The 67,175-nt window shown below is 32.6% G+C and overlaps 6 protein-coding genes and 1 non-coding gene across 10 annotated transcripts; all 7 read right to left on the minus strand.

The window, feature by feature from the left end:
• Positions 1 to 3,828: 3,828 nt before the first annotated feature.
• TRNAL-CAA (transfer RNA leucine (anticodon CAA)) lies at positions 3,829 to 3,909 on the minus strand. The gene has a single exon. It is a non-coding gene; the product is annotated as a tRNA-Leu (tRNA).
• Positions 3,910 to 4,860: 951 nt separating this feature from the next.
• Positions 4,861 to 7,612, minus strand: LOC133790608 (uncharacterized). Its single transcript, XM_062228291.1, has 7 exons — positions 7,193 to 7,612; positions 6,884 to 7,064; positions 6,645 to 6,798; positions 6,417 to 6,500; positions 5,865 to 5,972; positions 5,338 to 5,607; positions 4,861 to 5,192 (listed from the first exon to the last, which is right to left on the minus strand). Exons 1-7 carry the CDS (start codon positions 7,506 to 7,508, stop codon positions 5,097 to 5,099), a joined length of 1,209 nt encoding a protein of 402 aa, XP_062084275.1. The 5' UTR covers positions 7,509 to 7,612; the 3' UTR covers positions 4,861 to 5,096.
• A 16,626-nt stretch (positions 7,613 to 24,238) lies between these two features.
• On the minus strand, positions 24,239 to 26,449 carry LOC133790607 (uncharacterized). The gene is made up of 7 exons (XM_062228290.1): positions 26,007 to 26,449; positions 25,767 to 25,923; positions 25,480 to 25,666; positions 25,317 to 25,400; positions 25,014 to 25,121; positions 24,625 to 24,897; positions 24,239 to 24,498 (listed from the first exon to the last, which is right to left on the minus strand). The coding sequence occupies exons 1-7, from the start codon at positions 26,350 to 26,352 to the stop codon at positions 24,403 to 24,405; spliced, it is 1,251 nt and encodes a 416-aa protein (XP_062084274.1). The 5' UTR covers positions 26,353 to 26,449; the 3' UTR covers positions 24,239 to 24,402.
• A 1,154-nt stretch (positions 26,450 to 27,603) lies between these two features.
• Positions 27,604 to 30,277, minus strand: LOC133791329 (uncharacterized). The gene is made up of 5 exons (XM_062229254.1): positions 29,696 to 30,277; positions 29,376 to 29,601; positions 28,864 to 29,086; positions 28,253 to 28,616; positions 27,604 to 28,167 (listed from the first exon to the last, which is right to left on the minus strand). The coding sequence occupies exons 1-5, from the start codon at positions 30,275 to 30,277 to the stop codon at positions 27,604 to 27,606; spliced, it is 1,959 nt and encodes a 652-aa protein (XP_062085238.1).
• Positions 30,278 to 33,083: 2,806 nt separating this feature from the next.
• On the minus strand, positions 33,084 to 53,335 carry LOC133790610 (uncharacterized). Of its 3 annotated transcripts, none has more exons than XM_062228295.1 (7): positions 52,747 to 53,335; positions 52,455 to 52,632; positions 52,174 to 52,357; positions 52,020 to 52,103; positions 51,812 to 51,919; positions 51,363 to 51,635; positions 33,084 to 33,237 (listed from the first exon to the last, which is right to left on the minus strand). In XM_062228295.1, exons 1-7 carry the CDS (start codon positions 53,045 to 53,047, stop codon positions 33,142 to 33,144), a joined length of 1,224 nt encoding a protein of 407 aa, XP_062084279.1. In that variant the 5' UTR covers positions 53,048 to 53,335; the 3' UTR covers positions 33,084 to 33,141. The 3 variants fall into 3 exon arrangements, with proteins under 3 accessions (XP_062084279.1, XP_062084280.1, XP_062084278.1); XM_062228296.1 differs by lacking the exon at positions 33,084 to 33,237 and adding an exon at positions 50,895 to 51,238 and having other exon boundaries at positions 52,174 to 52,354; XM_062228294.1 differs by lacking the exon at positions 33,084 to 33,237 and adding an exon at positions 50,895 to 51,238.
• Positions 43,456 to 45,745, minus strand: LOC133790609 (uncharacterized). The gene is made up of 7 exons (XM_062228293.1): positions 45,305 to 45,745; positions 45,065 to 45,221; positions 44,778 to 44,964; positions 44,615 to 44,698; positions 44,332 to 44,439; positions 43,943 to 44,215; positions 43,456 to 43,824 (listed from the first exon to the last, which is right to left on the minus strand). The coding sequence occupies exons 1-7, from the start codon at positions 45,651 to 45,653 to the stop codon at positions 43,729 to 43,731; spliced, it is 1,254 nt and encodes a 417-aa protein (XP_062084277.1). The 5' UTR covers positions 45,654 to 45,745; the 3' UTR covers positions 43,456 to 43,728.
• Positions 53,336 to 53,724: 389 nt separating the features above from the next.
• Positions 53,725 to 56,470, minus strand: LOC133790611 (uncharacterized). Of its 2 annotated transcripts, XM_062228298.1 has the most exons (8): positions 56,346 to 56,470; positions 55,631 to 56,016; positions 55,330 to 55,510; positions 55,090 to 55,243; positions 54,887 to 54,970; positions 54,671 to 54,778; positions 54,144 to 54,413; positions 53,725 to 53,998 (listed from the first exon to the last, which is right to left on the minus strand). In XM_062228298.1, exons 2-8 carry the CDS (start codon positions 55,938 to 55,940, stop codon positions 53,903 to 53,905), a joined length of 1,203 nt encoding a protein of 400 aa, XP_062084282.1. In that variant the 5' UTR covers positions 55,941 to 56,016; positions 56,346 to 56,470; the 3' UTR covers positions 53,725 to 53,902. The 2 variants fall into 2 exon arrangements, with proteins under 2 accessions (XP_062084282.1, XP_062084281.1); XM_062228297.1 differs by lacking the exon at positions 56,346 to 56,470 and having other exon boundaries at positions 55,631 to 56,313.
• Positions 56,471 to 67,175: the final 10,705 nt, after the last annotated feature.

Here is a 67,175-nt window from a genome sequence, read left to right on the forward strand (position 1 = left end):
TGGCTGACACCACTCTGGTATCCCAAAGACTTTACGGTCCTTTTCCCTATTGTTGTGTACAGGTTGCCGGTGCCCACCTTCGATTGATTCAATTGTAGATTCGTGCGTCTAGAACAGGGTCCAAACAAGTAATGAGAAAAAACATAGGATCCAAAAATATATAAACTCTTATTATAAAGATAAAGATAGAGATATATTTAATTATGAAACTACTATATTATTCATTGTATAAGATTTTATAATTTTCTTTTTAATTATTTTATCAATAGCTAGAAGTTATTACAAAATAATAATGGTTATTAATATTATTTTACATGTATTATCTTTAAAATATAATTTAAAAAAATCAAACTCACTAATTGAAATATTATATTTATTATGTGAAAAAATTTATTTTAAATTATTAAAAATGTATACTTTTATTAAAATAAAATATTAATCATTTAAAGAAAATTAGTTTATTTTAATTTAATTTGAATTTATAACACTTTAATAAATTACCAAAAATAATAATAATTTTTAAATAAAGTTTAGTAGAATTTCAATTCAAAAATTATAATAATATTTTTTTTATAAATTATTTTATGTTATATATAAACAGGATGACTTTTAAGATTTTCTTTTTAAATATTATAAGATATATTAAAATAATTCTAAACAATTAAATACTGAGTATTATATTATTATTATTATTGATTTTTGAACAAAACTAAATGCAATGAAGTAGTATCTTATACTAATTAATAAAATATAAATATATAATTTGATATTATAGAATATAAAAAAAAATTAATTTAAACAAAACTCAAAGTATTAATAAATAAATGAGAAAGATAATTTTAGAGGTGCTTTCTCTTCTTCTTTTGGTCATGACATGTATAATGTGTATTGAGAGCGTTGTTAGACGGTATTTGTTTGTGCAAAGAGTTGGGTTTCTACCAAATTATTATTGAGAGCCACTCAAATTTAATTATTTCTTGGTTGAATAATCAGAATATTGTACAGCTTGGTACTTATATGGAATTATTGGGATATGTATATGCAATTCTCTATTAATCATCATTTTCGTGAAGGAAATTTACCTCACCAAGAGAGGGTGAGGTAATAGGTTATAATGACCTTTTTTTTTTATGATTTTAATTTGTTACTTCGTAAGCTAAAAGGTATACTTAGGTTGGATAAAATGGGAAAAATATTTTCAACAAATACCAATATTGTTATTATATTTTAAAACATCACATTTTCATTTTTTTTAGAATAAGCCTAAGCCAGGCAAAATGAAAAACTAAACTGATCAATGCTCACAATCGAATACTCAAGTCAATGATTTATATGTATAAATAGTTCAACAGAGTAGGCTGGTATATCTTCTTAAAATATTAAAAAGAAATAAAACCACTTCTTGAAGAAGCAACGTCGAAAGAGTTTTCTCCAAGCCAAGGTAGAAAAGCTTTTTCTAGATAGTCGACTAATTCAATGGAATTTAAAAAAAAAAAAAAAACAAAAAATAAAAGACAAAATATTAGAGTAAAAACTATGGGGTATATTTTTTGAACCAAAATAACATTTGAACAACTCACACTAAAATTTTCAACTCTTAATACTTATTCATCTTATGAGAAATCTAATCATTCAAATTCTACTAATGTTAATGTGCTAGAGCACACTAATATAATTGTACAATTCACACACAAAAAAATATAATTAATTTATCCCGACAAATAAAATAACAATATATTTTTCTTATTTATTATAGTCATTTTTATTTTTACTTTATGCACATTCGCAGAAAGTATCTTATTCTCTTCTTTTTATTTATTAATTTTTAGGTTGCAATTCTTTGAAGAAAAATTTAAATGGATTTGTGATTAAATAAATAATATTCCGTTAATTTGGTATTATTGTTATGAAACTTAAAATATATGAAAAAATAAATAAAAGATGAATAATTCGTTACATGCACTGTTCACAAAGATGAGAAGAGAGTTCAAGTTTTGCATGATATCAATCACGTTAGAAAAAGTTCACAACAAAAGATATTTGTTCCATAGAAGCAAGCCTCTCAACTCAATAATAAGATTTATATCATCAAGTACCAACCACCAGTTCCTGAATATCAATAAACTGCCTCTTAATAAAAATAATTGATGAAATAAAAAAAAATGAAATTTACAAACAAACAAATATTATTTCTCTAAAAAGAGGTGACAGAACATATATACTCTTTTGAAATATGAAAGATGTGAATTTAGAAAGGAAAATGACAAAATTTGGCAATAGATTATCATTTTTATATTTTTTTATTCTCTTTTGTTAACAGACACTCTGAGTTTTCCAAGTACCCAACACTGACTTTCACTCATTATAAGAGGTGTAGCCGTTTCCTTTTTTTTTTTTTTTTTTCTCAGCAAATACCAAGAGGAGGAGCAAACTCCTCAGGGTATATGATGGTACAAAGGAAGCTATTCCCATTTCATCCAAGAATAGTAGCTTTTTTAGCGGGAGAAAATAAATGCTCAATTCTAAATCTTGGAAAAAAACTGATGTGATTAAGTAAGCACGGACTAACAAAGGAGTAGTACTCACAAATAAAAAAAAACAACAAAATAGCAAAGCATGAGAAAAGAATGTGACCACCAGATGCGACACCAAACCTCTCAAATGGTGCAGAGACCAATGTTGTTTCGTAAATGTGCATATGTTTGAGCATCAAGAGCTTTTGTAAACAGATCTGCTAACTGAGCATTAGTGGAAACATGAGAAATTATTAGCATTTTAGACTCAACCATGTTCCTAATGAAATGATAATGTATGCCAATGTGTTTGGTCCTTGAATGTTGAACTGGATTTTTTGAAATGTTAATGGCACTTGTGCTATCATAGAAGAGGGTCAATGACTTTTGGGGATAGCCATAATCAGTGAGCATCTTATTGAGCCAGATGTACTCTGCCTCAGCAGTGGAAAGTGAAATAGAATGTTGTTTCTTGCTAAACCAAGAGACCGAATTGTTCCCTATATAGAAACAAATCCTACCCAATCAGAATCACTATACCCCACCAAGGACATAGTTGTATCACATGAATACCATAAGCCAAATTCCATAGTCCCTGTGAGATATCTAAAAATTCATAAGATGAGACTATTTATGATTGGCCTGATAACGGGCACATAGACCAACACTAAAGGAAATGTCAAGACGACTAGCTGTGAGATACAACAAGCTTCCTATCATGCTACGGTACATGTAATGCCCCGAATCCCTAATGCGGTTTAATGGATGAATTAGTAGGCCGGGAGGGCCATAACTGTTTAATTATGCCATTAAATGATTATATGCATGTTTATGTGAATTATATTATAATATGATGTTATATACATGCATGTGGGTCCACATTTGTTTATTAAATTGTTTTGGCAATTTGGCCCGTTTAGGGCATATTTGCGTATTTGGGTGCATATTGTGATTTGTGAATGAGATTCCATAATTATGGAGATATATTCGAGCTATTCGGCATGAGACGATCTTATATAATGGATTAGCGGTTTTGTCATAACGGGGTCAATTATTGGGTAATAAGAAAGTTTATTTGATGATATATTGGGAATATTTGAGATCATGAGGAAATTTGGGAGGTTTTGACTATAATATCCTCTGGGGTGTTTTCGGGACCCCGAGCACTAGGTTTTATTTGAGGTTACTTAAGCATGAAACAGCTTATCAGATAGAACGTACGTTACCATTCATTAGATAGAGAAGATCACCAAGATTTCGTGATCCGCTGCCGAACTTATTCCAATTCAATGAGCATTCTCAATATTCAATATTATGCCTTGAAGAGGACTCGAACCTCCACGCTCTTTAGCACGAGATTTTGAGTCTCGCGTGTCTACCATTTCACCACCAAGGCATCTTGAAAGCAGTTCCTCTCTCCTTCGTTAGTTCATTTTACCGTTCGAAGCCTTTTCGAAGAAATCTCGAGTTTTAGGAGTCAAAATCAAGTGAGGATCGAAGCATAGCGATCCTAGGAAATATTAGAAGCTTCTTAACCGAATGATTTGACGGAAAACAACCCAATCGAAGGTAATCTAAGTTTTAAGTTTTGAGTTTTTAGAGTTTCTAAGCTTTGAATTGGATTTTGTAAATGGTTAAGTTTTTGGTTCGTTTGAACCTTGGGTTTTGGACCATTGGGAAGCTTGGAAACTTTTATTTGATGATTTGGGAATGTTTAGGTATGATTTTGGAGGGTTTGGAATGATGGAAGACGAGTTTTGGCATGTTCTGGGTTGGGGGTCGCAGCCCTGTTCTTGGAGTGCCGCGGCCCTAGCTCGAAGAAGCAGCTGGTTGAGGTTGTGCCTGCTGGGCGTCGCGGCCCTTGCTTCAAGAAAGTCTGGGGGCCGCGGCCCTCTGTCTATTCTTTTGTATTACTTTTACTGAATAAAGAAGAGAGTTACAACTGTTTTATTCAGTTCTTGGAATAAAGAAGAGAGTGTGAATAAGAAGATCAATCCCAACATGTAGTTGATCAGAAATGGAGGCAACTCTGGCTTTGGTAAGGGACTCTGTGAAGAACCTTCACCATCATCCTTCTTTGAAAGTCGTTTATGGGTGGAACATAACAAATCCTCAAGTTCAGTCAATAATCGTCTCTTTGATGGTTTTATGCTTTTGCTTTATTTATATAAATATAGTACGTACGTACATTTGCTTTAGCTTTAATTATTCCATGCTCCCCAAAGTGATTAAGGCCATTGGATGATGTTTCCATCAACGGTTCACATGGAACTATATATATTAAGCATATCACAAGAACTACAAAACCTTGTTGTTGTGTGTGTGTAATTATTTCTGGGTATAAAAGTAGAGTAAACTTAGATCAACTTATCTGAAACCAGCTGAAGGTTACAGAGAGTTGAGCATATATATCCAACTTATATGTATTACACATAAGAACACATTCACCGTATAAGTAGTACACTGGTGAGATCAAAAGAAAGAAATTGGAGTAAAATATCTCAAATAAAACTGCAAGATTTCTTCCCTTTGTTCAAATGAAAACACTGTTCATAAATACAGAGTTTACATTGCCAAACATCATCATGGAAAGCGTTCACAGCAAAGAAAGTTGTTCCATATAGCCTTCAAGTCATCTTTCAACATCTCACTAATGAGATTCATATCAACCTTTTGTTTCTGAACATAAGAAAAGAAGAAAAAAGAAACAGGTCACAGATCTTAAGCAATGAAAAAGTTATAACCAAAAAGAAGAAAACAGAAACTATATTCAATGTTCAGCAGGATTCAAACTATTTATGTTAACCACAAAAGAGATATATACCATTAATTCTGAAGCTACTCCTTTTAGCATTATAACAACCTCCCTTGTAGGTTCCCCAGTTGATGATAAAAATTTATACCGATCAACATTTTTTATTTTCAGCTTTAGTGATGGATTTTTGTATTTTTTACTTATTACATGCCAGACTGCAGTCACACGAATTTTATCTCCAGAAACTGCGTTCCCCAAGGGCCATCTCAGTCCACCCTTAACTTCTCTATCTAAAATAGCTGAATCAATCAATTCTTTAATGCTTTGCAGTTCATCATCCTGCAAAAGCACATAAAATGTATTCTTAGAAATCAGCATCATTATGGAGCGCAAAACCTCATGACATAATTACCAGATATTTCTCATGTTCCAAACATCAAGTTTTAGCCTTTTCTGGTGAGGTCATTTGGTAAATACAAATGATATTTCACAATAATGGTACCTTCATCAGAGAGAAAGATCTCAAACTTTTGAATTCTATAATAGTAGGTGCATGGATATATAGGTACATCAGCACTTGAATATAGAGAACTTACAGTAAGTGCAGTAACAGGTCTTCTGGTGCATAGATCCAGCCTCATGTCCAAATCTTTTTCAAGGCAAGATATGTCCCTGAGCATGTGTCGCACATAAGAACGTTTAATCTAAAACAAAAATATGGTCACTGTTAGTCTCAATAAGTCTAACCCCATAAAAACCAGAAATCTGTATCTGCTCACTAACAAAACATAACGTAGCCCAAAAATATAAGAAGTGGTTAGATGGGAAGCCCAAAAATCTTATGCATCGCATTGCTGTAGCTTGCTTGGCAGCTGCTGTCTATGGTATTTGGTGTAATAGAAATTCCTGTTTTTTTGCTCATCGTTTAGATAGTATGATTAAAATGAGTTTGAAAGCTAGATTTCTTGGTAGTTTGAGTCAAAAGATTCTGGACAAGAATAGAGCTCTTGCTGAGTTTGTTAGGAAGTTGTGAGCTGGTGCTGTATGCTGCTCTGTTTCTGAACTTGTTGATGTAATCAGTGTTTTGGTGCAATATATTTCCTTTTTCGATCAAAAAAATATATATAACGTAGGAAGAAAAAACTTGCCTCGTATATTTGAAGTTTTGCATCTTCTTTTAGTACCCTACAATCGCAAAAAATAACTTCTCCTGATTGATTGAAATCAGAAAGCTACAAGGAAGAAAGGAAAACAGAAGAAGAAGTAGAAAGAAAGAAAGAAAGAAAGAAAGAAACATGTTACAAATTTGATTGGCAGTTAACTTAATTCATACTTTGCATAAAGAAAAAAAAATGGAATAAGGAACACTAGCTTACAAACACAATATATGCTTCTTTGTCTTTTGCAAATTCAAGGCCATTCTTTGAGACACCTTCCTTTGCTATGTCATTGACAAATGAATCTGGAATGTTTGTGTTAAATGATCTTCTCAACGGCCTTAGTTCGTCCTCAGAGAGCAAACTAGGCCTCCTAAACAAGCAATTATCAGTCAAGAAATTAGATTTTTTTTCCTTTTCCTTGGATTAAAAGGAAAAGAGATGAACTAAGTACTAACCCAGAAAAGAGAACTTTGCCAAATCTAGTGATTATAATTGGCTTAATTCCCACAAGCTTTTGAGACTCTATTTCTCTTCTTAAATCTTCGAAAGAGGAAACCAAGTCTGGAAGCACAGTGTCTGCAATGTATTCCCATGGTCTCCTTATAAAGCTCTCAGTTACTCCTGTGCTGCTACTATCTGTGAAGCAAAATAAATAAAAAAGGCCATAGAAGTAAGAAAGAAAGAAAATCTCAAAACCCCACCATTAAAATCAAAACAAATTATATACATCCTAAAAAATAAAAAAATAAAAACCAAGTACTGACCTTCGGTTAGATCACGGTCATGATATAAAGCTCGACGCTTTACAAATTTTCCATCGAGGGATTCCACAGAAACATTATGAAGATGAACAGAAGGTGGCAAGAGATTATGATCATCCAACCCAACAGCGAACCATCTGAAAATATCCTCATATTCATAACCTGTGTGGTGTTGGGCACTAGTTCCTCCAGGAGACTTGAGTTTGAGATTTTTGTTGAACAGAGGAGGAGGCAACTCTGGCTTTGGTAAGGGACTCTGTGAAGAACCTTCACCATCATCCTTCTTTGAAAGTCGTTTATGGGGTGGAACATAAGCCATGCTCGTTGCTCTTCTCTTCAAATTTTTGCACAAATGGAAAACTAAACTGAGTCCTCTCCTCTCCTCTCCCAAACAAATCCTCAAGTTCAGTCAATAATCGTCTCTTTGATGGTTTTATGCTTTTGCTTTATTTATATCGGGAAATTTGGGTGCAGGTGCATATATAAAAAAATAAAAAATAAAAATTATTCTTTTAACATTATTTCAAAATAATGAAGTATTTGTTTGGTTTCCAAAAATACTTTTATCATTTTTTTTAGCCTCCATCGGTTTTCTCTTTCGGATCACATTTATTTTTTGGACACCATCCATCCATTATTTATCAATTAAGATACTAATTTATGCATTTTGAATAGATCTTAGCATAATTTTTTTGTTTTTTTTTTCACAATTTTTTAGATCTAAAACGTAAAAAATTCCAGAAAACTCGATGTGCCTCGATAGAACTCGATGTACCTCGATGCCCAGCTCGATAGGTCCTTAAAAATCATGGTTTTTAAGAAAAAAATCATTTGCCTCGATAGGACTCGATAGGTCTCGATGCAAATCAATGCAATTGATATAAATTGCATAACTTTTCACTTGGGTGTCCGTTTGAGGTGATTTTTTTTTGAATTTGGGTATTTTCTTGAGATCTATACATTTGGGATATGTAAACACACATTTGGGAAGTTAAAAGTTTGAAAGCATACCCAACTTTGAAAATATAATGGTATTGTTTTTGAACTTTTGTGTGTTTTCAAGATTTCAACTTCCCAAATGCATGTGTAAATATATTAGACGTGTAGATCTCAAAAAAATACCCAAATTAAAAAAAAAATCACCTCAAACGGACACACTAGTGAAAAATTATGCACTTTCTATAAATTGTATCGATGTATGTCGAGGCTTATCGATGTAGTATCGAGGCATATAGTTTTTTTTTCATGAAAATCATGATTTCTAAGATATACCTCGATAGAACTCAATGTACCTCGATGCCCAGCTCAATAGGTCCTTAAAAATCATAATTTTCAAGAAAAAAAACCATATGCTTCGATAGGACTCGATAAAACTCGATAGGTTTCGATGCAAATCAATGCAATTGATAGAAATTGCATAAATTTTCACTCGGGTGTTCGTTTGAGGTGATTTTTTTTTTAATTTGGGTATTTTCTTGAGATCTACACGTTTGGGATATGTAAACACACATTTGGGAAGTTAAAAGTTTGAAAACATACCCAACTTTGAAAATATAATGGTATTGTTTTTGAACTTTGGTGTGTTTTCAAGCTTTCAACTTCCCAAATGCATGTGTAAACATATTAGACGTGTAGATCTCAACAAAATACCCAAATTCAAAAAAAAAAAATCACCGCAAATGGACACGCTAGTGAAAAATTATGTATTTTCTATGAATTGCATCGAGATATGTCGAGGCTTATCGAGGTGGTATCGAGACATATGGTTTTTTTTTCATGAAAATGATGATTTTTAAGATATATCTCGATAGACCTCGATGCCCAGTTTGATGGGCCCTTAAAAATCATGATTTCCATGAAAAAAACAACTTGCATCGATAGATCTCGATAGGCATCGATAGATCTCGATAGGCCTCGATAGGTCTCGATGGAAATCAATGCAATTAATAGAATGTACATAACTTTTCACTTGGGTGTCCATTTGAGGTAATTTTTGTTTGAATTTGGGTATTTTGTTGAGATCTACACGTCTAATATGTTTACACATGCATTTGGGAAGTTGAAAGCTTGAAAACACACCAAAGTTAAAAAACAATACCATTATATTTTCAAAGTTGGGTATGTTTTCAAACTTTTAACTTCCAAAATGTGTGTTTACATATCTCAAACGTGTAGATCTCAAGAAAATACCCAAATTAAAAAAAAATCACCTCAAACGGACACCCGAGTGAAAAGTTATGCAATTTCTATCAATTGCATTGATTTGCATCGAGATATATCGAGTTCTATCGAGGCAGATGATTTTTTTCTTGAAAATCATGATTTTTAAGGACCTATCGACCTGGGCATCGAGGTACATCGAGTTCTATTGAGGTATATTTTAGAAATCATGATTTTCATGAAAAAAAAACCATATGCCTCGATACTACATCGATAAGCTTCGACATACCTCGATACAATTTATAGTAAGTGCATAATTTTTTACTAGGGTATCCGTTTGAGGTGATTTTTTTTTTTGAATTTGGGTATTTTTTTGAGATCTACACGTCTAATATGTTTACACATGCATTTGGGAAGTTGAAAGCTTGAAAACACACCAAAGTTAAAAAACAATACCATTATATTTTCAAAGTTGGGTATGTTTTCAAACTTTTAACTTCCCAAATGTGTGTTTACATATCCCAAACTTGTAGATCTCAAGAAAATACCCAAATTAAAAAAAAATCACCTCAAATGGACACACAAGTGAAAAGTTATGCAATTTCTATCAATTGCATTGATTTGCATCGAAACCTATCGAGTTCTATCAAGGCAGATAATTTTTTTCTTGAAAATCATGATTTTTAAGGACCTATCGAGCTGGGTATCGAGGTACATCGAGTTCTATCGAGGTACATCGAGTTTTCTGCAACTTTTTACGTTTCAGATCTAAAATATTGTAAAAAAAATTTGCAAAAAAAAACCAAAAAATTATGTTAAGAACTATTCGAAATGCATAAATTAGTATCTTAATTGATAAGGGATGGAAGGATGAATGAATGGTGTCCAAAAAATAAAGGTTATCTGAGAGAGAAGATGGATGGAGGCTAAAAAAATAGTAAGGGTATTTTTGGAAACCAAACAAATACAAGCATTATTTTATAATGATATTAAAAAATGCTATTTTTTTTTATATATGCACCAACAATATACATTAATACCCAAATTTCCCTTTATATAAATAGGACAACAAAAGACACTCAGCGGTCAATTCTTATTTGTTTAATATTTCTCTTCTCGTACGTACATTTGCTTTAGCTTTAATTATTCCATGCTCCCCAAAGTGATTAAGGCCATTGGATGATGTTTCCATCAACGGTTCACATGGAACTATATATATTAAGCAGGCTTAAGTAATGCATTTGATTGTATAAATTTAAATTCATTTGTATTTCAAATTTAAATAAGATATAATGTAACTTCCTTAAAATTAAGAGAATAATATTTTGTAAACTAGGTTTATAAATAGCCTGGATTGTAGTTATTTATTTCTGACCCATAATTTTGTACTCAAAAAGCTCAGTGAAATTACTCTTAAAGCTTTAATGCAGATTACATAATAAAAGTGACTCGTGAACGTAGGTAGATTTAACTACTGAAGCACGTAAAAAAATATCTTGTTCTTTAATAGTCTTATTACCGATGGATATTTACCCGCCGCTAATAGTATTAGCGGCGGATAGTCCGCCTCTACTAAGGGAAAATACCCGCTGCTAATAATTTTGAAACTTAATACTCTTTCATTTCACGGGCATTGTATTAGCAGCGGACTACCCGCCGCTAATAAAAAAAATAATTTTTTTTTATTAATTTCTACATTATTAGCGGAGGACCCAGTAGTCCGCCAGTAATAACCCGTATATTATTGGCGGACTAAGTCCGCCTCTAATTTTAGACTTTCTTGTAGTGTTTTTCTTTCTTTCTATTTTTGTTTATAAATGCTTAATCGCTCTTATTACTTTTAGTTAGTGAAAAACGTTATCAAGAATAGTAAATCTTTGATTGGTTTGGTAATGAAGTCTGTGAAGAACTTTCACCATTAATATCATTCTTTGGAACGCCGCTTAAGAGGTGAAACATAAGCCATTAAGCTCTGCTCTTCAATTTTACTAATTGAAAAACTAAACTCAATGCATACTAGTTACAACAACTGAGGCTTTAATTTAAAATATATATATATATATACTAGATACAAGCAACGTGTAATTTGCACGTTTGTTTTAGTTTTATTTATAAAATTTATTGATTATTTTTATTAAATTTATATTAATATCATATAAATTTTGAAATAAATATCATATTTTAATTAAATAATTTATTTATTTTTGTTAAAGTTTATGTTTGTTATAGTTTTTTAATTTGTAAATGATAACAAGAGATTATATATTATGTGTAATGTAATATTAAATATTATACGTGAATTTTAAATTTAAGCTTATTGCTAGTTCTTTTAAGAAAAAGGTAATTTGTTGTTAATTCACAGTATATTATATTATATGTTTAATATGATAGTATTCTAATAAGTGAGTTTAAATTTAATTAAATTATAAAACGTATGATTTTATTATTTTTAAATAATTATTATTGTAAAATATCTAAAAAATATCACATTTTAATTTATTTAATTATTTATTATTTTTAAATAATTATCATTGTAAAATATCTTTAAAATATAATATTTTAATATGTTTAATTATTTATTATTTTTAAATAATTATCATTGTAAAATATCTAAAAATATCATATTTTAATTTTTTTAATTATTTATTTTATTTTATTTAAGTTTAAATGTTTACAAACTATCATTAAATATAAAAATATTTCTTTAAAGTTAAAATTAAATAATAAAAAAAACTGTTAAAATAAAAAATTTCTATTATGGACGCACTTATTATATAGAAGAGATTTAACGACTGCACTGCATTATTTGTGTTAGGCATAGCAATGGTGCCAATAACAATATTCTTACTAGCTATAGTACTACTAGCATCGCATATATAATAAAGTTACAAATGTAGTCCTCTCTCTATTCTTTTGTATTACTTTTAGTGAACAAAGAAGAGAGAGTTACAAGTGTTTTGTTTTGTTCTTGTGGTGCTTGCGTGCATGTTCAGTTGTTGGAATAAAGAAGAGTGTGAACATAAGAAGATCAATCCCAACATGTGGTTGACCAGAAATGGAGGCAACTCTGGCTTTGGTAAGGGACTCTGTGAAGAACCTTCACCATCATCCTTCCTTGAAAGTCGTACGTACATTTGTTTAATATTTCTCTTCTCGTACGTACATTTGCTTTAGCTTTAATTATTCCATGCTCCCCAAAGTGATTAAGGGCCATTGGATGATGTTTACATCAACGGTTCGGTTCACATGGAACTATATATATTAAGCAGGCTTAAAATCTTACAAAGGAATAAAACCACTTCTTGATGATGTTTCCAAGTAGCTTTCTGGACAGTGGACTAATTAATTAAAAATATATTTAATTGAGAAACATAGAGTTATAATTACAATTTTTAAAGGGAAATTTGAGTATTTATGCATACTGTAGGTACATATATAAAAAAAAATATCATTATTTAACATCATTTCAAAATAATGCTAGTATTTGTTTGGTTTCCAAAAATACCCTTATCATTTTTTTAGCATCCATCCGTCTTCTCTCTCGGGTCACCTTAATTTTTTGGACACCATCCATCCATCCCTCCTGGTAGAGAATGGAATCCCACATGGAAAGTATGTGGGATCATCATATCATTTATAAGAGCATAAGTTACTCTACTCATCATCAATTGGTTTTGAGATGGAACATCATGCTTCTTACCATGCACCACTTTCCACATTCTAACACCTCCATCTCTTATCAATTAAGATACTAATTTATGCATTTCGAATAGATCTTAGCATAATTTTTTGGTTTTTTTCACAATTTTTTAGATCTGAAACGTAAAAAGTTGTAGAAAACTCGATGTACCTCGATGCCCAGCTCGATAGGTCCTTAAAAATCATGATTTTCAAGAAAAAAACCATCTGCCTCGATAGGTCTCGATGCAAATCAATGCAATTGATAGAAATTGCATAACTTTTCACTCGAGTGTCCGTTTGATGTGATTTATTTTTAATTTGGGTATTTTCTTGAGATCTACACGTTTGGGATATGTAAACATACATTTGGGAAGTTAAAAGTTTGAAAACATACCCAACTTTGAAAATATAATTGTATTATTTTTTTAACTTTGATGTGTTTTCAAACTTTCAACTTCCCAAATGCACGTGTAAACATATTAGACGTGTAGATCTCAAAAAAATACCCAAATTCAAAAAAAAAATCACCTCAAACGGACACCCTAGTAAAAAATTATGCACTTTCAATAAATTGTGTTGAGGTATGTCGAGGCTTATCGATGTAGTATCGAGGCATATGATTTTTTTTTTCATGAAAATCATGATTTCTAAGATATACCTCGATAGAACTCAATGTACCTCGATAGAACCCGATGTACCTCGATGCCCAACTCGATAGGTCCTTAAAAATCATGATTTTCAAGAAAAAAAACCATCTGCCTTGATAGGACTCGATAGGTCTCGATGCAAATCAATGCAATTGATAGAAATTGTATAACTTTTCACTCGGGTGTCCGTTTGAGGTGATTTTTTTTTTAATTTGGGTATTTTCTTGAGATCTACACGTTTGGGATATATAAACACACATTTGGGAAGTTCAAAGTTTGAAAACATACCCAACTTTGAAAATATAATGGTATTGTTTTTTAACTTTGGTGTGTTTTCAAGCTTTCAACTTCCCAAATGCATGTGTAAACATAATAGACGTGTAGATTTAAAAAAAATACCCAAATTCAAAAAAAAAATCACCTCAAAACGGACACCCTAATGAAAAATTATGCACTTTCTATAAATAGTATTGAGGTATGTCGAGGTTTATCGATGTAGTATCGAGGCATATGGTTTTTTTCATGAAAATCATGATTTCTAAGATATACCTCAATAGAACTCGATGTATCTCGATGCCCAACTCGATAGGTCTTTAAAAATCATGATTTTCAAGAAAAAAACCATCTGCATCGATAGGACTCGATAGAACTCGATAGGTCTCGATGCAAATCAATGCAATTGATAGAAATTGCATAACTTTTCACTCGAGTGTCCGTTTGAGGTGATTTTTTTTTTTAATTTGGGTATTTTCTTGAGATCTACACGTTTGGAATATGTAAACACACATTTGAGAAGTTAAAAGTTTGAAAACATACCCAACTTTGAAAACATAATGGTATTGTTTTTTAACTTTGGTGTGTTTTCAAGCTTTCAACTTCCCAAATGCATGTGTAAACATATTAGACGTGTAGATCGCAAAACAATACCCAAATTCAAAAAAAAAATCACCTCAAACGGACACCCTAGTAAAAAATTATGCATTTTCTATAAATTGTATCGAGGTATGTCGAGGCTTATCGATATAGTATCAAGGCATATGGTTTTTTTTTTTCATGATTTCTAAGATATACCTCGATAGAACTCGATGTACCTCAATGCCCAGCTCGATAGGACCCGATAGAACTCGATATGTCTCGATGCAAATCAATGCAATTGATAGAAATTGCATAACTTTTCACTCGGGTGTCTGTTTGAGGTGATTTTTTTTTTTTGAATTTGGGTATTTTCTTGAGATCTACACGTTTGGGATATGTAAACACACATTTGGGAAGTTAAAAGTTTGAAAACATACCCAACTTTGAAAATATAATGGTATTGTTTTTTAACTTTGGTGTGTTTTCAAGCTTTCAACTTCCCAAATGCATGTATAAACATATTAGACGTGTAGATCTCAACAAAATACCCAAATTAAAAAAAAAAATCACCGCAAACGGACACCCTAGTAGAAAATTATGTACTTTCTATGAATTGCATCGAGGTATGTCGAGGCTTATCGATGTGGTATTGGGACATATGGTTTTTTTTTCATGAAAATGATGATTTTTAAGATATACCTCGATAGACCTCGATGTACCTCGATGCCCAGCTTGATGGGCCCTTAAAAATCATGATTTCCATGAAAAAAACAACTTGCATCGATAGATCTCGATAGGCTTCGAAATCAATGCAATTAATAGAATGTACATAACTTTTCACTTGAGTGTCCGTTTGAGGTGATTTTTTTTTTGTGAATTTGGGTATTTTGTTGAGATCTACACGTCTAATATGTTTACACATGCATTTGGGAAGTTGAAAGCTTGAAAACACACCAAAGTTAAAAAACAATACCATTATATTTTCAAAGTTGGGTATGTTTTCAAACTTTTAACTTCCCAAATGTGTGTTTACATATCCCAAACGTGTAGCTCTGAAGAAAATACCCAAATTAAAAAAAAATCACCTCAAACAGACACCCGAGTGAAAAGTTATGCAATTTTTATCAATTGTATTGATTTGCATCGAGACATATCGAGTTCTATCGAGGCAGATGGTTTTTTTCTTGAAAATCATGATTTTTAAGGACCTATCGAGCTGGGCATCGAGTTCTATCGAGGTATATCTTAGAAATCATGATTTTCATGAAGAAAAAAAACCATATGCCTCAATACTACATCGATAAGCCTCGATACAATTTATAGAAAGTACATAATTTTTCACTAGGGTGTCCGTTTGAGGTAATTTTTTTTTTTGAATTTGGGTATTTTTTTGAGATCTACACGTCTAATATGTTTATACATGCATTTGGGAAGTTGAAAGCTTGAAAACACACCAAAGTTAAAAAACAATACCATTATATTTTCAAAGTTGGGTATGTTTTCAAACTTTTAACTTCCCAAATGTGTGTTTACATATCACAAACTTGTAGATCTCAAAAAATACCCAAATTAAAAAAAATCACCTCAAACAGACACCCGAGTGAAAAGTTATGCAATTTCTATCAATTGCATTGATTTGCATCGAGACCTATCGAGTCCTATCGAGGCAGATGGTTTTTTTCTTGAAAATCATGATTTTTAAGGACCTATCGAGCTGAGCATCGAGGTACATCGAGTTCTATCGAAGTACATCGAGTTTTCTGCAACTTTTTACGTTTCAGATCTAAAAAATTGTGAAAAAATTGCAAAAAAAAAACCAAAAAATTATGCTAAGATCTATTTGAAATGCATAAATTAGTTTCTTAATTGATAAGGGATGGATGGATGGTGTCCAAAAAATAAAGGTAATCCGAGAGAGAAAACGAATGGAGGCTAAAAAAATGATAAGGGTATTTTTGGAAACCAAACAAATACTAGCATTATTTTGGAATGATGTTAAAGAATGATATTTTTTTGATATATGCACCTACAATATGCATAAATACTCAAATTTCCCTTTTTAAAAACAAAAGATAAAATATATATTTCTCACCAAAAAAATTTAACACTAAGTACTCATTCAACTAATGAGAAATTTAATCATTTACTAATATTAGTTTTAATTTTAAAGCACACTAATATTATTGTAGAATTCACACACACACAAAATATATAATTATGGAGTGTGGCTGGATTATTGTGAGTGCTCAATACCACATATATTTCATAATAATACTTTTAAATTATTTATCATTTTTTCTTATTCGTAGTCATTTTTATTATTACTTATGCACAACACTTTGAAAAAATATTCAGAGAAAGTATTTCACTACAAGAAAAAACGTACGTTTTTAGAGGCAGAAATATTACCGGCGGACAAAGTGTACATATTATTAGCGGCGGAGTACTGGGTCTGCCGCTAATAATGGGGAAATTAAATTAAAAAATTAATTTTTTTATTAGCGGCGGACTTACCCATTATTAGCGGCGGGTAGTTTGCCACTAATACAATGTCCGAGAAACGAAGAAGAGGGCGTTTCAAAATCGTTATTACCGGCGGACAAACCGCCAGTAATAACACTTATACCGGCAGATACACTGGCCCCGCCGCTAATAATGTATTACCAGCGGGAGGATTTTAATAGCGGCGGATCCCCGCCGGTAATAATGCTATATATTGGATTGAATCGTCCGTCCCTGCCATTTCTCCTCTTCTCTCTAAATTTTTTTTCCTCTCAGTCCGAGCACCACCACCGTCCTCCCCTCCGTCCGAGCACCACCACCATGTCATGCCGAAGTTTCGGACCCCACTCCACGCATTCACCACGGTGGTCTAGTTCGTGCTCAGTTTTCTCTTATCGTCTAAGTTTTTTTTACATTTTCTATTCTCAAATTATCAAACTAACCATTGATATTGGTTTCCTATTGAACTTTTCAGGTATATCTCAATATTTTGGAGTGTCTCGTTCCTTTGTTCGAAGTGGCTATTGGACTTTACTGATATTTTTTTGGTTAGTTTTTTTTACTACAATTTTTACTTAATAAGTTAAAGTACATTATTATGCTATGCTTTAAAATTGGTGTGTTGGATGTTGGATTTTTGTGTGCTCTGGGATTTTTGTTTATATTATACTATGTTTATATTATATTGTGTGCTCTGGGATTTTTTTGTGGTTGCTAATATTATGTTATGTTGTATGTTTAACTTGTTTGCATGCTCATATTGAATTAAAACAAAACAATTATTTTAGACTAAAATTAATTTTAGAATTTAAGTGAAAGAAAAAGTAAGTTGAATCTTCTAGATATTTTCTTGTTTTAATTTTGCTTACTTGTAGATTATGATTTTTAATTAGTATAAAATTATTTGAATATAGAAATTAAAAAAATTTATTTGATAAAAGTTTTTACCATTAATAATGATTAATTAAAAATTACTACATATCTTGTAATAATTTATTTTTTAATTTTTTAATAAATTAAATAATAAAAGTTTGATTCAACATTATTTAATTAAATAATTTAATTTAATTTTTTATTAAATAACATTATCTAATTGAATAATTTAATTTAATAAAGGTGTTAAAAATTAGTAATGATTAATTAAATAAATAATCATTTATTTTAAGAAATTATTTTGATTTGTTTATTAAATATTATTATCTAATATTAACTAGTATTAAATTAGTTGAATATAGAAATTGATGCCACCTCCTTGGTCGATGCCACAACAACAACAACATTTTTATCCACCTCAATAGAATTATCCAAACATGTATGGACGCTCCTCCCAGTCCCCTCCTTTTTATTACCACGACGTCCCTGCAGGATCTCAGACGTCACATCCTAGGCGTCGTGACTTCAGGGATTCATCGCAGCAGTAACATCCACAACAAATGTATGGTCAATTTGTGAGTTCGTCGCAGCAGCAGAAGTATGGTCAGTTTGAGAGTTTATTGCATCAGTCTCCCTCGGCGCAACCGCATACTCGACAATTTGGATCATCTTCGCAGTAGCACTCTCCACAACCACCATAGCTTGCTTCACCACCATTGTCGCGCCCTAATACTAGTGATCAAGATATTGACCTTAATGAATATTTTACACCTGGTTGGCCCGATCAAAACAATAATAATTAGATTACGTTTTTAATTATATTAAGACAATTGAAATTTTATTATGTTTATTTTATAATTACTTCATATGTAATTAAAACGAGACAATTGATATTTTTATTATGTTAATTTTATGATTAATTATAATGATATTTTTGTTTGATGAATATTAATTGTGTTAATAATTATAATTTATGTTAAATATTATTATTTTAAAATAAGTATTATATGTATATTTATTACGAAATAAAATAAAATCAATTATTATATTTTAATATTAGTATTTTATTACCGGCGAATTAATAGATGCGGAACCCGCTGGTATTAAATGAGTCAAACGAGGTTGACAATGTATTTTATACCGGCAGACTCCCGCCTCTATTAATCCGCCGGTATTAATACAATATCGGCGGGTGTGTCAGTTGGTCATTAATTCCACTAATTACCGACCGATTATTACCGGCGGACTGCTGCCAATAATTTATATTACCGGCGGATACACCATTTATTACCGGCAGAATCCTCCGCCGGTAATACTAAATTTTTTTGTACTGTTTATTATTCTCGATCTTCTCTTTCTTCTTTAATTAATTTTTAGCTTGCAAGAAAAATTTAATTGGATTTGTGAGTAAGAGATAAGACCAAATGGTCTTCTAAATATATTTGTTTAGTATATTTTTATATGGTAAAACTCACCATGTTTCTTCCTACCATGCACATGCACTTAGTCCATTTACTCTTTGAGAGAATGACTTCATGATTGGTTTGAAATTTTTGGACATTTTGTTTATAATTTTCTCTCCTCTTTGTAGCAAACTAGTTTTTTTATAGCTGTTACACCCCAAATTTCGAGATAGAAAAAGTAGTCTCGAAATTAGGCTCCAAGTGTGGAAAATAAATATGTAAAGGCTAGTCAGTATGATTACTTGTGTATATAAGCAACCACTTTAAGGCGCCACGCCACGTCACTAGTACATGAGCATGCAGTGTGTGCTCGAAGGCAAAGGATTCTTCCAGAGGACAGTCTCGAAAGTTTGAACAGATGAGGCGACGTTATTATTATGGTTGAGCTTGAAACGTATTGTAGGCTCGAAAGCGTGTTGAAGTAACACACGTATGCGGTTATAAATCCCTACTGTTTTGGGACTTAGTTGAAACCGTGTGTAAATAACCTTATTTTTAAGGGATATTTGTTTAAGTAATGCATTTGATTGCATTTATTTAAATTCATTTGTATTTCAAGTTCAAATCAGATATGTTGTAACTTCCTTAAAATTAAAAGAAGAATATTTTGTAAACTAGGTTTATAAATAGCCAGGATTATAGTCATTTATTTCTGACGCATAATTTTGTACTCAAAAAGCTTAGTGAAATTACTCTTAAAGCTTTAATGCAAATTACATAATAGAAGTGACTCGTGGACGTAGGTAGATTTAACTACTGAACCATGTAAAAAAATATCTTGTTCTTTAATAGTCTTATTACCGACGGATATTTACCCGCCGCTAATAGTATTAGCGGCGGATAGTACGCCTCTACTAAGGGAAAATACCCACTGCTAATAATTTTGAAACTTAATACCCTTTCGTTTCCCGGGCATTGTATTAGCAGCGGACTACCTGCCGCTAATAATTGGTAAGTCCGTCGCTAATAAAAAAAATAATTTTTTTTTATTAAGTTCCCCATTATTTGCGGCGAACCCAATAGTCCGCTGCTAATAACCCGTATATTACCAGCGGACTAAGTCCGCCTCTAATTTAGACTTTCTTATAGTGTTTTTCTTTCTTTCTATTTTTGTTTATAAATGCTTAATCGCTCTTATTACTTTTAGTTGATGAAAAACGTTATCAACAATAGTAAATCTTTGATTGGTTTGGTAATGGAGTCTCTGAAGAACTTTCACCACGCCGCTTAAGAGGTGAAACATAAGCCATTAAGCTCTTCTCTTCAATTTTACTAATTGAAAAACTAAACTCAATGCATACTAGTTACAACAACGGAGGCTTTAATTTAAATATATATATAAATACTAGATACAAACAACGTGTAATTTGCACGTTTGTTTAGTTTTATTTATAAAATTTATTGATTATTTTTATTAAATTTATATTAATATTATATAAATTTTGAAATAAATATCATATTTTAATTAAATAATTTATTTATTTTTGTTTAAGTTTATGTTTGTTATAGTTTTTTAATTTGGGAGTGACAACAAGAGATTATATATTATATGTGCAATATAATATTAAATATTATACGTGAATTTTAAATTTAAGTTTATTGCTAGTTCTTTTAAAAAAAATGTAATTTGTTATTAATTCACAGTAGATTATATTATATGTTTAATATGATATTATTCTAATAAGTGAGTTTAAATTTAATTAAATTTTATTTAAATTATAAAACGTATGATTTTATTATTTTTAAATAATTATTATAAAATATCTCAAAAATATCATATTTTAATTTATTTATTTATTTATTATTTCAAAATAATTATCATTGTAAAATATCTGAAAAATATCATATTTTAATTTGTTTAATTATTTATTATTTTTAAATAATTATCATTGTAAAATATCTAAAAATATCATTTTTTAATTTTTTTTAATTATTTATTTTATTTTATTTAAGTTTAAGTGTTTACAAACTACCATTAAATATTAGAATATTTCTTTAAAATTAAAATCAAATAATAAAAAAACTGTTAAAACAAAAAATTTCTATTATCTACGCCCTTATTATATAGAAGAGATTTAACGACTAATCATAATATGCTGCATTATTTGTGTTAGGCATAGCATATGGTGCCAATAACAATATTCTGCATTATAGTACTATTAGCATCGCGTATATAATAAAGTTACAAATGTAGTGTTTTCAAAAAAAGTTACAAATGTAGTCCTTTTAGATATATTCTGGATCACAAAGAGATTTCAACCATCCTCCCTTAGTATCTATTCTTCACTAATATTCCTTGAAATTTATGGAATATAGCATTTAAATACTAAAAGTTTTTAAAACCTTGGACTTTTACTACACATATAATTTAAATAAATTAATACAAATATATTTTAAGTTAAAAAATTCATTAAAATTATATAAAAGTATAAAAAAAAATTGCTTAAATTAATTTCAAAATTAAAATATAGTTTTATTTAATGAAAAAGTAAATAAGTATTTTTTTTTATATAAAAATAACGTTTTTTAATAAATTTTTTCTCTTTATTGACTTTTCTTTTAACCATTTTCAATCAAAAAAATATTTTTTTATTGAATAATTTTTTTTTAATTTAGGTTATTTTGTATTTTTCTAATGATTTTTATAACTTAAAATACATTTTTACTAGTTTGGAAAGATGCAACCTTTTAGCTAACTTTAGTATTTTTGTTGCTAAAATAATTTAAATACTACATTTTTAAGATATTTTATTCTTAAAAAAAATTGAGTATTTCTACTGCAAATATTTTGATAATTACATAAAAAACCACTTCAAGTCTTCCTTATAACTGATATTCCTCAATAGAAAATAAAATTAGAATGAAATTATCGATCAATTTTTCTGGCTGAGTCGCAGACAATGTCGCTATCTTTAAGACGTTTCGCGGCTCTGCCCTAAGTGTGCACGACAGTCTATCAGTCACGCCGTCCCCAGGATAAAACAGCCTCTGTACGATTCATTTCTGCACCGAGAGGATCGTTCTTATACACCCTCAAAAAGCTTTGAGAAAATTTGTAGAACCAGTGAAAAAAAAACTATATTTTTCAAAAAAATGTTTGATCTGACTTATACAGAGAAGTAGACCCCATAAAACGGCTAAAAACGTTTTTTCATTTAATCAGAGGAGGAAATTTCGGATGACATTATTAAAACCGCTTCAGAAAAATAAACGTTTTTAAGATTAATTTAATTAATAAAATAATAAATGTATTTATTTTATTGAATAAATTTTTTCAACAAAAAATAAAAAATAAAAATACGACACCACACCACCCACCAGCTCAGCTCGAACGGACAGCGGCGGCGCGCGTGTGGTGGTCAAGTGTGTGAGTTATCACCCATGCGCACAAAACTGGGTACCCCTTGAGGTACACCCCAATGCATGGCACTTGCAACTTATATACACTCCTAGAAGAGTGTTTCAATTCCATGTGGGACTTTTCCCATATCACACACAACTATATTTTTTCAATTTTTAATAATTCATTAAAAAAAGTTCCAACAATCCCCCACTTGAATTTTTAAAAATATTTTCTCGAGCAATTTCAGAATCTATAAGATTGTGCATAAACAAATGTATCTTTCGATTTGAACATTTGCGTAGTGAATACGATTTAGATTATACTAGAGTGACACGTAGTCTTGAACTCTATTTCTAACATCGTACCACGCACCAACCTTTCAAGGGTGTAATCAAAAAGCTCGTGCGTTAATGGCCATGCACGTCTATCCCAGTATGGTGAATGCTCTAGAAATTTTTCTGAAATTCCATAGGAAGCGGCCCCACTTCCACATTCACATAAGTGAGTCTATCAAGAATACTCCTGTAGTCGGTACTCCACTCCACATAGAGTATAGATCTCATTAAGAGTTTCTATTAACTCATTCTCTCATCCCTTCAGGAATTCATGCTTCTATATGCTTTAATGGAAATAGCATGATCCAACTCATATCACTTCACAACTTGTTATTACCCATTGAACCTAGTTATTGGGATCTCCAGTCTTTAGGTTGGGTTACCATCATGAGTGATTCATTATTCTAAGGGCAATAGTCCCATTCCCTTCGAGGCTTCAGAGCAAAACCGGCTTTAGAGCAGTGAGTACAAACGCAACCTTCTTCATGGTAAGATAAAAAGCATCTTCTGTTTCCAACGCTTAAAGTGCAAACCCTCAAAACGAAATGGCTTGTTAACATCAACAGAGATAGAACCAGAAAAATCATCGGTAGAAGCCATAGCAGAACACAACGTCTTAAAATTGATGTTCCTCGATAGAAAATAAAATTGGAACGAAATTACAAAAAACTCTGAGAAAATTCGTAGAACCAGTGAAAAAAAAACTATATTTTTCAAAAAAATGTTTGATTTGACTTATACAGAGAAGTAGACCCCATAAAACGGCTAAAAACGTTTTTTCATTTAATCAGAGGAGGAAATTTTGGAAATTTCATTTATTAAAACCGTTTCAGAAAAATAAACATTTTTTCAACAAAAATTAAAATATGACACCACCCACTCAGTCGGTGTGCGTGTGTGGTAGTCAAGTATGTGAGTCCTCACTCATGCGCATAAACCTGGGTATCCCTTAGGGTACACCCCAATACATGGCACTTGCAACTTATATACACCCCTAGAAGGGTATTTCAATTCCATGTGGGATTTTTCTCATATCACACACAACTATATTTTTTCAATTTTTAATAATTCATTAAAAAAAGTTCCAACAATAACTCATTTGATCAATGAGATTGATCATATCATCAGCCCCTGTTGTTATAACTGATCATCAAAAGAAAACAAATATAACATTAACCTTATATATCATAAACCAAACACTCTATTACCATTTCGTACTAAATTTAATATTATACAATAACATGGTACTAAACAAACATTGCAAACGCTTCTTCCCCTTGGTCAAAAGACAACACACTATTAGTTTCAATTCTCTTTTTCTCATTAAACACTGCTCGTACATATGTTCACAGCATCATGGAAACTGTTCACAGCAAAGAAAGTCGTTCCATAGAACCTTCAAGCCATCCTTAAGCATTTCACTTATGAGATTCGTATCAACATCTTGTTTCTGAATATTAACAAAATATACATGATGTATCAGAGTTTAAATAATAAATAATTTATCAAAGGAGAAGATAACAGAAAGAAACCATCATCTGCTCTGCAAGATTGGAAATATGTATGTATACTATACCATTAGTTCTGAAACTACTCCTTTGAACCTTATATCAACCTCCCTTGTAGCTTCCCCGGCTGAAGACCAAACTCTATAGCGATCAACATCTTTGATCCTCAGCATCAGTGATGGATTTTTGTATGTTTTACTTGTTACATGCCAGACTGAAGTCACACCAAATTTATCTCCAGAAGCTGATGACTTCCCCAAGGGCCATCTCAGTCCACCCTTAACTTCTTTGTCCAAAATAGCTGAATCAATCAAATCATTGATGCTTTTCATGTCATCATCCTGCAGAACAAGCACATAGAATGTATCCATATATAATAATTGACATGCATAGCTATCAGAGATTTTCAAAGCATAATGAATGGTAGTGCATCTGCAATTATACAGAGGAAACTCACAGCTAAAGCAGTTACAGTTTTTTTGGTGCATAGATCCAGCCTCATGTCCATATTCTTCTCAAGGCAAGATATGTCCCTGAGCATGTGTCGCACATGGCCATGTTTGATCTAAAAAAATGAACAAGAGCCTTCAATGTAAGCCTTACGAAACCTGACCCCATAACAGTACATTCCCCAGAAGTAACTTAGATTCAAGTAAACTTAAATGCCATCAATCATTTCTTTCTTATATATTACACAGATTCATTCAGGTCTCATGTATATGCTTACTATTAACATGTCATGAAGGAAGAAAAAACTTGCCTTGTGTCGATGAAGCTTTCCATCTTCTTTTAGTACCTTACATTTGCAAAAAATACCTTCTTCTGCCCGACTGGATTCAGAGAACTAAAAAAAAGAAACATATGTGACAAATTTGATGGTAAGTTAATTCATAATAATTTCCATGAAAAATTCTATAGCTTACAAATACAAGGTATGCTTCTTTGTCTTTTTCAAATTCAAGTCCATTCTTTGAGGCAGCTTCTTTTGTTATGTATTCCACATATGAATTTGGAATAGATGTGTAGAATGAACTTCTCAGCGGTCTCATTAGGTCTTCAGAAAGCAAATTTGTTGTTGTGACAGATTCTTGGTTAACTGATGATGGCTTCCTAAACAAGCATATATATTTATGTCATGGAAATTAGATTAAAGTTTTGTTTTATTATTTTTTTCTTAGAAAGATTAAAAATAAAGGAAGGTTTCACTGACCCACGAAAAAGAACTTTGCCAAACTTTGTGACCAGAGTTGGCTTAGCTTCAACAAGGATTTGAAATCCCATTTTGCTACTCAAATCTTCAAAAGAAGAAAGCAAGTCTGGCAACAAATTCTCAGCTATGTATTCCCATGGGCTTCTCGTAGAGCTCTCTATAACAAATTAAGCCATAAATATCAAAATCCCATCTCACAAAGATCAAAACATATAGTAATAGAGGGAGAGAGAGACTCACGTTTGGTAAGATCATGAACACTAGTGTTATACAAAGCTTGACGCTTTACAATTTTCCAGTCGCGGGATTCAACAAAAACAGGTTGAAGATGAAGAGAAGGTGGAAAGTGATTACTGTGATCATTATCGAAACCAACAGCGAACCATTTGAATATATCTTCATATGCATAAACCATCTCATGGCAGTGGCCATTACTACTACAAGTTCCGGGAGAGTTGAGTTTAAGAGTTTTGTTGAACAAAGGAGGAGGCAGCTCTGGTTTTGGTACTGAAATCTGTGAAGAAGAAGAAGACCTCTCATCATCGTTCTTTGAATAAGTTCGTTTATGGGGTGGAACATAAGCCATTTTGATCTCCACAAAATTTACCAAATGGAAAAGTAAAGCGAATGCTCACACACCCAAAATTAGCTCATATTAATAGGGAGTCGATGATGATGATGATGATCGTAGTACTGTCTTATATTATAATAACAAATAGTACAAGTAGATTATAGTCTAGCTAGTAAGTTAAAATAAGATTAGCTTATAGTTTCTTCGTACGGATGTAAATTTGCTTTAGCTTTTTTCCGCTGCATGCAACCCTACAAAGAGGGCTCACATGTAATTACGTATCCCATTTGGCTCTCCCTGAATTATGCCTAGCGTTAACTAATCAAAAGTAGTAGTCAAACACTCCAAATAATTGTTGACTCGGCTCAAACCCTTCTTCAAAAAGTAACTGTCAAAGTCATAGCAACCCATACATCAATTATTAACTTTTAGTTTGGCAAGAAGGAAATTATAGTGTTTTGCAAGGATTTTTGAATGTGATAGATGGGAAAGATGGTGAATTTGTCTATATTGTTGGAGTTGAGTGGAATAAGCATGGATATTTTTGTTGGTGATTTTTTTTTCTTTTCTCACTCTCTTTCTAGTTATACCTTTTGTAAAATTTCAAAATTAAAAAAATAAATAAATAATTCACTCTCCTTTCTTAGCCTATGTTTGGTAGAGTGGATAGAAAATAGGATGGAGAGAAAAAGTATAAAAGAAAGAAAAGGTAAAGGAAAGAGAGTAAATGTATTTTCTCTCAGGTATGTTTGGTAGAAAGAGTGGAAAGAAAATAGAAAAAAAAATATTTTATATATTTATTTATTATTATAATTAAAATTGAGATAAGAGAATTGTTTTTTACACTTTTACCCCTACATTAATATTAATATTAGTATATGTATTATATATTAATCATTATATCATAATTATATTTTTATCTATTTAATATAAAAGAATAATAATATTTCTAACTAATTATAAAAATAAAACAAATAATTGGGTTTAGCGTAAATGATAATTTATATAGTCAACTGTTTGTTTGTCAATTACAAAATATATATGATTAACACAAAGCCTAAAGTTCTTCAAAGATCACCTAATTACACATTTCAACTAAATAGATATTAGAAAAGAAATCCTAATTTTAAGCAAGTCACATATATATATATATCAAAGACTATCAAAAGTCCATGCTTCTGGTTACAATTTAACCAATTGCTAAGTTCACTTGCATGAGCAATTTAGTTAGCACCTTTAATAAAGATAATATCATTTAGAAGTATCCTAACTTGAAGATTGCCCACTTGGAAACATTAACTTTAGCAGTAATTCATAGCGACGTTCTTTTGGAACTGCAAAAAAAGCCCGCATTTTCGCTGCACTTTTAATCAAGAATAGAAAGGCATCAAGTTGTAGATGTTCTGGAACTTCAATGTTAAGCAACTCAGCATAAACTTCTTCCTCTGAATATATGCGCAATCGACCTCTTTCTGCAATGATATTTCCCTCTCTAAGTGCATCAGCAACACTTGTTAAACCAGATTGAAGATTTTCAGCATATTTGTCAAGGGATTCTATCATGGATGCCTTTCTTTTAACACCCTTTGTAGCATTATTAACTTGGGAGTTGCATTGTGGAGATAATGATTCAAAAAAATCACATGTTTCTTCATCCAAGTTTTCAACATTCACAAATTGATTACAGTTACTTTCCTTTTCCCATTGTTGAACTTTCTCTTTGGCACTAACAACACCTACACCATTAGCTCTATCTTTTGCAAATAGCTCACTTAGTTTGTCATAGTGATGAATTTCTGTATGCCTCCATTTCTTTGCACTTGGTTTAGACTGTAGAAAAAAATTAAAATGTAAGAAATACTAAATTACCAATATGTAGTAAACATAAATACATTTTAATTGCATTTTGACTAACCTCTATAACAACTGTCCATACTTCTAGCTCTGCTTCAAACAACTTGGTATTTGAATTCCAAGAAAATCCACTTAAGCCTTTGAAAAGATTATGACATGCATTAAAATTAGCTTTTAAAGTTTTCATCCGATTTTTCAAGTGTTCTTTATCAAAAGGATACTTGAGCTCATCTTTATAAATTTTCAAAACATTATTGTAGGTCGTTGTTGTAAAAGTTTCATCCACTCTATTTCCATTTGCTTGTTGCTCCAACAATGCATCAATTAACACAATATCCATTTGTTGAGACCACTTGACATTATCCTTTTTTGTTTCTTCACCATTTTCATGAGTTGTCTTCAATTTCTTTGTCATTTTGAACCAACTACATGCGAAGAAAAAAATCGCACCACAGGAAGTTAATTAAAGACACATAATTATAATATATAAAATGTCCATGTTGCATCATTCTATACTTTAAAAATGCATCCACTAAAAGACAAACTACATAGAAGATAATATCATAAAAACAAAAGAAAAAGCTAGATAACATTATACATGTAATGTTCAGTAAAATACTTTTTAAATATCAATAAAGGATCCATCATTCCTTTTCTAGGATATAAGCTTGCCACATCTTTTGTGCTATATCGTTTCTTATGATTGCCCCTTGTCTTGAATCTTCACTATCTATTTGGGTTGAGCAAACATTATTTGATTCTAGTTGACTGTTCACAAGCTCTTCATCAACTTGATTAAATATATTTTCATCAGGATCCACACCCATGAGGTAGTTATGTAATATACAACATGCTAATACAATCTCTGTAACTACTTCAACTGGATAATTAGGCTCTGTCCCATTAGAAATTATCGAAAATTGTTTCTTAAGCACCCCAAATGTTCTTTCTATGAATTGCGTAGTGCAGCATGATGAAGATTAAACAATTCTTGATAATTTTCAGGAGCGTGTTTTGAATACTCTTTTAAATGGTAACGCACTCCTCTGTAAGGTGTAATAAGACCACTTCGTAACATGTATCCCGCATCAACCAAATAAAATTTTCCTATGAAAATAAAATTAGTTAGCTTATTACTTCATATCTATTTACTATTTAACATACTAAAGATCTATAATATTTACCCTCGGGAATAATAAGCTTATCCTTCCTTTGGAAAGCATTTTTTATGATTCTCGAGTCAGATGCTGTTCCTTCCCATCCAGGTAGCACGTAAGTAAATCTCATATCAAATCCACAAGTTGCCATTACATTTTGTGTAGTATGTTCTTTCCTTCCACGATAACGTGGTGCCTCCTCCCTAGACACTTTCACTCGAATATGAGTTCCGTCAATAGCTCCAACACAATCCTGAAATTATTCTATATTCAGATCTCTTCAATTCTAAAAAAAAAAAACAATGTAATATAACTTATCCTTAAAAAGGTTATAGTTAAAACTTAACCTTGAAGTATGGATAGAATCTGGAATTGTTAAGTATTTCTTGTGGAACTTCTATACCATTTGGTTGTCTTAAAAACTGGTCTTCTAAGGTAATAATTGCTCGTAGCACCTCATGAAAATGTCTGCTTATTGTCTCTCCAGAACGACGAAAAAAGAAAGCAAGGGCACGATTTTTCGCATTATGTGCTAAAACATATAAAAACTTAGCTACTTGCTCCTCTACCATTGAGTTCTTGTTATCTATAAGCCTACCAGTACCTCGAAGTAATTCACACAACCTAGCAAATGCTTCTGGTCCCATGTGAAGTATGTCTCGACAATATTTCTCATCATTAATAATTTGAGACATTAATTCTCTTCTCACATTTTCTCTGTCTCCACCCTTTCTTCCAATATTTCTATCAACATAATTTGAACACAGGTATAATTTCATCATCGATGTTATATGAACCACTTCACAGACAACTTTTACAGTGGTCATACGTCTTTGTCTTTCCCAATCATCTACTTGAATGTCTTCCTCTTCTACTAAATCGTCAACCAACTCATTTCCTTCCCATTCCCATGCTTTCTCTTCATCCATTAAATGGTTATCACAAGTTCTAATAAATGACATCAAAGTTGAAAAGACATTATGTTATAGGGTACTAAAAGGCATCCTATTAAACTATAGAATTCCTAAGTTTACCAAAAGACGAGGAAGAAATATGAAACAAATAACAATGTTTCCTTCAATAAAATTTAAGCATCATTGAAACGTAAATACTAACTACTAAAAACTATTTATATTTTCTTTTATAGGATACTAACCTATTTATTTTTCTTATATATAATATATTTCTTTGTTCAAACAAACTGACTATAAACATTTAAAATTCTTTGAATTTTAATTATTAGTAATGATAGTGTTGTTATTGTTTGCTTTCAACAACCTATGCCTAAATAATCAAATTATGGATCACTCCACTAATCCAACATTGTTTTTCGTTAAGAAATTGATTCATTAGTGTCCTACTTGATTGATACTTTTGTAGCATCGTGCCTTGAATCATTGAGTCTTTCTATTTGGTTTAACTTATATATGAGATGAGAGATTCCAATCCAAACACCCAAAATTTAGCTCATTGAATAGCTTTTTCTTTTTTCCCCAACTAGTAACTTTTTTTTTTTGCCTAAATCTTACCTAAAAAAATATGTCATCTTCTTTCTCAAAAGAATCCAACTCTTTTTATCTTCTAGTAAAAATTGTTAGGAATGAATTGGGTTTAAGGCAAAGACCTTTCTTCTTAATACTTTATTATCTATAAACAGAACAAAACGACAATATTGATGGTTAGCATCCTTCTTAATGCAACGTATACCAAAAAAAATAAACATAATTACATTAATATCATTATCCTTCTTTCTTTCTCTATTGGTCACCATCTTAGATAGGATTGAAAACTAAAATACTATTTATTTAAGCAATAACTAAAGCTAGATTGAGCAATGGGCAGCATACATCTATATAAAAAAAGATTATATTCCTCTATTCATTTTGATAAGAATATCTTTCTACCCAACTGTTCATTTAAATGATGATTAAAACTTTAAAGCCTCCATTTTAGAATAATTGAGAGACTATGAAGAAAGGTCACATAATATTCTAAGGCAGCTACTCTTACACCTAACACTAACGTGGATGGTTCTTAAGAAATCCTATGAATATTAGTATTGTCAAAAAGTTTTCAGGAGTTCTCTCCTTAAAATGCTTTGACCTGAATGTGATACCATAGAGTATATTAATAGTATGGTTGTATTATATTTCCAATTTGTCCACTTTAAAATTGGGCAATAATTGTGATCCATTTCAGAAAGAGTAATTGTTGTGTTTTCATGGACAATAAAATTGGTGATGACAAATATACAAGAACTAAAGAAAAAGTCATTGTTGTTGTGGGTACTTTTGTTTTTAAGGGTGTTCTGTTAGTTGCTTTTAACAAAATCTTGCAAGCAATAATAAAGACTCACACTACACACAAAAGTCTACACAGTGAATAAATACATTAGTTTATAAGGATTTCTATCAATGACAAAATAAGAAATAGTTTAAGGATCCACACAAAAATCTGCAATCTCAGTTTTGGGTACAAAACCAATGCACACAACACAGAAAAATAAATGAATATACATAATTCATTGATAAAGAATTAAGTTAAAATCTTGAGATAAATCTAGATATACCTTCCAGTGAGTGCAAGCAAGCCCAACAATTTCTTTCTTCATGTTCAGTGTCCCTTTTCTTTTTCCCTCTTTTCTTTGGCGCCAAGAAAATATCCAGCTGAAAACTATATATAATACCCTCAACTTTTCAAGGTTATATTGGTCATAAAATATATCAATTTCAAAGTTTTGTTTCCACTCGGTTTTCTCCTTGATTTGGAGAGAAAATATTTCAAATGGGTCCCACCAAATTTTTTCTTTCCAATTTTCTTTTCCTCTCCATCTTCTCTCTTACCAAACTACCTCACTTATTTACTTCTCCCCACTTTTCTCTCAAAATCTTTCTTTTCTTCCATTTTTCAACTTTAACAAACAAAGCATTAGTGTTCTTTTGGTACAAAACTACCCATTCATGAAGAAATTGAAAGGGAAAAAAGAAAAACAAAATCTTTCTACACTACTTCAATTAGAATAATACAAAAAAACTAATACATCTCCATATTTAAAAAAAAAAAACAAATTATAAAATTTAATTTTTATTCCCTTAAACAAAAAAAATAACAAAATAATATTAAAAAAATTACATAAAATAAAAAGTAGTAAGCTACAATTGGTTTGACTCATATTTGTAATAAAAATAATTAAAAATTATATATTTTGACATTCATATTTTATTTATAAATCTTATTAACGAGTGTGAAGAAATATAATTTTATTGTTAAATGGCTAGCAAGATCTTCCTTTAAATTCATAAGAAAGATATATTTACAAAGAACTAATAAATTAAGAGTGATGTTGATTGTAGCTAGTGGTTCTTCTTCTCCTCAAGTTTTAATCCCTCCCCTAGTGTAAAAAAATGTGTGAATGGAAGCACCCAGCTGTTAAAAATGACTAAAACACAACAATTTTAATAGTTTGAGGACAAAATTGAAAATAATTATAGGGGCTTAAATTAGATCATGTATTAGAAATAAATATCAAAAGGTGTGTAAATTTCTCCAAGAGATATTTTTTTAAGTAGAGTTGTTACATAAAAACTTCAAGTCTTCGTTTATATTGATGAGAAACATAGAAAGAAGATCCACCTTATCATATAATACATGCAAAGCAAAACCAAACATTTCATAGTTCTATATCATAGAATACAATCTTATATATACAACATAGTACTAAACATTGGGAAAGGCTTCCTCACTTTGTTCAAATGAAAACAAGAGAGAGATGTTTTTACATCATGAAACATCATCATGGAAAGCGTTCACAGCAAAGAAAGATGTTCCGTAGAACCTTCAAATTGTCCTTGAACATCTCATTAATGAAATTTATATCAACCTCTTCTTTCTGAACATTGAAACAAACAAGAGAAGCAAGCTGGGTCGAAGCATCTTTGCAGTAACTCGGTCGGTATGTGATTTTCATGTTCATTTTGAAATTTTAGGGTTTCGTCAGATTGCAGAATTTGGGAACTTTTGTCTGAGATAGCATTTGGAAATTTGTTCTTTGTTTCTGAAATGGCAAGTAATAGAGATGATTCCCTTCAATCCATTAGTGTAAGGTTAGATGGAAAGAATTATTTTCATTGGAACTATGTGATGAAAAAAAATTGGAAAGGGAAAAAGATGTGGGGTTATGTTTCTGGAACTTTAGTTAAACCAACAAATGACAAAGCGGATTATGCAACTTTGCTAGAAAATTGGGAAGTGGATAATTAAAAAATTATTACTTGGATAAACAACTCTGTAGTACACTCCATAGGTACCCAACTAGCCAAGTATGAAACAACGAAGGAAGTTTGGGACCATCTTGCAAGGCTGTATACTCAGTCTAACTTTGCAAAGCAATATCAATTAGAATCAGATATTAGAGCTCTTGAACAGAAAGATATGAGTATTCAAGAGTTCTATTAAGTTATGACAGATCTATGAGATCAATTGGCCTTTACTTAATCTGCAGAGTTACGAGCTTTTGCACCATATATTGCTCGTAGGGAGGAACAACGATTGGTTCAGTTTTTTATGGCACTTCGTGATGACTTTGAGGGACTTTGTGGCTCTATTTTGCATCGTTCTCCACTTCCTTCGGTTGATTCAATAGTTAGTGAACTGTTGGCAGATGAAATTCGTCTTAAGTCTCACGCAGGAAAAGACATCCACCCCCAGCACCCAGTCCCTCTGTTTTGGTAGTTCCTCCTCGACACTTTACTCACCATGCACTACTACAAAAAAAGGGCAATTGTGTCAGTCAAACGCGTCAGTCAACGCAGTTGACTGACGCTGTTGACCAAAAATTAGCATTTGTGACAGTTAGGCACTGCCACAAATGATGGGGCAATTGCGTCATAACATACACTGACGCTGTTTAATGGGGCCGTTTGCGTCAGTGGGGCACTGACGCAAACGGGCCGTTAACAGCGTCAGTGGGACACTGACGGTAACGGCTCGTTTGCGTCAGTGGGGCACTGACGCAAACGCCTAAGTGAAACGCGCATTTCACTATGGAGCGTTTGCGTCAGTGCCCCACTGACACAAACGGCCCGAATAACCTAAATAAACCCTCATCGTCCCGTGTACAGACCCATTTACCTAATGTTCAGAAACGAAAATGCTTGAAAAACCAGAGAAACCAGCGGCGCCTCCTTCCACATTTGCTCATCTAGGTACGTTTTTATCAATTTTTTTTCAATTTTAATGTAAAAATAGTGATTTATATATGTTTATGTAACTTATATATAGTTTTTTTTGAATTTTTTGTATAGATTTTGTATTTTTGAAGATTGTAGTTTGAAAACCCATAAACTTTCTTGGTTTTTTGGGGTTTTCTACATCAAGAACCCACATTGCTCAATTACCACAAGTAAGTGCAATTTTATTAATTTTTGTGATTTAAATTTAATTTTTGTGATTTTTTTTTATAAATTGACATAATTTCGGATTTTTTAATTTTTGGATAGTTTTATATTAATGATTATGTAATTGTTTTAGGTTTAAACTTTGCATTTTAATATTTGATTTTTTTATAATTTTTTTATTATAATTTATTTTATTTTTCTGTTTCTGCTGCTTTTTTTTTGTTTCTGGTGCTGATTTTTTTTTTATCAAAATAGGCCAGAGAAATTGGCATAAATATTTGCAATTTCCCTGGTTAATACTTTATGTGACAGTGCCCAACTGACGCAAAAAATACTGATTTTTAACATTTGTGGCAGTGCCCCATTGACGCAAACCAGAGTGTCATTTGCGTCAGTGGGGCACTGCCACAAACTGGCATTTGTGGCAGTGCCCCACTGACGCAAATGACACTCTGGTTTGCGTCATGGGCAATTGCGTCACATATCAAACTGACGCAAAAAATCAATTGTGGCAGTTATAAACTGACGCAAATGGCATTTTTTGTTGTAGTGATGATAATAAACCTCATACAAATTTGATATTATAGAATATAAATAATTTGTTTAATTATTTATTATTTTAAAATAATTATCATTGTAAAATATCTAAAAATATCATATTTTATTTTTTTAATTATTTATTTTATTTTATTTAAGTTTAAGTGTTTACAAACTACTATTAAATATAAGAATATTTTGTTAAATATAAAAATATTCTTTTAAAGTTAAAATTAAATAATAAAACAACTGTTAAAACCAAAAATTTATATTATCTACGCACTTATTTGTGTTAGCATAGCATATGGTGCCAATAACAATATTCTTACTAGCTATAGTACTATTAGCATCGCGTATATAATAAAGTTACAAATGTAGTCCTTCTAGATATATTCTCGATCACAAGGAGATTTCAACCATCCTCCCTCAGTATCTATTCTTCACTAGTATTCCTTGAAATTTATGGAATGTAGCATTTAAATATTAAAAGTTTTTAAAACTTTGGACTTTTACTACACAAATAATTTAAATAAATTAATACAAATATATTTAAACTTAAAAAATTCATTAAAATTATATAAAAGTGTAAAATAATAGCTTAAATTAATTTCAAAATTAAAGAATAGTTTTATTTAATGAAAAAGTAAATAAGTATTTTTTTTTATAAAAATAACGTTTTTTAATAATTTTTTTCTCTTTATTGACTTTTCTTTTAACTATTTTCAATCAAATTTTTTTTTTTTAATTTAGATTATTTTGTATAATTCTAATGATTTTTATAACTTAAAATACATTTTTACTATTTTGGAAAGATGCAACCTTTTAGCTAACTTTAGTATTTTTGTTGTTAAAATAATTTAAATATTTAAATACTATATTTTAAAGATATTTTATTCGTAAAAAAATTAAGTATTTGTACTGCAAATATTTTAATAATTACATAAAAACCACTTCAAGTTTTCCTTATAAATCATTTGATCAATGAGATTGATCATATCATCAGCCCCTGGTGTTATAATTGATCATCAAAAGAAAACAAATACAACATTAACCTTATATATCATAAACTAAACAGTCTATTACTATTTCGCACTAAATTTAATATTATACAATAACATGGTACTAAACATTGCAAACGCTTCTTCCCCTTGGTCAAAAGACAACACTATTAGTTTCAATTCTCTTTATCTCATTAAACACTGCTCGTACATATAGAGAGATGTGTTTACATCGTCAAATAACATCATCATGGAAACTGTTCATAGCGAAGGAAGTCGTTCCATAGAACCTTCAAGTCATCCTTAAGCATCTCATTAATTTAGCAGTTTGGTCATAACGGGATTGAATTTGGGGCTCGGGGTAAGTCTCGAGGTAATTTGGTGATTAGAACATTGTCGGGAATTAAAGGGTAATGAGATATGATTTATTGGTATTTGAGAATAATGGAAATAATGGGAATTGGAGAGCATTAATTATGATTAACGAGATAGGCGGGAAAGGACAATTTTGCCCTTGGAGGATGTTTAGGGTTTTAATTAAGCTTAGGGGCAATATGGTCTTTTCACCCCAAGGATAGAAATAGCCATTTGAAGGTTGTAGAAGCTTAAGTAAAACAGAGCATAGTTCTTCTCTCCCGTACACCATTTCTTCTTCTTTTCTCTTTGGATTTTGGAGCTTAATTTGAGGAACCAAGCTAAGGAAGTGGACCTTGAGGGCTTAGAGTTGTGTTCCACCATTGAAGAGGGTTCTAAATTGAGCTTGAGGTAAGGTTCTAGCCATTAAAACTCTGGTTTTGCTCTATTTTTCTATTGGATTTCTAGATTGAATATTGAGGATTGATGGGAGTTTTTGGAAAGGGTTGCTTGGGTTATGATGCCTAGGACTTGTGTATATGGTTTTGGGGTTCATTTGGGAGTTTAAATGAGGTTTGGAAGTTCATTTTTCATATTGGAAATGGAGGAGTCGAAGGAGGGAAAAACCAGGGTTGAAAACCCTGGTTGTAGCGCTACAGTGCCTAGCTATGGGTGCTACAGCGCTAGCCAGGGGCACTCTGCCCGGCTTGTAGTGTTGGGGCGCTAGGGGGGTAGCGCTACCCTACTTTTCCAAATTCCTGTTTTGGTCACTTTTGAGGGATTTTGGCTTGGGGTTTTAATTCCTAAGGCTCAGGATCGAATCTACTCACCGTTTTGGTACAATTCGGGGTCCCAAGAGTGAGGTTTAGGTCAAGAACGTTTTATGGTTGATTTTCATTAATGGAGGTTATATTTGGTTATGACTAGGTGACCGTTAAGGAATCAAAGGACCGATCGTTGTCAAGGGTCGTTCTTTTACTATTTCTCGCTCGAACCAGAGGTAAGAAAAATGCACCCCATATGTGACATGCATGGTTATTCATGAGGCATGTTGAGTGTTTAAATGTGGACATTGATTGCATATCAAATGCTTAGCAAATCTTGCTTACTTGTGAATGACACTGACTTATTAGTCAAAATCGGCAATGGTATCGGTATTAACTGTGAAGCTGTGACTTACTAGTCAAGTTCAGCAGTAGTACTGAGCACTGGTCGTATAGTATTGGCTTAAGAGTCAAGAACGGTATTATCGTGTTTAACACAAGCCGAAAAGATTAGATCTAATCGACATAACCATTGAATGACTCATCATGAACATTAATGCTTGACCGACCTCAAGTTCGATGAAAACTAAAAGTACTTGTCTAGTCTAATGGCTACTCACTCAGAGCCAGGGCCAGAAGGCCCAGGTGACTACATCGTCACATTGCTAAGGGTGCGGAACCACATTAGTGACTCCATGGTCACTCATTTGGTTTACATTAGTGACTTACACATCAATTACTCATCTGTGTAGGGCTATAAGCTCTGGATGATTATCATAATCATCATCTGAAATTATATACATGCAGTAATGAGTTTTCTTGCTGAGCCTTGGCTCACGGGTGCTATGTGGTGCAGGTAAAGGGAAAAAAAAGATCACCCAGCCTTGAGTGGAGAGCTTAGATGGCGATGTGTACATATGTAGCCGCTTGACCACCACGGCCAAGGAGTTTTTCGGAGGAACTAGGGGTTAACCCTATTTTTGCTGCTTAGGTCGGGGGTTGTAATTTTACACTGTAATGACCATTTTGGATTGTAAATAACTTGTAAACGATTTTATGGGCCCATGAACATTTTTATGTTTTAAATGAAATATATATTTTCATTTTTTATCGAGTTTTTCACCTTAGCCTGTTAATAACACCTAGATGTACGTTTATAACCAAATGACTCAATTAGCGAGTTAAGCACGGTTCAAAGCTCACAGTAACTGTCTTGGAGTAACCAGGGTGTTACATTTGGGGTCCACCCCCTATTATTTCTTCTGATGGTTCTCGATATTTTTTGCTATTCATTGATGATTACTCTCAATTCACATGGCTATATTCCTTACAAACTAAGTATCAAGCTTTACCAATGTTTAAACAGTTCAAGCTCTTAGTAGAAAAATAATTTGATACTTCCTTAAAAGTGTTGCAATCTGATAATGGAGGTGAATTTAAAGCCTTTCTACCCTATCTTACTGCTAATGGCATCAATCACAGATTCCCATGCCCCCATTCTTCCACTCAAAATGGCAGGGTAGAGCGCAAGCATAGACATGTTGTAGAAACAGGTCTTGCTCTTTTGGCTCATGCCTCCCTCCCACTTCACTTCTAGCTTTATGTTTTTCGTGCTGCAACTTACATCATAAACCGAATCCCCACAAAACTTCTCAACAGTCGTTCTCCTTTTCAAACCTTATATCATAAATCCCCAAATTACTCTCTCTTTCGTACATTTGGGTGTCTTTGTTTTCCTTGTTTAAGACCATACAACAAGCATAAGTTACAATATCGCTCCTCTCCTTGCCTCTTTCTTGGTTACAGTATCTCTCATAAAGGATACTTAAGTTTTTTATTCTTCTACAAAAATGATATATATCACTCGGCATGTTGTGTTTGATGAACACACATTCCCATATTTTCCTTCCTCTGTCCCTCCTTCTTCATCTACTTCTACCTCTCACTTTCCTCTTCCTTCAGCTATCATTTCTTTTCCTTCTGACTGCTCACACTCTTTAACTACTACTCTTTCAGCTTCACCCTCCAACACCCCTTCCCCATTGCCTTCCTCTTCCTCTCTACACCCAACTCCACCTGTCCCTTCTCCTTCACCTTCCATTGAACCAATAGTTGCTACTGACCAGCCTCTTCATGCACCTTCTAGCTCTCCATTGCAGGTACCTATTGTTCCCCCTATGCATGAACCATTGACCACCAATGCTCACCCAATGACCACTAGATCAAAGAGTGGCATTACCAAGCCTAAGGTCTATACTGGTTCAATAAGTACAGACCCAAATGTGCCTCAAAAAACATTCAGGCAGGTTTTATCTATACCACATTGGAAGGCTGCCATGGAACATGAATTGAAAGCTCTTCAAGCTAACTCCTCTTGAAAATTGGTTCCCTAACCTTCAATTTCGCCCATTATTGATTGTAAATGGCTGTTCAAAGTCAAATACAATGCAGATAGGTCCATAGAAAGGCACAAAGCTTTCCTTGTGGCTCGTGGCTTCACTCAGACGGCAAGCATAGACTACTTCGATACTTTTTCACCTGTTGTGAAACCAGGTACCATTCGGGTTGTTCTAACTCTAGCTCTATCCAAGGGTTGGCAACTTCGACAGATTGATGTGCACAACGCTTTTCTCAGTGGTGATCTTACTGAGACAATGTATATGTCTTAACCTCCTGGATTTCAAGATATTCATTATCCTTCCCATGTTTTCCTCCTCGCCAAAAGCTCTGTACAGCCTATTACAAGCTCCCAAAAATTGGTTTTCAAAACTCAGTAGGGCCCTACTTCAATGGGGATTTCAATGTTCACAAGCTGACCCTTCTCTCTTTGTGCTACATCGGCCTACATTTTGTCTCTTCATTGTTGTGTACGTAGATGAAATAATTATTACAGGCAGTGATTCAAGCAAACTAGAGCTTCTTATTTCCACACTACATTAGCAGTTTTCCATACGAGATTTAGGTCACTTGCATTATTTCCTTGGTGTTGAGTTCACTCGCTCCTCTGGTCAGCTACACCTTTGTCAACAAAAGTATGTCAATGACATCCTCTCCCAGCTTGATATGACAAACACAAAACCAACCCCTACCCATGGCGTTGTTGGCAAGCCTCTCTCCAAGAATGATGGTGTTATTTTGGATGATCCTACTGAATACAAAAGAGTTGTTAGCTCTCTCCAATATGTCACTATGACACGTCCAGACATTGCCTTTGCCGTGAATCGTGCTTGTCAGTTCAAGCACTCCCCAACAACATCTCACTGGCAAGTTGTCAAATGTATCCTTCAATACCTAGCTGGAACTAAATCGCATGGCATCACCATTACACCTGCATCTACCTTACACTTAACCGCTTTCACTGATGCGGATTGGGCTTCCAGCCCTGATGATCGCCAAAGCACTGGCAGCTACTGTGTCTTCTTAGGAGACGGCTTGGTTTCCTGGTCTTCAGCTAAACAACGTGTTGTATCTCGCAGCATCACCAAATCCGAATATCGTGCTTTAGCCAATGCTGCAACCTAGCTCACTTGGTACAAGCATTTGTTTGCTAATCTCAAGTTACAAATCAGTTGCACACCCATTTTGTGGTGTGTTAAAATTTCTGCCACTCAACTTGCTTCGAACCCAATTTTTCATGCTCTCGTACGAAACACATCGACATTGACTTTCATTTTATACGGGGTATGGTCAATAAGAAGGAAGTTTCAGTTCAATATGTCCCATCCGAGTACCAAGTGGCAGATATACTCCTCAAGCATCTCCTTGTAGCTCGATTCAACACTCTCTACAGCAAATTGACAGTCCTCTCTAGGCCTCTCAATTTGAGGGGGGTTGTTAAGTGATATCAAGATTAGGCTTATAGGTTGTCTTGGTAGTTAACTACTCATCTTGTATTAGCCTTAGTTTGTTATGTGTAACGACTCTAATTTCTTTTTGGTTCCTTTTTCTATTTTGGTTCCTTATATTGTAATCCTTGAGACCCTCTATAAATAAATAAAGGTTTCAAGCTCTCGATGGTTGATTGAGATCATTTTTGAGCTTTCTCTCTTAAACTCTCTAAACACTTTCTAATATTTACAAAACCAAACATTCTATTACCAGTTCGTACTAAATTTAATATTATACAACAACATGGTACCAAACATTGCAAACGCTTCTTCCCCTTGGTCAAAAGACAACACTTTTAGTTTCAATTCTCTTGTCTCATTAAACACTGCTTGTACATATAGAGAGATGTGTTTACATCGTCAAATAACATCATCATGGAAACTATTCACAGCAAAGAAATTCGTTCCATAGAACCTTCAAGTCATCTAAAGCAAGCAAATCACATAATTTATTTGAAGTATATTCACCACCTTGATCGCATCTAACATTTAATGACAGAAGCATGTTGAGTTTTTACATAAGCTCGAAAACGATCATAAATATCACAGAAATCAGAAGGACATTTCATAAGAAAAATCCAAGAAAATCTAGTGTGATCATCAACAAAAGAGACATAATATCTAGACCCTCCTTTTGTAGCAATAGGAGAGGGTCCCCACACATCAGAATGAACTAAGTCAAAAGGTGCAACAGAACATGAAGTACTTTTACTGAAAGGTAAAGCAAAATTTTTTGCAAGTTTACAACCACTGCAATCAGAAATATCATGAACTTGCAAATCTCCTAACGTTCCTGTAGAAGCTAAGAATCTTAAACGGGAAGCTGAAACATAACCAAGGCGAGAGTGTCATAAATAAAAACTAGACGATGAAGGAGACAAACAAAAGGAAGACAGATCAACGCTTAGGAGCTGCAAATACTGGTAATCTCGGCTCATCCAAAACATATAAACCCCCCCCCCCCCCCCCCGCCTACGGCCGGTCCCAATCAACTTCTGAGACTGCGGATCCTGCATACATGACAAGAGGTAGAAGAAAAAGACACTAAGTAACCAGAATCACACAATTGACCAACAGATACAAGGTTTAGTGAAAGCTTAGGAATATGGTAAACATTAGGAAGTGATAAATGATGTCTAACAACAGAACCAACACCTGCTAATGGCATAGGAATACCATCAGCAGACGTGACAGGCACAGATGATGCAGGACACAAAGAAACAAAAGATTTCGAATGTGGAGACATATGGTGCGAGGCTCCAGAATCTAAAATCCATGTAGAGGAGGCCATACCTGAAGTGCTTGTGGGGGCTGACCTACCAAAGAAGAGGCGGACATGGCATGTGGCTGCATGGTAAGAAACTTCTGAAACTGTTCTGAGAGGGCAGCAAGAGCAGGATTGGAGGATGAGGCCCCAAAATCATACGAGTCAGATGGAGGTACAGTAGCAGCGACATTAAATTGTGGAGGACGGTATGGTCGAGGTTGTGAGTGGTTGCCAAACTGTAATTGGCTACCATAATGAGGCAGTTGATTACCGAATTGAGGAGATCTAAGTTGATGTCTCTGTATTGCAAAATAAAGAGAAAAGAATTCTAAGTTACAAAACTAATTAGGCAAGCCTTTTATATAAGGCAAAAGATAAAAAATAACAATAATTATGAAAAGACTAAAATGCCCTCAAATAATAACTCTAATAGAACCTTCATGATTACCATCATCGTTCTTGGAAGTAGGTCATTTACGAGGTGGAACATAAGCCATGTAGCTCCTCTTTCAATTTTACTGATTGAAAAACTATACTCAATGTGCACTAGTTACAACAACCCAATTTTTAATTTGTTCAAAAAAAAAAAATTTAAGTAAACATAATATGATGCGTTATACTTTGTGTTATATATATATATATATATATTATGTGCATTTAAAATATGTATCCAAATATTACAAATAATGACATATCACTGCTTTTTAAAATAGTAAATTTGAGTTTTAATAAATGTAATTGGCTAGACTAAAATGTCACGTGCAATATTTGGATTTGGATGTATATTTTGACTGACGTATTATTACTCGTATTATAAAGTTATACATATATAGTCCTTTTGGATTATCTGGATCCCAAAGAAATTTCAACCATTGGATGATGTTTAATGCGTACGCCCTCCCTGAGTATCAATTCTTTACTTAAATTCCACGAAAACTAAGTAGTTAAAAATTACATAAAAACTACTTCAAGTCTTCCTTATAATCAACCCTTATTTCTGTGTTAACTGAACATCAAGAGAAAACAAATAGATCATTCACCTTATATATCATGTAATACATGCAAAACCAAACATTCTATTACAATTTCGTACTAAATTTTATATACAATAACGTAATTCAAACACTGCCAAACGCTTCTTCCCTGAGAGACATGTTCACATCGTGAAATAACATCATCATGGAAACTGTTCACAGCTAAGGAAGTCGTTCCATAGAACCTTCAAGTCATCCTTAAGCATCTCATTAATGAGATTCCTATCAACCTCTTGTTTCTGAATATTGATCAAATATACATGTATCAGAGTTTGAATAGTAATAAGTTTTATCAAAGGAGAAGATAATAACAGAAAGAAACCATCATCTGCAGGCTTGGAAATATGTATACTATACCATTAGTTCTGAAGCTACTCCTTTGAACATTATATCAACCTCCCTTGTAGCTTGCCCGGTTGAAGACCAAACTCTATAGCGATCAACATCTTTGATCTTCAGCTTCAGTGATGGATTTTTGTATGTTTTACTTGTTACATGCCAGACTGAAGTCACACCAAATTTATCTCCAGAAGCTGATGACTTCCCCAAGGGCCATCTCAGTCCACCCTTAACTTCTTTGTCCAAAATAGCTGAATCAATCAAATCATTGATGCTTTTCATGTCATCATCCTGCAAAACAAGCACATAGAATGTATCCATATATAATAATTGACATGCATAGCTATCAGAGATTTTCAAAGCATAATTAATGGTAGTGCATCTGCAATTATACAGAGGAAACTCACAGCTAAAGCAGCTACAGTTTTTTTGGTGCATAGATCCAGCCTCATGTCCATATTCTTCTCAAGGCAAGATATGTCCCTGAGCATGTGTCGCACATGGCCATGTTTGATCTAAAAAAATGAACAAGAGCCTTCAATGTAAGCCTTACGAAACCTGACCCCATAACAGTACATGCCCCAGAACTTGATTCAAGTAAACTTCAATGCCATCAATCATTACAGAGATTCATTCAGGTGTCATATATATGCTTACTAATATTATGTCATGTAGGAAGAAAAAACTTGCCTTGTGTAGATGAAGCTTTCCATCTTCTTTTAGTACCTTACATTTGCAGAAAATACTTTCTTCTGACCGACTGGCTTCAGAGAACTAAAAAAAAAAAGAAACATATGTGACAAATTTGATGGTAAGTTAATTCATAATTTCCATGAAAAATACTATAGCTTACAAATACAAGGTATGCTTCTTTGTCTTTGTCAAACTCAAGTCCATTCTTTGAGGCAGCTTCTATTGTTATGTATTCCACATATGAATTTGGAATAGATGTGTAGAATGAACTTCTCAGCGGTCTCATTAGCTCTTCAGAAAGCAAATTTGTTGTTGTGACAGATTCTTGGTTAACTGATGATGGCTTCCTAAACAAGCATATATATTTATGTCATGGAAATTAGATTAAAGTTTTGTTTTATTATTTTTTTCTTAGAAAGATTAAAAATAAAAGAAGGTTTCACTGACCCACGAAAAAGAACTTTGCCAAACTTTGTGACCAGAGTTGGCTTAGCTTCAACAAGGTTTTGAAATCCCATTTTGCTACTCAAATCTTCAAGAGAAGAAAGCAAGTCTGGCAACAAATTCTCAGCTATGTATTCCCATGGGCTTCTCGTAGAGCTCTCTATAACAAATTAAGCCATAAATATCAAAATCCCATCTCACAAAAATCAAAACATATAGCAAGAGAAAGAGAGAGAGACTCACGTTTGGTTAGATCATGAACACTAGTGTTATACAAAGCTTGACGCTTTACAATTTTCCAGTCGCGGGATTCAACAAAAACAGGTTGAAGATGAAGAGAAGGTGGAAAGTGATTACTGTGATCATTATCGAAACCAACAGCGAACCATTTGAATATATCTTCATATGCATAAGCCATCTCATGGCAGTGGCCATTACTACTACAAGTTCCGGGAGAGTTGAGTTTAAGAGTTTTGTTGAACAAAGGAGGAGGCAGCTCTGGTTTTGGTACTGAAATATGTGAAGAAGAAGAAGAAGACCTCTCATCATCGTTCTTTGAATAAGTTCGTTTATGGGGTGGAACATAAGCCATTTTGATCTCCACAAAATTTACCAAATGGAAAAGTAAAGCGAATGCTCACACACCCAAATTTAGCTCATATTAATAGGGAGTCGATGATGATGATGATGATCGTAGTACTGTCTTTATATTATAATAACAAATAGTACAAGTAGATTATAGTATTAGCTAGTAAGTTAAAATAAGATTAGTTTATAGTTTCTTCGTACGGATGTAAATTTGCTTTAGCTTTTTTCCCCTGCATGCAACCCTACAAAGAGGGCTCACATGTAACTACGTATCCCATTTGGCTCTCTCTGAATTATGCCTAGCATAATTGTTGACTAATCAACAGTATAAGTCAAACACTGTCCAAATAATTGTTGACTTGACTCAAACCCTTCTTCAAGAAGTAACTGTCAAAGTCATGGCAACCCATACATCAATTATTAACTTTTAGTTTGGCAAGAAGGAAAGAAGGAAGAAGGAAATTATAGTGTTTTGGAAGGGTTTTTGAATGTGATAGATGGGAAAGATGGTAAATTTGTCTATATTGTTGGAGTTGAGAGGAATAAGTATGGATATTTTTGCTGGTGAATTATTTATTTTTTTTCTTTTCCCACTCTCTTTCTAGTTATACCTTTTGTAAAATTTCAAAATTAAAAAAATAAATAAATAATTCACTCCCCTTTCTTAGTGTTCTTTTGGTACAAAACTACCCATTCATAAAGAAATTGAAAGGGAAAAAAGAAAAACAAAATCTTTCTACACTACTTCGATTAGAATAATACAAAAAAACTAATACATCTCCATATTAAAAAAAAATTATAAAATTTAATTTTTATTCCCTTAAACAAAAAATAAATAACAAAATAATATTAAAATAATTACATAAAATAAAAATTAGTAAGCTACAATTGGTTTGACTCATATTTGTAATAAAAATAATTTAAAATTATATATTTTGACATTTATATTTTATTTATAAATCTTATTAAGGTGTGTGAAGAAATATAATTTTATTGTTAAATGGCTAGCAAGATCTTGGTTTAAATTTATAAGAAAGATATATTTAGAAAGAACTAATAAATTAAGAGTGGTGGTGATTATAAACGTTGCCTAGTAGTGGTTCTTCTTCTCCTGTTAAATGTGACTAAAACACAACAATTTTAATAGTTTGAGGACAAAATTGAAAATAATTATAGGTGCTTAAATTAGAACATGTATTAAAAATATCAAAAGGTGTGTAAATTTCTCCAAGAGATCTTTTTTTAAGTAGAGTTGTTACATAAAATCTTCTTAAGATATGATTTGGTATTGATATGATATTATATCATATTAATTCTAGGATAATCTATATATAGGCATATATCATTTATTTCTTTTAAATTAGTCAAATATTTTTCCTAAGATTATGGCTTGTTTTTGGTCATGCAAGTTTTTTTGTATATATAATTATATTGAATCAATGAGAAAGATATACGATCCTAAATTTAACATGGTATCAGAACCAGGTTTTTTTTAACAGCATGGACGGAGACAAAACTCCATTGCAGGTACAGATTGCACCGCAACCACCAACGAAAATTGATCCTAGTTCACCTTTTTTCTTAGGACCGCAAGCTCGTCCTAGCGATTTCATTACTCCAATCCGTTTGAAGCTTGATAATTTCGATGAATGGTCTCATGCTATTCGGGTTGCTCTTTCTTCTCGGCGCAAATTTGGATTTCTTAACGGAACCATCACTGATATTGTTCCTCCCTGTACAAAAGATGATTGGGTTACGATTCATTGTATGCTTGTCTCATGGTTCACAAATACCATAGACCCCGAGGTACATTCTATGTTATCCAATTATGATGATGCCAAACGTTTATGGGATGATCTGCATGAACGTTTCTCCATTGTTAATGGTCCCCGTATTCACCAACTTAAGGGTGATATTAATCGTTGTGAGCAAACAAAAACCATGCTTATTGCTGTTTATTTCAGTAAATTAAATGTATTATGGGATGAACTAGATAAACATGAGCCTTTGATTTCTTGCAAGTGTGGTAAATGTACTTGTCAGGTTGGTAAACAACATGAAAAACGTCGTTCTGCTGATCGACTCCACCAATTTTTTCTTGGCTTGTGTTCTAATTATTATGGTCAATTACGGTCCACCCTTCTCTTGCAAGGTCCTCTTCCTTCATTAAACCGAGCCTTTAAGCAAATCGCTCAAGATGAGCGGGTCCGTGGGATCACTCACATCACTGAAGAAAAACCTGATGTGGTTAGCTTTGCTGTGCATCCCGACAATCGATTCAAGTCGCGTCTTGATAAGCCAGACAAGGCAACCTTGACTTGTTCTCACTGCCACAAAACCGGCCATGATAACGCTACTTGTTTTGATATTCATGGTATTCTTGATTGGTACTTGGAGAAATATGGATCTCCGTCGGATGGCATAAGCAATTTCAAAGGCAAATCACCTGCTCAGTCTCAAAAGACTTCGACAAGCCGTGGTCGCACCAACTTGCGTGGAAATGCTACTGCTTCTGATGTTCCTCATAGTGCACCTTCCGCCTCACCATCTCTTCCAGGATTTACTGCAGACCAATGGGCCGCTTTAACAGCCGCATTTGGTCCTCCCTCTTCTTCCTCCAACCGGTTGAATGGTAAGATGGGAATAGATGCTTGGATAATTGATACAGGTTGTTCTCATCATGTTACCGGTAATGAATCTTGTTTATTAAATATTCATGAAGTTTCTCCATGTTCTGTTGGTCTTCCGGATGGTCAAACGGCTATTGCAACTAAAGAGGGTGTTGTGCGACTCACAAATTCCATCACACTTTATAATGTTCTTTTCGTTCCCAAATTACAATGCAATTTGATCTCTGTATCACAATTAAATGATGATCTTAGTAGTTTTGTCCAATTTAATTCTAACTTGTGTGCTACACAGGACCTACATTCGAGGGAGGTGATTGGCACAGGGGAAAGACGAGATGGACTTTATTACTTGCGTCAAGGATTCACAGTGCAAGCGGTTTCTGTTCCTAGTTCTCTGTCCTTGGAATTATGGCATCATCTATTGGGTCATCCTTTTGAGAATGTAGTGAAGTTACTTCCTTTTTTGAATAATTCTAGAGGTCATTTGGATAAGAGTTGTGAAGTTTGTCATCGTGCTAAACATTCTCGCAATAGTTTTCCTTTGAGTCAGAATAAATCATCTCAAATTTTTGAGTTAATTCATTGCGATTTATGGGGTCCGTATGATGAAATTTCTTCTTGTGGTGCTCGTTATTTTTTAACTTTAGTGGATGATTATTCTCGTGCTGTGCGGGTTTAGGCAGAAGATCCCATCAGTAAAGTTACGAGACTACGTGACACATAATTATCAAGAAAAGTCCATCTCTCCCTCCACCTGATCCGCAATCTCACACTCCCTCAGGTACGCCCTTTCCTATAGCACATTATGTTAGTTGTGACAAATTTACTATGCAACATCGCCACTTTCTTGGAGCTATAACTACAGGGGTTGAACCACGGTCCTTTAAAGAAGCTGTCAAATATATTGTTTGGCGTACTGCTATGCAAAATGAAATTCGTGCTTTGGAAGACAATGGCACTTGGATTATGGAGAAATTACCATCTGGCAAAAAGGCTCTAGGCAGTAAATGGGTGTACAAAATTAAATACCACTCTGATGGAAGTATTGAGAGATATAAGGCCCGATTGGTCGTGTTCGGCAACCATCAAATTGAAGGCATTGACTACAATGAGACGTTTGCTCCAGTAGCAAAAATGGTGACAGTTCGTGCTTTCTTGGCCGTTGCAGCCTCAAAGAATTAGGAGTTGCATCAAATGGATGTTCATAATGCCTTCCTTCATGGCGACTTAAACGAGGAGGTATATATGAAACTTCCTCCTGGCTTTCAATCTAACGATTCTACTATGGTCTGTCGTTTGCGTAAGTCGTTGTATGGTTTGTGGCAATCCCCTCGATGTTGGTTTGCAAAGCTTGTCACAGCTTTAAAGGGGTATGGTTTCCTTCAATCCTACTCTGATTATTCTTTATTTACTTACACCAAAGGGCCTGTACAAATGAATGTCTTAGTGTATGTTGATGATTTGGTAATCTCTGGTAATGATTCCGCTGCGGTAACAAGTTTTAAAGTATATTTGAGCTGTTGTTTTAAGATCTAGGTGTGCTTAAATATTTTCTTGGCATTGAGGTGGCTAGAAGCACTCCCGGATTGTTTTTATGCCAAAGGAAATATGCACTTGATATCATTTCAGAAGCTGGATTGCTGGGCTCAAAGCCAGTTTCATTCCCAATAGAACAAAATCATCAATTGGCTCGTGACACAGGGCCCTGTCTTTCGGATCCGGAGCCTTATCGTCGTTTGCTTGGGCGCCTTATTTATCTGGCAGTTACTCGTCCTGACTTGGCATACTCGATTCCTGTCTTATCCCAATTTATGCAGGAACCGACACAAACCCATTGGGATGCTGCATTGCGAGTTGTTCGTTATTTAAAGAATTCTCCAGGCCAAGGCATTTTATTGCGATCCAATAGTGAGTTATCTTTGACAGGTTGGTGTGACTCGGATTGGGCATCTTGTCCTCTTACAAGACGATCTCTCACTGGTTGGATTGTGTTTTTAGGGCATTCACCAATTTCATGGAAAACTAAGAAGCAACATACAGTATCTCGTTCTTCCGCCGAGGCTGAATATCGTTCTATGGCAACCATTACTTGTGAGCCGAAATGGTTGAAAGGTTTGCTTTTGAGTTTAGGTGTTCATCATCCAAAGGCTATTCCTCTTTTCTGTGATAGTCAATCTGCATTACATATAGCCCAAAATCCTGTCTTTCATGAATGCACCAAACATATTGAGGTTGACTGTCATTTTGTTCGTGATGCTATCCAAGATGGTCTTATTGCGCCGTCCTATGTTCCCACGACGGTTCAATTGGCAAACATTTTTACCAAGACTTTGGGAAAGAAGCAATTTGATCTTCTTCTTGACACAAGTTAGGCATTTTTTACTTGCATGCTCCAACTTGAGGGGGGTGTTAAGATATGATTTGGTATTGATATGATTTGGTATTGATATGATTTTATTTCATATTAATTCTAGGATAATCTATATATATAGGCATATATCATTTATTTCTTTTGAATTAGTCAAATGTTTTTCCTAAGATTATAGCTTGTTTTTGGTCTTGCCATGCAAGCTTCTTTGTATATATAATTATATTGAATCAATGAGAAAGATATACGATCCTAAATTTAACAAAGTCTTCGTTTATATTGATGAGATTCACAAGATGAACCCTGCTTTTACTAAACTTAGAAAGAAGATCCACCTTATCATATAATACATGCAAAGCGAAACCAAACATCTCATAGTTCTATATGATAAAATACAATCTTATATATACAGCAGAGTACTAAACATTGGCAAAGGCTTCTTCACTTTGTTCAAATGAAAACAAGAGAGAGATGTTTTTACATCATGAAACATCATCATGGAAAGCGTTCACAGCAAAGAAAGATGTTCCATAGAACCTTCAAATTGTCCTTGAACATCTCACTAGTGAAATTTATATCAACCTCTTCTTTCTGAACATTGAAACAAATAAGAGAAACCATATCAGAGAAGAGATCTTCATAAGCAGTCAAAAAGTTATAACCTAAAAGAAGACAACAGAAGCTATGTTACGATCTATGTTGAGAGAATATATACCATTAGTTCTGAAGCTACTCCTTTTAACATTACAACAACCTCCCTTGTAGCTTGTCCAGATGATGAAATAAATCTATACCGATCAACATTTTTGATCTTCAGCTTCAGTGATGGATTTTTGTATGTTTTGCTTGTTACATGCCAGACTGAAGTTACACCAAATTTATCTCCAGAAACTGATGACTTCCCCAAGGGCCATCTCAGTCCACCCTTAACTTCTCTGTCTAAAATAGCAGAATCAATTATTTCATTGATGCTTTGCTTGTCATCATCCTGCAAAAGCATGCAGAATGTAGCAATAGTAATCAACCAATCTCGCTATGGAGAGCTCAACTTCATGATGGCAAGTTTTAGTCTTTGAAGAGAGAAAGAAGAGATTTCAAAGTATAAGGGAGTATGTTCATTTCCTAATGTAAGTGAATCTACAATTTCAAACAAAGAGAACTCACAGTTAGAGCAGTGACAGTTCTTTTGGTGCATAGATCCAGCCTCATGTCTAAATTCTTTTCGAGGCAAGATATGTCTCTGAGCATGTGTCGCATGTAGGAGCGTTTAATCTATAAAACAAAAGATGATTTCACTGTAAGCCTCTCTAAACCTGGCAATCAACACTTAAAAGTCATAAGCCTAAAAACCAGGGAAGGAAGAAAAGTTTGCCTTGCATATTTGAAGCTTTCCATCTTCTTTTAGTACCCTGCATTTGCAAAACAAGCTTTCTCCAGACTGACTGGCATCAGAAAGCTACCAGGAAAAAAAGAAACATGTTAATTCATAATTTGCATGGCAAATTAATGTTGGAAGAAAGACTTACAAATACAAGATATGCTTCTTTGTCCTTTTCAAATTCAAGTCCATTCTTTGAGCCAGCTTCCTTTGTTATGTATTCCACATATGAATTAGGAACAGTTGTGTAAAATGAACTTCTCATCGGTCTTAGTGTGTCTTCGGAAAGCAATTTTGTTGTTGTCACAGATTTTTGATTAACTAAAGGCCTACTAAAAAAAACATTTCTCAGTCATGAAACTAGATTAGTTTGGTCCAGGCATACAAGTTTCTTTTATTTCTTAGAAAGATCAGAAGAGTAATACTAACCCACGAAAAATAACTTTGCCAAATCTAATGATTATAGTTGGCCTAATTTCCACAAGCTTTTGAGACTCAATTTCTCCTCTCAAATCTTCAAAAGAAGAAACCAAGTCTGGCAGCACTGTTTCTGCAATGTATTCCCATGGTCTCCTTGCAAAGCTTTCAGTTACTATGCTGCTACTTTCTGTGAAGAAAGATAATATACAAGACCTTAGAAGTAAGTAACAAACAAAATTGTAAAATTCCACCATTAAAATCAAAACATATTGTATACACCATAAAGAGAAATAGTACCAACCTTCGATTAGATCACTGTTAATTAAAGCTTGACGCTTTACAGTTTTCCAGTTCAGGGATTCCACAGAAACAGGTTGAAGATGAACAGAAGGTGGAAAGTGATTATGATCATGTAAACCAACGGCGAACCATCTGAATATATCCTCGTATACAAAAGCCATGTCTTGGTGGGCAGCAGTTCCAAGAGACTCGAGTTTGAGATTTTTGTTGAACAAAGGAGGAGGCAGCTCTGGCTTTGGTGGGTTCTGTGAATACTTCTCATTGTTCTTTGAAGGTCTCTTATGAGGTGGAACATAAGCCATCTTCTTCTCTTCTCTATCAACCAAATGAAAAATTACTATACAACACTAAATTGAATGCTCACAAACAAAACCTCAAAGTCTATCATCCCTTTGGTTCTTTGACTCTTTGAGGCACTTTTACTTAATCAATGCTTACTTTTACTTTTTCTTGCATAATTGTACTAGAGCAACTTCAGTCATTTACTTTTACTTTGTATTTATCTTTAGTATGAATATAATAAGAAAAGCATCATAGTTAGTGTTTGTTTTATGTGAAATAAAATAAAATTAACCTTAAAATAATGAAGAATAGTGGTGTTGTGTCACTATCAGATGTAAACACGATGATGCAAAATGGAAATGAGATAATTCAATTCAATCAGAATCACTTTCTTTCAGTATTTTTTTTCTTATATAAAACGTATGAAGGAGACAAAACAAGGGCCATCTAAAACATCATCATAATAGTTGCATATACCTCCTTGGAACTGATTTCAGTTCGTCAAGAATTGAAACAACAAGATTTTTTATCACAAAAACTACAAATACTAATTACACTGTTAGTGCAACTAAGGATCATATCACAAGAACTACAAAACCTTGTTGTGTGTGTGTGTGTAATTATTTCTGGGTATAAAAGTAGAGTAAACTTAGATCAACTTATCTGAAACCAGCTGAAGGTTACAGACAGTTGAGCATATATATTCAACTTATATGTATTACACATAAGAACACATTCACCGTATAAGTAGTACACTTGTGAGATCAAAACAAAGAACTTGGAGTAAAATATCTCAAATAAAACTGCAAGATTTCTTCCCTTTGTTCAAATGAAAATACTGTTCATAAATACTGAGTTTACATTGCCAAACATCATCATGGAAAGCGTTCACAGCAAAGAAAGTTGTTCCATAGAGCCTTCAAGTCATCTTTCAACATCTCACTAGTGAGATTCATATCAACCTTTTGTTTCTGAACATAAGAAAAGAAGAAAAAAGAAACAGGTCACAGATCTTAAGCAATGAAAAAGTTATAACCAAAATGAAGAAAACAGAAACTATATTCAATGTTCTGCAGGATTCAAACTATTTATGTTAACCACAAAAGAGATATATACCATTAATTCTGAAGCTACTCCTTTTAGCATTATAACAACCTCCCTTGTAGGTTCCCCAGTTGATGATAAAAATTTATACCGATCAACATTTTTTATTTTCAGCTTTAGTGATGGATTTTTGTATTTATTACTTATTACATGCCAGACTGCAGTCACACGAATTTTATCTCCAGAAACTGCCTTCCCCAAGGGCCATCTCAGTCCACCCTTAACTTCTCTATCTAAAATAGCTGAATCAATCAATTCTTTAATGCTTTGCAGTTCATCATCCTGCAAAAGCACACAGAATGTATTCTTAGAAATCAGCATCATTATGGAGCGCAAAACCTCATGACATAATTACCATATATTTCTCATGTTCTAAACATCAAGTTTTAGCCTTTTTTGGTGGGGTCATTTGGTAAATACAAATGATATTTAACAATAATGGTACCTTCATCAGAGAGAAAGATTTCAAACTTTTGAATTCTATAATAGTAGGTGCATGGGTATATAGGTACATCAGCACTTGAATATAGAGAACTTACAGTAAGTGCAGTAACAGGTCTTCTGGTGCATAGATCCAGCCTCATGTCCAAATCTTTTTCAAGGCAAGATATGTCCCTGAGCATGTGTCGCACATAAGAACGTTTAATCTAAAACAAAAATATGGTCACTGTTAGTCTCAATAAGTCTAACTCCATAAAAACCAGAAATCTGTATATGCTCACTAACAAAACATAACGTAGGAAGAAAAAACTTGCCTTGTATATTTGAAGTTTTGCATCTTCTTTTAGTACCCTACAATCGCAAAAAATATCTTCTCCTGATTGATTGAAATCAGAAAGCTACAAGGAAGAAAGGAAAAAAGAAGTAGAAAGAAACATGTTACAAATTTGATTGGCAGTTAACTTAATTCATACTTTGCATAAAGAAAAAAAAAATGGAACAAGGAACACTAGCTTACAAACACATGATATGCTTCTTTGTCTTTTGCAAATTCAAGTCCATTCTTTGAGACACCTTCCTTTGTTATGTAATTGACAAATGAATCTGGAATGTTTGTGTTAAATGATCTTCTCAACGGCCTTAGTTTGTCCTCAGAAAGCAGACTAGGCCTCCTAAACAAGCAATTATCAGTCAAGAAATTATATTTTTTTTTCCTTTTCCTTGGATTCAAAGGAAAAGAGTTGCACTAAGTACTAACCCAGAAAAGAGAACTTTGCCAAATCTAGTGATTATAATTGGCTTAATTCCCACAAGCTTTTGAGACTCTATTTCTCTTCTTAAATCTTCGAAAGAGGAAACCAAGTCTGGAAGCACAGTGTCTGCAATGTATTCCCATGGTCTCCTTATAAAGCTCTCAGTTACTACTGTGCTGCTACTTTCTGAGAAGCAAAAGAAATAAAAAAGGCCATAGAAGTAAGAAAGAAAGAAAATTTCAAAACCCCACCATTAAAATCAAAACAAACTATATACATCATAAAAAATAAAAACCAAGTACTGACCTTCGGTTAGATCACTGCCATGATATAAAGCTAGACGCTTTACAAATTTTCCATCGAGGTTTTCCTCAGAAATAGGTTGGAGATGAACAGAAGGTGGCAAGAGATTATGATCATCCAACCCAACAGCGAACCATCTGAATATATCCTCATATTCATAACCTGTGTTCTGGTATTGGGCACTAGTTCCTCCAGGAGACTTGAGTTTGAGATTTTTGTTGAACAGAGGAGGAGGCAACTCTGGCTTTGGTAGACCCTTTGAAGACTTGTCATTTTCCTTTGAAGGTCGTTTATGAGGGGGAACATAAGGCATCTTCTTCTCTTCTCTAACAACCCAATGGAAAAGTAAAGTGAATGCTGCTCACAAACCGAACCTAAAACTTTAAGGCCTAGAAGAAGAACCAAGAATATGGAGATTTTACTTTATTATCAATATAGAAAATTTAGATAATCTAGCGATCCCAAACATCATCAATAATCTAGGAATAGAAAATCAAATAATAAATAGTATTCGTAACACAAATTTTATCAATTCTTTGGTTCACTTTATCACTGCTTACTTATCCCTTCAGTGTAATAAGAAATTAGGGAACTTTGAGAAGTTATCACTCTCTAAGTTTGAAGTTTGAACAAAGAATCAGGAACATCAATGGTAAAGATCAAGACTTTTTAAAAGAACCAATATCAAAATCAGAAAAAAGAAACGAAATTTACCCACCTTCAATTCAAGAAGAATAAGCATTTAATTCTGATCTTGCCTTTGTATTTGTAGCGAAAATTAAAAAGAAAACGACATTTTTCTTAAGAGCGAAAAAGGACAAATTTCTCACCTCAAAAAAAAATACTGCAAAAAAATAAAAAAAAATAAAATTATCATAAAACGACTACATTTACAACAGGACAACTTTTGATAAAAACGCTAATATTCTTGAAAAACGACAACTTTAGCCAAACGGCGCCTTTCGATAAAAACGACAATAATGTCGAAAAACGGCATCTCTTATTAAAACGACATTAAAAAAAACTGTATACGTTTGAAAAGGAAGATTTTTCTTAAAACCGTTACAAACATAAAGCGAGAAAAAAAAAAAAAAAAAACTTTAAAGTTATGTGTGCATGTTTTCATCTTTATCGTCTTAAAGTACACAAAAATAGCAATTCTTATATTTATATAATCGTTTTGAGTTTAATAAACCAACTTTCTTATTTTAACGGTTTTTTTTTTGTCAGATAATTTTTTTAAGGGTTTTAGTTTCATTGATGATGTAATAACGTCGATGTGTTCATTTACTTTTTCTCTTCATATAATTGAATTAATTTATTAGCCTTTTGTATTTCCTTTTTGATAAAAGTAAACAATTGCTAATTCTCATATAAAGTAGAAATTATAAATTAGACTTTTTTTTTTTTTTGAAAGGAAATTATAAATTAGACTTTGATAGATATATAATTACAGGGAGCTTGTTAGTTAGGGGTATTACTTTTGCCCTAACAGTATGAGCGTTTTTTATTTTTGGTGCTCGGAGGAAATATAACCCAATTTTTTTTGTATAACTGCATATATGATAGTTATAGTAGACATTCTGAAATTTTTTGGAACATTCTGAATAATTTACAGTGTCAAAGACTCAAAATTAGAGTTCAAACAGTTTGTTTTCCATGCGTATAAAAAAAATCAGGCATGCGCGCAAGTGACTTTTTGAACTCTAATTTCGACACCGAAAATTATTCAAAATTTCCCTAAAATTGGTGGGATATATGTGTATAACTATCATGTACATCATCATACAAAAAAAAAATTAATTATAATTTATCCAATTACAGAAAATATAAAATGTCCCTACCTAAGAAAATTCCTATAATTATATTATATATAATACATATTAGGAAAATTTACACAAATACCTTATAAATGTAAATTAATTTTAAAATGCATTAAAACAATGTTGTTATACCCAGATTTCGAGCCATGGTAAATATGACCTCGAAAGTTGGATTCGCAACAAATGGTCTCGTAAGGATTGAAGTATGCTCCAGGATTGTATATCGAGCCTGCAAAGTACGATATATGACCTCGAAATGGTCTCGATCTCGAAAGGTAGCTCCGAGAACACACTCATCTTCGGGGACGACTTCGGATCGGGGGTCTCGAGCTAGATGTACGTACGATCTCGAAAGACACTTGATTTCGGGAGATGCCATTAGCTCGAACAATGACGTGAGACCTGGGATGCTAAAGCCTTAGAGATACGCGATAATCACCTTGAATATCTACAAGTATTATAAATATGAGATGTAATTCTCATTTATTAATGTAAATCCCCAAGAATCGTGGGATATTATTTGGTCAGTTATGTGTTTCCTGGTCTTCAGGGACGTTTCCTTTTATATCTGATTATAGGCATTTAAAGCCATTTATTTTATTCACAAAAGAGTAACTACCCAAAATATGTGGGATAGTATTCTGCATCCTTCTCTATAAATAAAGAAGTCATGCACCATTGTAAGAGACCGAAATTCTGATACTGGAGAGAAAACTCTGAAGAATTCATGCTAAGGAATTTTCGGAGATAATCTTAAGATTAATAACAGAGACTCGTGGACTAGGCAGATTTAACTGCTGAATCACGTAAAAATCGCGTGTTTGATTTGTTTTATTTCATTTAGCCATTGTCCATCATTGTTTACGTGCTCTTCTTTTACTATTTGACGAGAAACGGCGTCAACAAATGTATTTACATATATATACTATAACAGGTGAGCATGATATATCATATTTTGAAGAATTTTTTTTTAGAAATCTCACTTTCTCAACTTTTTTATTTTTCTTTGCTGTAAAAAGTTACATTTTGGTTGATTACGAACGATAAGATACCGATTTGTTACTTTTCTATTGAAAGCTTTATTATTAGATCATATTATTTGGGATACATTTTGGTTACCTCTAAAATTTATTTGTGGACATCTTAATATACAAATTAGTTATTGTTAAGTTATATTATGTTATTTTATTATTTAAAATCTATTTTAGTAACTTTCAAGGTTATTTTAAAAATTAATGTGTCATCATATAATATAATAAGTTGTCATACAGCTTATTAACACAAATTAATTTAATATATTGTGCCGTAACTTGTAATAGATATTTTTACTCACTTGTATAATTTACAAGTTTTATTATATAAAATATTTTTATGTTACTTTTAAGTTTATTTTATAAATTAATTAGTTATCATATAGTATAAAAACTTACTTATATAATTCCAAATTATCATAAATAACTTATTAAAAAATAATATTATTTAGATTTTAAACTTTAGTTTTTAAAATGCTAATAAGCTACATTGTTTAGCTTCTCACAAAATGGCTTATAAAAACAAAATGCTATTTTGATTAAAAGATCCAATCAGCCTCCAAAAGTGCTTTAAAAATTAAATACACATCAAAACACTTCTTAAAAGCCGTGCCAACCCAACCCTTAGTATATTACATAGTTATTTTTATAAAAAAAAAACTACAATTTTGTGTTTTTAATATCATTTAAGATATCAACTGTTATCATTTAAATTCGTTGGCAGTGACACAAATTTAAAACAATCAACTTAGTAAATTACTTAAAAGAATTTCTTTTTTGTGTATTATTTAAAATTTACCAATCAATATTCTAAAAAATCTATTTTTAAAAAATTACTTAAAGTATTTATAAAATAGTTTTAAAGTATAGTTTAAAATACTAAGAGCACTCCCAATGAAGGAACCAAAATATCTAATTATTTATAATATATAGAAAAAAATAGTTAAATAGTTTTCCAATGGGTGATGTAAACTTGTATTTTTTACCTAAATGAATAGTATTTCTCTATATATAGTAAAATATTATTCATCAAGCGATAAATATTTTATTATTTTTTTTCTAAATTTTTGTATATATATGTGTGATGCTATTATATTTAATTACATTATTTCTTAAAATGAATATTTTTTTAAAATAAAATAGTTAAATAATGTAGAGAAAAAATAGATAAACTGGTGTATGGTATAATGTAAAAGATTGAGATCAATTATAAAAATATATATTTTGGTGATGTATTTTGTATGTAATACACTTTCTCTATAATATTTAGCTAAAACTCACAAAAACATATTCAATCAGCTCATTTATACATATATTTATAATAGTTATGCACAAATTATAATTAATCTATATCTACATTTACATAACATTTATATATCATTTATATAATATTTTAATATTATTATTTTTCTTTATAAGCTTTCTTTAAAATATTTTAATATTTTAACGCTCAAACGTGACTTCCACTTAGCGATAGTTGTAGTATAAATGGGCGGTCGATTCCACAAGGAGGCAAATGAATAAAGTTAATCAATAAATAAAGTTTAGAGATAAATAATATGAGGGAAATAGAACAAGTGATATTTTTGTTGTTTTTAAGATTTAAATATTAGAAATAAAGATAGATTAAAGTGTGATGTAACAATAGGTAACAAGAATGAAGGATCAAGAACCACCAATATGCATACTTATTTATTTGGACCTTTGATTCACAAAAATTACACAAATAGATAGTTCACATCCCAACTATTCATTTGGAAAATTTAACATTAAAGCACAAATATATTTCACAAAAATGTATTCAAGTGATTATTATTCATTACCATTGAAGGATGAGATAAATCTTATAAGAAATCTAAAAATGACATTATACCATTGGCCATAATACAATAAAAGATTGGACATAAAACCTAACACAAATATTACTTTTACCATTTATAAAAGGGTAGGTAACAATTTGGTACCCTGTGTTTTTGCAAAGTATCATTTTGGTACCCTCTTGTTATACCCAAAAAATGGAGAATGCATCCTAGGAGGCTAAGGAGAATGCATTCTAGAAGAGCTAAGGGGAGTGGTCCTAGGAGACCCCAAGGAGGATGTGGTCCTAGGAGACCCCAAGGAAGATGTGGTCCTAAGAGACCCCAAGGGTGTGTAGGAGGCAAGCCTCCCAAGGTTTCCTAAGTGTTGGCTCGAACGTGTCCAAGGTAAATAGCTAAGGAGGAGGAGTCTCATGCAAGAGGAAGGAGACTTAGATTTTGATAAGGAGAGCCTATACAATGTTCGATCGGACATGTTTGGAAGATGTTAAAGGAGGTTGCCTCAATGTTGTCCAAGGTGAGGTGCTAAGGAGGTTGCTTCAATGTTGTCCAATGTGAGGTGCCAAGGAGGTTGCCTCAATGTTGTCCAAGGTGAGGTGCCAAGGAGGTTGCCTCGGACCACCTTGGTCCGAGGAGAAGCCAAGGAGATTGGTTCAAGGAGGAACATGGCATGCTAGAGGAGAGTGCCATGTTAGAGGAGAGAAGTGCATGTCCTACCACCATGCACGTTCAACCCACCAAAAACATGTCCTACCACCATGCATATCCTACCACCATGCATGTTCAACCAGCACTTGCATGGGTAGTGAGTAGGAGGTGGACCAACTAGCTAGAGGAGACTAAGTCAGACACAACTCCAACAACGTACGGGAATCTCTCATTCTTCCCACAAATGGGGGGTTTGTTACATTTCGAATTTTGAATGTTTAAATGTAATAAATATAATAAAATATCCCTATCATAAGGGGATATCAGTTGAGGATCTCAGGCCTATAAATAGAGAGTTTATGGGATGAGAGAGGGGCTTCTTCTGCTTCTTCTTTCTAGAGAGAGAAAGTTGGGACTGTCTATTCTAGAGAGAGAAAGTGCTGAAATTAGAGAGAATTCTTGTATTTTCACAATCTGTACTAAAGAAACTCAGTTGGCACAGTCCATCTGATCTTGAGTATAGATTTATAAATCACAACTCTAAGTGGATTAGGCTATTACCGACAATCGGGGCTGAACCACTATAAAAATCTCTTGTGTTCTTTACTTTTCTTGTTTATACTGTCTGTTGTCGTTTTTATTTCTCTTGAAGGCTTGTCGTTATTGACGTTCTTACGTCGTTGGCTAAAAACGCAGTCAACACCTCTGTTTTCAATAATGCTCATATGGTACCATGTATTTTAAAATCATGCATATTTGGTACCCTAAAATTAAATTTAATTAATAAAATTTTACCAATTTAATCAAACTGCTGTCAATTATGTAAGTTCTAAATTTAAATTTAATTACTTAATTACATATAACTGATGACAGTTTGATCATATTAACAAAATTTTATCTATCAAATCTGAGTCTAGGGTATCAAATATGTATAATTTTAAAATACAAGGTACCATATGAGTATTATTGAAAACAGATGGTACCAAAATGATACTTTGCGAAAACATAAGGTATCAAATGAGTAAATTCCCTATTGTAAAATACATAGAAAGAGCATGATTAATTCTATATAGATTTAGCAAAAGTAAATATATATGAGTGAGATGGAGAAAATGATAAAGATATTATTTATATTATTTTTACTAATTTGATAATACATAGAAAGTACTTGACAAAATATATATACTATTAGTAAACATAAATAAAGATAATAAGATGAAGAAATAGAGATGAAAGAAAATAAATCACTCAAATATATAAAGTTTAAGCACATGGTGAATCAAAAATACCAAACAAAGTCATAGTGCATATAGGATCACCCTAATCTTCCTAAGAAGGTTAGTCTATTATGCTAGACATTCTCATGAATTCTAGAGATAAAATATGATAAATGAGACTAAAATTTGGTAGAGTTTTACTACCTAAAAATTACATAGTAAATGTGAAATGAGAGTCCCTATTTATAGAGGGAGAGAATGACTAAAAAAAAATTAAACAACAAAATGAGGTTTGCAAAATAAATCTGAAATATTAATAATAAAAAATGATTTTGAAAAATTAAATCTTATTATAAATATTAACCTAGTTATTTTGGTATATGGTCAAAATGTCATTTTTCTAAAGCACAAAAAAAAATGAGCTTTAAAGCTCAAAATGACAATTTTACAAGGTCCAATACTTGCAAAATATGGGTTGAAGGTGGTTGGTGGCAGATGTAAGTTTTGACCCATTCCCAGGCAATGGGGAAGTGCCACGTAGGCAGCTGGCTGGGTCAAAGTTGGGAGACTACTTTGGGCTGTTGGAGGAGCAGGGGCTGCTGGGGAGAATTGTTGCATTGGGCTTGTTGGGCCTACTGGGTGTTACGTTGGAGGAGGCAAGGAGGCTAACGTGGGTCAAAGATGGGTCAAAGGCTGTTGGGACGCATGGCAGGCGAGGAGCGCGACAAGTGGCGCACGCTGGAGCTGCTTTGGGACGTGTGGCGCACTGTGAGAACGCCACCTGGCGCACTGAGGGAGGAGGAGAAGGGCTAGGCCTTTGGTTTGGGCCTTCAGGACAGGGCCAAATTCCTCAAAAATGCCACTTTCTTCATTTTCTTTTTTAGTTTTAACCATTCTTTGTTCTCTCTTTTTATTAATGTCCAAATGCAATTTATTTCCTGAAAATTAAACACAAATTAAATTTAAAATTAATATTTTCAATTATAAAATATATTACAACAAATTTATGAAAATATTAATTAAAACTTCATTTATTTTACACTTTAAAACCAATGAATTTGCATTTTTTAGCATTAATCACAATCCCCAACTAGCTTATTGCTAGTCCCTAGCAATTCAAGTGAATAAGAATTATTACCAAGATGAATTAGTGAACTAAATTATGCAAAATCATTTAACAAAATGTTTAGTAAGAATTTAGAAAATGCTATTTAAAACTATCAAAGTTGTAATTCAAGAGTTTTGTGTGTGCACCAAACCATATCGTTCTTTCCAAAATTTACAACACAAACAATATTGAAAAAAATCACCAAAGAATAAAGTTTCAACTCCAAATCCTAACAAAGGCATTGAAAGTATTTTTATGGGAGATGGTTGACACTCTTGGAGTTGGAAATTTATCAATTAACACTCAAAAATTGATGTTATCGTTTTAGGACAAACAATGTTAACGAATATTGATCAAAAGATAGGCTAGTTAATTAATTGAAATCTAAATGACATAAGAACCTTCGGGATTTTTCAAAATGAATTAAGAGCCAAAATAAAGAACAAAACAAAATTAGATGATAAAAATAAACAATACACAAACTTTTTTCTTTTTCTGTTTTTTTTTTTATGATATAAATTGAAAACAAATATAGTAATGTTGATTTTTATTTATTTATTTTCAACAAAGCTACAAAATAAAAATGTTGCTCTTGTTCTCTCTCTCTTTTTTTTTATATATTTTTTTTCTTTCTTTTTTTTATAAATTTTTTTCTTTTCTTCTTTTTTTTTTCTATCATTTTTTTGACAAGAGACAAGATAGGAATAAAATAAAATTACAAGAAATTAAAAGGAAAATTACAATAAAATACAACAAAGGCTCTTAAAAACAAAAAACATTATCCCTCTAGTAAATGTCATATTTTAAATCCCAAAAATTAATTTTACCAACTCAAATGATCAATAGAAGTTTTCAAAGTTGTTTTCTCATTCTCACATCTCACAAAAATTAAAAGCTTTAAACTTTATGATTTTTCTCAATTGAATGTGTGAAATTATTTTTTCAATATTTGGTAGTGCATGAAATTACTCTAAAAAAATACTTCATAATAGTAAAAATAGCAAAAACTATCTCACCAAGATTTTGTTGTAATGAATTTTGCAAAAATTTAACTCAAAATTTCAAAATGGTAATTAAAATATATTTCAATGCATGAATATGCATACTACCCCCAACTTTAAATGAGACATTGTCCATAATGTCTAACGTTAAGCTCATTGTGCGAGAAAAATGAAATATGATAACCAACAAAAAAAACCCAAAAAGTAAAATTCACAACATAAAATAAAGACACAAATTAAAATAAAGCACACTAAAAATAAAGATAAAACCTGATCAGTCTTTGGTAGACAAAAACATCGATCTCAGGTAAGTCTACCAACTGCATTTTTGCGTACTATCCTGTATAAAAAATGAATTTTCTTTTATCCTGTGTCTCAAAAATAGGAGCGTTAGTAACATTTTCAGGATAAATAAAAATTTTGGGTTCAAAATCGTGGAGGAAATTGGGTGAATGTTTCATTGCAAATATGTTTATGATTTCCTCAACGATTAAGTCTATCACATCAGTATGATAGCTTCCATTTTTCTTTGGAGTGGTTGGAAGAATTTCGGTATTGGAAAGAGTTTCACTCCAAATGGTAATAGCATCATCCTCATTGGGTTTAGAACTGATAGTAGGGGATGGTGTTATGGCCTCAGGTTGGGACGGGAATTGACTTAAATTATGTGAAATAATAGCGTTGGTCAATTCTGAAAGTTAAGTACTAGTTTTCCTAAAATCTTCCACAATTTTTTTATTGAATTCTCTTTGCTCCTCTATAAATGTGTGTAAAGTGTCCTCTGGAGAAGTCGTATTAGTGCAGACATTATATGGAGATTCATGTAGGAAGTAAGGAAAATTTTGCGCAAAATCCATGGGAGGCGATGCATGGTAGTTGTACTCGGGCTTCCAACTAAAATCTACGAGGTTGGTCTAACTAGAATTATGATTCCTATGGTCGACTCTTTCAAAGTCACAATAACGTTCATCATAATCTACATCGGGAACCTCGTATTTTTCTATTTCAAACTTAGCTTCTAAGACCTCAAGTTATCGGTATTCTCTTACACTAAGTTTGCATGCCCTCCTAAAACGGCTAGTACCCTCAGTAGCACTAGAATTATGGTTGTTTCTAACTGAAGGATAATACATCGGAAAATACAGCTCGAAACGTTTCTTCTCTTCATCATTCATTTATTTTTTAAATTTTCTTTTTATGATTTTTTTTTTTTTGTTTTACTTGTTTCCAAGTCGATTTGAGGTTTTTAGAACGGTCCCACTTAAAGCCCACACTTTATCTAGAACTCCCCGAGGTTGCTAGATAATTGTGGAGAGATCACAATTCATAAAAAACGACCATCTTACAACCAATACTTATTAGAACTCCCCGAGGTTACTAAGTAAGCATGGATGGAATTTTACTCAAATTGGTCTTTAAGCAAAAATTGCTTATGTTGACAAAACAAGCTTCGTTTTTTTTTATTATTATTTGTTTTTTTTTTTGTATTTTATGATTTTTTTTTTAAGATTTAAAACCTAAAAATAAAAAAAAAACTAATAACAAAAATAAATAAAGGGCTTGAAATAATAATAAAGAGACAAAACTAGAAATAATAAATAAAAAAAATGATCTAAACACAAGAAATAAGATGCTCACAAAGCCTAAAAAAAAAATTATAGAAAAAAAAATAAAAACAAATGAATAAAAGGGCTAAAAAAAAATCTAAGAAAGTAATATTTTTTTTCAAAGATAGTGAAAAAACTAACTTAAGTAAACAACAAAACTAAATTAATCATACAAGCACAAAAAAAAAGCACAAGAGTAAAAAAAATATGTAACAACTCCTAAACACAAATAAAAAAATATGAAAAGTAAACTAGCAGGCTGGACTTTTGACATTCTCCTAATCTTCCTAAGAAGGTTAACCTATTATGCTAGACATTCTCATGAAATTCTAGCAAGAAAATATGAGAAATGAGACTAAAATTTAGTAGAGTTTTGCTACATAAAAATTACATAGAAAATGTGAAATGAGAGTCCCTATTTATAGAGGGAGAAAATGAGTAAAAAGAAATTAAACAACAAAATGAAGTTTACAAAATAAATCTGAAATATTAATAATAAAATATGATTTTGAAATATCAAATCTTATTATAAATATTGACCTAGTCATTTTGGTGCCTGGTCAATATGCCCTTTTTCTAAAACACCGAAAAATATGAGTTTTAAAGCTCGAAATGGCAATGTGCAAGGCCCAAAGTGCTTAAAAGATTGGTTCATGGGTGGTTGTGGCAGGCTGGACTTTTGACCAAGCCCAGCTAATGGAGAAACGCCACATGGCGCGGTTGGCTGTGAAAGGAGAAAGGCAAAAGCTGGGCTGAGGCGAGTTGGGCCTTCGGATTGGACCAGGTCTTGGGCTGTTGGAGAAGGTTGTGAGAGGAGAAAGGCAGAAGCTGGGCTGAGGTGAGTTGGGCCTTCGGATTGGGCCAGGTCTTGGGCTGCTGGAGAAGGCAGCTGGTGGGTCGGGGGACTCGGGTCAGGCGGGTTACGCGGGGCTCTTGGCGTTGGTTGCTGGGCTGCTCGCGGTGAGGAGGCGCTTCAGGGGCGCGCCAGGTGGCGTGCTGGGGTGGAGGATACCAGGCAGGCCTGGGGTATTTGGGCCGAAATTGTGGGCCAAGTTTCTTAAAAAATGCCACAATTTCCACTATATTTTCAATTCTAATTCTTTCATTCTTGCTTTCTTTTTTTCTTTGTTTCCAAATGCCAAAATACACTTTATTTTCTACAAAATATAAATAAATTAAATTAAGATCAAATATTTCCAATGTAAGAATATATCACATTAATTCCATGAAAATATTAATTAAAACTTAATTTATTTTGACAATTAAAATCAACAAATGTGCATTTTTCACCACTAA

Source organism: Humulus lupulus, chromosome 7 (genome assembly GCF_963169125.1).
Source record: "Humulus lupulus chromosome 7, drHumLupu1.1, whole genome shotgun sequence".
Taxonomy (NCBI): Eukaryota; Viridiplantae; Streptophyta; class Magnoliopsida; order Rosales; family Cannabaceae; genus Humulus; species Humulus lupulus.

Excerpts from the sequence above, each read along its gene's own strand:
- LOC133790611 (XM_062228298.1), bottom strand. The coding sequence starts at position 55,940 with ATGCCTTATGTTCCCCCTCATAAACGACCTTCAAAGGAAAATGACAAG. Across the intron at positions 55,511-55,630 it reads TGGCAGTGATCTAACCGAAG|AAAGTAGCAGCACAGTAGTA; the intron begins GTCAGTACTTGG and ends TTTGCTTCTCAG. Across the intron at positions 54,779-54,886 it reads CAAAACTTCAAATATACAAG|ATTAAACGTTCTTATGTGCG; the intron begins GCAAGTTTTTTC and ends TTTTTGTTTTAG.
- LOC133790608 (XM_062228291.1), bottom strand. The coding sequence starts at position 7,508 with ATGGCTTATGTTCCACCCCATAAACGACTTTCAAAGAAGGATGATGGT. Across the intron at positions 7,065-7,192 it reads TGACCGTGATCTAACCGAAG|ATAGTAGCAGCACAGGAGTA; the intron begins GTCAGTACTTGG and ends TTTGCTTCACAG. Across the intron at positions 5,193-5,337 it reads GAGTAGCTTCAGAATTAATG|AAACAAAAGGTTGATATGAA; the intron begins GTATATATCTCT and ends TCTTATGTTCAG.
- LOC133790610 (XM_062228295.1), bottom strand. The coding sequence starts at position 53,047 with ATGGCTTATGTTCCACCTCATAAGAGACCTTCAAAGAACAATGAGAAG. Across the intron at positions 52,633-52,746 it reads TAACAGTGATCTAATCGAAG|AAAGTAGCAGCATAGTAACT; the intron begins GTTGGTACTATT and ends CTTTCTTCACAG. Across the intron at positions 52,104-52,173 it reads AAGAAGCATATCTTGTATTT|CTTTCTGATGCCAGTCAGTC; the intron begins GTAAGTCTTTCT and ends TTTTCCTGGTAG.
- LOC133790607 (XM_062228290.1), bottom strand. The coding sequence starts at position 26,352 with ATGGCTTATGTTCCACCCCATAAACGAACTTATTCAAAGAACGATGAT. Across the intron at positions 25,667-25,766 it reads GGCAAAGTTCTTTTTCGTGG|GAAGCCATCATCAGTTAACC; the intron begins GTCAGTGAAACC and ends ATGCTTGTTTAG. Across the intron at positions 24,898-25,013 it reads AAACTGTAACTGCTTTAGCT|GATGATGACATGAAAAGCAT; the intron begins GTGAGTTTCCTC and ends CTTGTTCTGCAG.
- LOC133791329 (XM_062229254.1), bottom strand. The coding sequence starts at position 30,277 with ATGGATGAAGAGAAAGCATGGGAATGGGAAGGAAATGAGTTGGTTGAC. Across the intron at positions 29,087-29,375 it reads TAAGCTTATTATTCCCGAGG|AGCCTAATTATCCAGTTGAA; the intron begins GTAAATATTATA and ends CTAATGGGACAG. Across the intron at positions 28,168-28,252 it reads TATGGACAGTTGTTATAGAG|TCTAAACCAAGTGCAAAGAA; the intron begins GTTAGTCAAAAT and ends TTTTTTCTACAG.
- LOC133790609 (XM_062228293.1), bottom strand. The coding sequence starts at position 45,653 with ATGGCTTATGTTCCACCCCATAAACGAACTTATTCAAAGAACGATGAT. Across the intron at positions 45,222-45,304 it reads TGTTCATGATCTAACCAAAC|AGAGCTCTACGAGAAGCCCA; the intron begins GTGAGTCTCTCT and ends AATTTGTTATAG. Across the intron at positions 44,440-44,614 it reads GAAAGCTTCATCTACACAAG|ATCAAACATGGCCATGTGCG; the intron begins GCAAGTTTTTTC and ends TCATTTTTTTAG.